This window comes from Homo sapiens, chromosome 14 (assembly GCF_000001405.40).
Source record: "Homo sapiens chromosome 14, GRCh38.p14 Primary Assembly".
NCBI classification, from domain to species: domain Eukaryota; kingdom Metazoa; phylum Chordata; class Mammalia; order Primates; family Hominidae; genus Homo; species Homo sapiens.
This window is the reverse complement of record NC_000014.9, coordinates 44,744,788-44,816,876: the sequence shown is the minus strand read 5'-3', so window position 1 is coordinate 44,816,876 and position 72,089 is coordinate 44,744,788. Positions and strand designations below refer to the sequence as shown.

The following is a 72,089-nucleotide window of genomic DNA, read 5'->3' as shown; positions in this document are numbered from 1 at the left end:
AAGAAATAAACTCAAAAGACAGAAAGCAGCAGTTTAGAAATTATGTTATTATCGCTAATTTGGAAACTTCTTGACTTTGTGAAGTGGGAAATTTATACAAATAGAGTATGTGCTGGTAATTCAATTCCCTAATCTGCAGTCAAAAATTTACTGCAGAACTGAGAAGGCGAGCAGAGTTGTCTCCTGTCTAGGTGCATGGCTGGATTAGGCAGTGAATGGACTATTGGCAAGCTTAGGAGACCAGTAAAGAACCACCTGCCTCCACTACTGAAAAGAGAATTCTAAACCTGAACTTTGAAGGTAGAACAGTTAGACAGAGGTTATTTTAATTTTAGTATGTGTGTGATTTTTTGATGTCACTTTGAAAAATTCCATGTGAAGGGTTTAACCTTTTCAGTGTTCAGGCCTCTAAAGAGCCTAATCTGGCCCTTCATTGGTTGATGTAGTCCCACATAATGAAATTTGAAGGGATCTCAATGGTATCCTATCTAAAAATATCTAATAAAGACTTTCAGACTCAGATATTGTCTTCCAAAATTCTCTGTGACATGTAAGTAAGAAGTGGAGAGCTTATATATCATGATTCTGGTGTGTGTGTGGAGGAGGGGATGAGAGATTGGGAGGGGAGGTTCTGATTCTTATGAGAAAAATAAACAGATGATATGATTTGGCTCTATGTCCCCACCCAAATCTCATCTTGAATTGTAATCTCCATAATCCCCACATGTTAAGGGAGGAACCTGGTGGGAGGTCATTGGATCATGGGGGCAATTTTCCTTTTGTATTCTCATGATAGTGAGTAAGTCTCATGAGATCTGATGGTTTTACAAAGGGCAGTTGTCCTGCACTGGTGCTTCTCTCTCTCCTGCAACCTTATGAAGAAGGCGCCTTGCTTCCCCTTTGCCTTCTGCCATGATTGTAAGTTTCCTGAGGCTTCACCAGCCATGCAGAGCTGTGGGTCAATCAAACCTCTTTCTTTTATAAATTACCCAGTCTTGGGTAGTATCTTTATAGCAGTGTGAAAACGGACTACTACAATAGAGTAGGGGATAGATTATATTTTCCAAGAAGCTATGATAGGGTTATATTGTTCATGTCCCTGATTCAGTATTTATTCAATATATACAGAGCATCCTTTGGTACTTAAAATATAAGTATATTGGAGTAAGTAGGTATCATTTAGGGAGTCAAGATGACTTCAAATATGCATGTGTGATTACCAAGGTAGTTCAGTATTTGATTACCAAGGTAATATATAGTTAGTTATTATAAAAATTTTTCAAATATCTAAATAAAAAAATTATTAATCCACCACCAAGAGATAGCTGCTATTAATGTGTGTATGTGTATGGTGGTGTGGGGTGGTGCGTGGTGTGTATGTGTGTGTGTGTGTATATATATATATGTATAATTGAAATCATATTTGTAGCTATGTGTGTGTCTAGAAGAGGCTGTGGAGTACTGCCTAGATTCTCTTCTTTATTTTACTTTTTAAAAAATAATAAAAGAATTTTTTAAAAGTTTCTTGCCATTTTGCTTTATTTTTACATTTGTGCTATAATGGTATTTTAAACTGAGATTAAAATGTTTGTATTACCATAGTCCTAATATAGTGCTAAGCTTGGTTCAATACATTGTGATGTATTTATGGGTGACATTTTCCCAGTATAATCCTATTTTAGTTAGTTTTTTGTTTGTTTGTTTGTTTGTTTGTTTTTAGATGGTGTCTCACTCTGTCATCTGGGCTGGAGTACAGTGGCATGATCTTAGCTCACTGCACGCTCTGCCTCCTGGGCTCAATTGATCCTCTCACCTCAGCCTCCCAAGTAGCTGGGAATACAGGTGTGTGCCACCATGCCTGGCTAATTTTTTATTTTTTGTCAAGGTGGGGTCTCCTTGTATTGTCCAGCCTGGTCTCCAACTCCTGGGCTTGAGCAATCCTTCTACCTCAGCCTCCTAAAGTGTTGGGATTATAGGTGTGAACCATGTATGGCCTCTATTTTAGTTTTTAATGCCAAAAAATTTTTATATTGGTATACAGATTTTCTTTGTAGTCAGTTTTGTTGAGTACCTTATTTGTTACCCAAGGGCTATCTCTTGTTAGAGAATTTACAGCTGGAAATTTGGCATGACAAAATAAAGTCTTCTGTCATTTTCTGGTTTGATTTCTTGATAACTGGACTAGCTCCAGGCACATGACTTAAAAATTATTCATTTGCAGAATGAAATTGCATTGCTTCTTCAGGATTTTGATCACTTGCAAATATTATAAATGACTCACTCATTGCCTTCCTTATTAAGCTCCTACTTATCTTATCAGTGTAATTATAGACTGAAAGATGTCAAATGGTCCCATAGCTGCAGTTCACTTGAATTTTGGGTTAGAAGGGAAAACAGGGTCATTTTAGGCCACTGTAACTAAAAATTAAAATGAGCAAAATTCTGAAGGAAGAGAACAAAAGAACAATAATAGAAGCATTTATGGTCTTTATGAAATTGAAAAGGAAAGGCTGCCTCAGAAAACAATCCAATTAAACTGTGAGATGTGAGATAAGCTCTTTAGAGGCTGACAGTTATTGCAATTCGCAGACAATTCAATTTTAGTTAGAAATAAATGGTGAACCTGTTGGTTTTCTCACGTAAAATAAAAATGGGCAGAATATTCTACTATACTCTTCCAGGATGGATTTCAAACCACACTAAAACTTCTCAAGAAATGTAATATAAAATTGGATTTAAAAATTCATGTTCTCTTTGAGTGTGTATCTGTGTTTCAACAATTTAGCTAATCTATATTAGAATGTAATAACTTGAGTCAATAGGTCCTATGAATGCATTATAAGTGCAATTGCACAGTGATAAAGAGATGTGACACCTGGCTTTTTTTTGTGAAATTGATTTCTGCTCTTTTCTTCTATAGTTAGATAACACTAAACTGACGAGGCTGTATTTTTAACAGACATCTTCCTTGCAACAATTTCTTGCTCATTAGCCAGTTACAATGTTTCATTTAATTCCTACACATTTTCTTCCTTTAGGTGACTAGTTTTCATTGTTCTGAATAAAAAGGGTTTTCATACAATTTCCTAGAACTCCATGATATAATGTAATGATTGAAATGTAACAGAAGCAGAGCACAAACAGTAAGGTCAGGAGTCCTTTCTGCCCTCCTCTTTCTTCCTCTCAGGTTTCACAGGTTTCTCTCATTGCACTGCATGGGGAGAAAACTGTAGGTCATCGGTCCTAGCACAACTTAGCTTCAGGACAATGTAGGTGCTTCATGGAGACCCAAGGCAGCATAATAATCATTTAACTTGAAAACATATGTGGCAAGGTAAGAACATTCAGACTAGTTGAAACATAGAAACATAACTGTTTTTTATTCTTTTATTCAGTGTAATAGATGGATGTGAAACAAGTATTTTCACCTGCTTCCTAGGAGGGTTTGATAAGAAAACCCTCCCTGCTCATGAGGATAGGGTAACTAGTTGGTGGCTAAATTGTGTGTTCAACACTTATTCAATAATGCTTTATTGAGCATCTATCACTGGTACCCATTATTCTGGGTACTAGTTTACTTTTTATGTAAATGTATAGGGAGATATAGAGGGAGAAATGTTTATACAGGTAGAGCAGTACAATTAAAAATACAAGTATTTGATTTCAAAAAAGTGCTATGACAAAAATAAAACAAGTAAGGAAATAAAAGTTTCTGGGAGGAGGAGACTATTTCAGATAATGGGTTTACTCAGCCACCAAAGGGTTTTGTTAAAAAAAGAAGGAGACAAGGTTTGAGATTACAGGCAGAGTTCTGGGGAAGCTGGGAGGAGTATGCGGGCACCATCCAGGTCTGAAAGGAGGAGATCTGTGGGCACTACATATAGGTGTACTGCCTGTGGCTGCATCCCGAAGAAGCAGCCAGATTCCCGAGGGGAGTTTGCGTGAGCAGGAAGGCAGCATCCCAAATGCTGCGTTTCTAGCCTCGGCAGACTCTCACGTCCCATTGGTGGGAAGGAAGCTGTAGAGGGCTGTTGGCTTTGAAGTACACTGTGAAGACCAGCTCACAGGCATGACCTGTTTGGGGAGACCAGTGGCCAGAGTGGTTTTCCATTTGAATTGTTGTTAGGCAAACCCTGGAATCCTGGTTTAACCGTGGGAGGGTACGTGGGAGCGCCAAGAATGCCTCAGGTTGAATTTTCTGCTGGCCCAAAGTACTGATTTATAGTATATAAAAGCGATTTTTATTTCATATGTGAGTTTGTTGACTGAAATTCATATTGGCTATATTTAAAAGACTTTTCCAAGCTGCATATCTTCCGCTTCTACACACCCCAGTCTCATCCTGCTCGAATGATTAGCACATTTATTTGCCTGTTTCAACCTGAATATTATTTGAACAATCTTGCTCTCTGAAGTTTACCAAGGATTTGACCTTTTATGGCAATATTTCAGCAGCTTAAGAAAAGTTCACTGGGGTAAAAATTAATTTTACAGCTGAACTTTATGATCTATTTTACATGTTAAAGTGCTACCTGTCTTTAAGGAAACCTAAATTTAAGGCTTAACTTTTAAGCAATTACTGCTTCTTTTGAAAAGACTATGGAGAGATAGAGTGCTACTGATGACATTTTTTATTTTAGGAGGTCAAGGTATACTCATTTTTTGGCAGCTTTGAAATCTGAGAAAGAAAGGTCGAAATGACAATTCTTGTCTCTCTCTCAGAAAAAAATGGTTGTAAAAAGATTTCTGTGCTAACATTTGCTATTTTACGAAAATGATTATGGGTTATGATTCATTGGATTCTGTGTTTAAAAACCTGTGACTAGAAATATTGCTAATAAAACAAGGGTGATATTTTACTGAAATGCTGTGAAAAGTTTCCTCCCTCTCCTTTCCTTGCAAGGAGGTGCTAAAGTGTTTCAGTTTGTTTGAGGAATTGGAATAGGCTCTGGTAATGCTCTCTTTCTTATTCAAGCTCTTAATGTGTGGACCCGGGAATAGAATATATTCAGATAGTGAGGGATACTCAGCTTGGAAAAATATTTTCCCCCTTTTGTAACAAGAGAGGTTCCAGCTGACATGGAAACCTCTATGCTCTCCAGCTACATTTATCACTTCATATTTGGTGTTTTCGTAGCTCTTACTTCACACTCTATGGTGGGAGGAATTGCCAAATAACCCCCCATTCCCTAACCTTTTCATCAAAGAGAGATATAACTCAAAATGATACGACCTGAGCAGGGGCCATTACCTGGTAAACACGATGCCACTGTGCGATTCTCATATGTGGCTGTGCGATTATCTTGTGTAGCTGTGCAATTCTCTTGTGTTGTTGTCTGGTCTCTGCCCAGTTGAATGAAACCCCAGTGTTTCTGAGCTAAAACAGGTTGCCCATTATTTCTCCATGGCAAGACAGAGCCCTGTTACTGGGGAAATGTTCTTTCTTCTACATGGAGACTTACTTGTCTCCAAGGAAAGCTAATGTTTGTCACTGAGAAAAGTGCTTATTTAATTGGTCTCCTAGTAAAAGAATCAGCAGGCTTGTCACTATCGCAGGAGGAAAGCTGGAACTAGAATTGGGGGACACATACTCACTCTGGTTAATAAACTGTAGTAGGGTGGGGATAACATCACTGCTCGCCATCTGATCTGAGGAAGAAATTGAGAATAGGGTCTTTTCACCTGTAGTGTGGAGTATAGGAGGGAAGAGAGTGGGTGAGCAGGTGCATCAGTCAGGGGAACAGAATATACATGAGTGTTATGAGATAAGGCATTTATTATAGGAATTAGATCTTACACAGTTGAGGTGCTGGGAAAGTGATGATCTGAAAGGGGAGTTGCAGGATCAGAAAATATAGGACTTTTTGAGAAACCTCCATATTATTTTCCATAATGGCCGTACTAACAGTCCATCTGAGAAGCTAAGCATGTCCAGCCATTAAAATGGAGCTGCAAAGGTGAAGCACATGGAAAGATCTGTGGCAAGTTCTTGCCTCTATATGGTTACTGCCTGTGGTGGGCCTGGGGTCAACAAGGTCAGCATTTGGGAAGAAGAGTTGGATGCAGAATAGAGGAAATTGAGGATGAAATGAAACCTACCGGTTATTTCTCATCTGTCCATCTCTATGTCTGTCAACAATGAACTCCAGAGAATAATGGTCACTGCTTTACTTCTGTCTTTCAAATCTCTTGCAAATTCTTCTTTTGGCCAACCTACCTCAGACCATCCAGGGAAGGAGATCCTAGGAAATGTGGGTCCCTAGTTTGACAGTGAAAACCCCCACAGCACAGCTGTGAACTGGAGGTCAATGGGTCTGATTCAAAGCAGAGGAAGCTTTGAAGTGGTCACTTTTATTGTGAAGGATGAAGAACAAATTCTGGAGATGCTTTGCTTAAATGGTACATGGAAAAGTCTAGATTAGCCAGAATGTTAACTTTGTCCATCTCACACTATATTTCTCTTCTGAACTTCCCTCCAAAATAACTTCATCATTACATTGCCATCTAATATGTTTGTCTTCTGGAGGCCAGGTGGACAAAGTAGCAGGGAAGATGGGCTGTATATTAGTTATGATGTTGACAGTAGCAGAAAACCTGACCAAGAGTAACTTGAACAAATAGGGTTTAACTTTTTGCACAGGGTAAGAAGTCTGCATGAAGTCTGTCTGAGGCTAGAGCAGGGGCTCAATAAGGTCATACAGGACTCAGGTTCCTTTGCTCTTTCTGACTACTGGTTCTCAGCAGGTTGCCTTTTTGTGCTGTGCTTGTTGCTTCATGGTCTCGAGATGTCTGTTCCAGCATCAGACATTAAATCTGTTTGAATACAGGAAAAAGAAAAAAAAAAGGCCAGAAGCTTTCTCCTATCGTGGAGAAATGTTCCCTGAAGCTCATTTTCAAACTTCTCCTTTTACTTTATTGGCTGAAATTGTTTTATGGCACCTTTAGTGGCAAAGGGGCTGGGAAAGAACTTATCTGGCAAAGTGGAAAGGCACTGCCGTAACTGTTTCCAGTTGATCCTGATCAATTCCTGAACCTTAGGGGAAGCCCAGCGCCCCTATCTGACTGAACATAAAGTTGATATTCTTGTTGCACAGAGGGAAGAAACGGTGATGGTGGGTGGGAGTATGTCTATGGTAGGTAAAGAACAATATCTACTACAGGATGTTTTGCTGTTCCTCTTTTCCTCCTTGACCCCAGGAAGGAAGGGGGCATTCACCTTTAGAGTGGACTGTAAAGGAGAGTCCCTGTTTGCTTTTAGTGGCAGCATAGTCTAGAGAACCACAACTCTGGAGGTCCTGAAGAAAAATTCCCCTGCTATGGAGAAAATTGGAACAAATGTTCTGAATACTCTGCCAATTAACAAATGAAATTCTCCAAAGTAGAGGAGTGGTGGTGCGGTTGATGTCTGAGGATGTATTAAAGATATTGCAATTGTTTTATATCTGACCCCTCCATGAGGAAGCAAACTACCTTTAGGACGGGGATCTTGTCTTACTTATCTTTGTGCCCCTGTGACTAGCATGGTATCTACTTTGAAGTGAATATTGGCTGTTGCAAGGATGAACTTTCCCAGAGAGCACTTGTATGGGTGACAGGGGCCTGGGCTACCCATTTGGTTCACTTGGGGGAAATCTAAAAATTTCATTACATAGGCCACACTCAAGACCTGTTGTATCTGAATCTTTGGGAGTAAGAACCCAGGCATTGGTGCTTTCAAAAGCAGAATTTTAAAAGCTTTACAGGTTATTACAGTGTGCAGCCAAGGTTGAGAGTCACTGCAATAGAACTTTCTCAATTCTTTTTATTTTAAAAATACTCCCTGGGGAAGTACAAGAAACACTGAGCAAATATCCAGTGGTGCTAGGTCTTAAGAACGGTTGGTGGTTAGGATTCTCAGGGGGATATTTCTTACTGGAATTTGGCCAGCAGTTAGGGATTCCCACTCCAACAAAGATAGTGTATTCCTTGAAAATATTTGATCTTGATAATCACTCATACCAGCCTGTTAAAAATCCCCATAAGAGAGGAATATGTGCATTAGGAATGAGATGAGATGATATCATCAGAACTATAGAAGTATTAATGATAATACATAAATTAGTGATCCCATGTTTTTCCTTCATGGATCGCCAAGAATGGCATAATTATATAACTCAGGCTGAAATCATGCCTTTATTTCCTCTTTTCTACTCTCTCACACACCATCTTTTCATCCTTTTCCTTAATTTCTAGTGGTTCTAGGCCGCTCTAAGGTTTTAGACAACTCTAAATTTTCATGTTGTCACTATAAAAAGTTAGCAGTTCTAAGGGTGAGAAAGAGTCTTTCTGGTATGTACTAGACTTGAGAACAGATTCTTTTTCTATGGAGTGTGATCATCACGTTGTGTACTGAATCTGTCCCCAGTCCTAGTTGAATATGAATTTATATCATCTGGCCTTGTATATAGTGGGTGTGCAGTAAATATTTATTGAGAGCAACATGGCTAAGTGGAGTCAGACAGACCTATATTTGGGACCTGGTTCAACCACTTCTTAGTTATATTATTTAGGACTAATTATTTAATCCTTATGATCCTTGGGTTTCTGAGCTATAACATATGCACCAAAATATCTTTCTTTCAAAGATGGTGTGATTCCCATCAGCTTTAAAACATATTCCTGTTTTCTCCCACTAAACCAAACCAAACCAAACACAATAAAACATAACAACCTCTCCCCCGACCCTGCAACGGTTTTATTCTGATAGGGCTACCATAACAAAATACTATAAACCTGGTGGCTTAAACAACATTTATTTCTTGCAATTCTGGAGGCTGGGAAGTACAAGATCAAGGTATCTGCATATTTGGTTCTGGATGAAGGCCCTCTTTCTGGTTTGCATATGGCTTCCTCACTGTATCCTCACATGGTAGAGAGGAAGCGCTGTCTGTTCCTCTTCCTATAAGAGAACAAATCCTATCATGCGGTCTCCACCCTCATTGACCTTCTCCAAACCGAATTACTTCCCAGGCATCAGGGGATTCTCAGGGGGATATTTCTCATTGGAAAACTGCCAATACAATCTGCCAATACAATCTCCTAATACCATCAAATTGGGGGTTAGGACTTTTTATAAATTTTAGGGATATGCAAATATTCAGTCTATAATACCCACAAAATCCCCAAATCTACATCCCAAACTTTTTGTCAACCTCACAGGTATTTGTCTCCTAGAGAACTATCTCAAAATAAATATCTATTTCCACTGCTTCCATTTTCTCACCTTCCATTGACTTCTCAGCTCAATCTTGAAACAACTCTCACGTATTCCTAACTTGATCCTAATGTCTCAGCAGCATTCTAATTTGGTGGTAATTCCCCCCTTTCCCAGACTCTGTGACACTGCACGCCCCTACGTTTCATCCTGCCTCTCTGTTCATTCCTTTGTCTTTGGAGTTTCTAAGACTTAGTCCTCGGCTGTCCTCTTCTCACTTTGCATTTATCCCCTAGATCTTCTCACTTATATCCTTGGCTTCATTTTCCACTGATGTGAGAATGACCCCAAATTTACCTGTAGCCCAGGTCTTTTATCTGGGCTTCACACTTGTCTAATGAACTTGTTGACATTTCTTCTTAAAGGTCTTAAAAGGCAAATTCAGACTCAACATCAGAGTAAAAGAATTCAAAATAGAGCTAAAATATTTTCTTCCCCAAATCTCACTCTCATTTATTTCCCTCTCTTATAGTAGTGTTTTTTTCTTTTGTTCTTCTTTTTCCTTCCTCTTTCTCTTTCTTTCTTTCTCTCTTTTTCTCTTTCTTTCTTTTTCTTTCCTCTCTCCTTCCTTCCCTCCTTCTCTCCTTCTTCCCTCCCCTTCCCCTCCCTCCCTCCCTCCCTCCTTTCTTTCTTTCTTTTTCTTTCTTTCTCTTTCTTTCTCTTTCTTTCTTTCTTTCTTTCTTTCTTTCTTTCTTTCTTTCTTTTTCTTTCTTTCTTTCTTTCCTTCTTTCTTTCCTTCCTTCCTTCCTTCCTTCCCTCCTTCCTTCCTTCCTTCTTTCTTTTTCTTCCAACAGGGTCTCACTCTGTTGTCCAGACCACAGTGTACTGGCACCATCTCAGCTCATTGCACCTTAGCCTCCCAGGCTCAAGCAATTCTCCTGCCTCAGCCTCCCAAGTACCTGGGATTACAGGCACCCATGACCAGGCCCAGCTAATTTTTGTATTTTTAGCAGAGACGGGGTTTCACCATGTTGGCCAGGCTGGTATTGAACTCCTGACCTCAAATGATCCACCCACCTCGGCCTCCCAAAGTGCTGGGATTACAGGCGGGAGCCACCATGCCTGGCCATGGTAGCACTTTTATCCATTTTACAAGGCAGAAATCTGGAAAGAACTTTCTTTGTCACTCCACATAACCAAACAATTGCCATGTCTCTGTACCCTTATCTCTTAAGTCTCTCTTTTAAAAACAACTTTATTGAAGTATAATTGACAACTACACATGTTTAATGTATACAATTTGATGAGTTTGGACATATGCAAACATCTGTGATACCATCACTACAATCAAGGTATTAGATATATCTAACACCTCCCAAACTTTTCTTGTGCTCCTTTGTGTGTGTGTGTGTGTGGTAGGAGCACATAACACAAGGTCCACCCTATTAACAAATTTTGACATGCACGATACCTTATTGTTAACTATAGGCACTATGTTGCACAGTAGATATCTAGAATTTATTCATCTAGCGAAACTGAAACTTTATCCCCATTGAACAACAGTGCCTCATTTTACCCACCCCTCCAGCTCATGATATCCACTATTGTATTATGGAATATATTTAAAAGAATTGAAATCAGTATCTCAAAGGGATATCTGCACTCCCATGTGCCTTGAAGTATTATTCACAATAGCCAAGATATGGCCAACTGCTATTGATAGATGAATGGTTAAAGGAAATGTGGTATATATATATATATGTAATAGAATATTATTCATCCTTAAAAAAGGAAATTCTATAATTTATGACAACATAGATGAACCTGGAGGATATTATGCCAAGCAAAATAATCCTCTCACAGAAGGACAAGTGCTGCATGATTCCATTTGTATGAGGAAACTATAAAAGTCAAACTCTTAAATATCTGCATCTTTCCATCTTCACTGCTATCACCCTCGTTTAGGATATCACTTTTCTACCCTAGACAACTGAAATAGCTTCCTAACTGGTCTCCCATTTACTTTCTTGCTGCCCTCCAATCTGTTCTCCCTACTTCAGCTGAAACGCTCTTAAAATTCAAATATATTATTTCCTGCTTAAAACACACCAATGACGTCCAATTTTCTCAGGATAAAGACCTAAATATTTAACTCTTGGTCTGCAAGTATCTGCATGATTTCATGTCTGCTTCCTCCTCCAGCTTTGTTTCATACCATGCTCCCCCTCACAGTCTGTGTTCCAGCCATATCGATTTTCCTTCAGTTCCTGGAAATACGCCCTGTTTCCTCCTCCTACAGGGCTCTGCATAAACTCTCCCTTCAGCCTGAAACACACTGCTTGTCCCTTTCTGACTTATCTTCTACTCATTCTTCAGAGTTCATTCTTCTTTAATGCTTTCATTAGGCCTAATGCTCTTTTATATGCGCTCCTAGTTCTGTGAACCATCTTTTGTCATTTTATCACAGTGTATTAGTTTGCTATGTCTGCCATAACAAAATACCACAGACTAGGTGGCTTAAGCATCTGAAATTTACTTCTCAAAATTCAGAAGCTGGAAGTCCAAGGTCAAGGTGTCGGCAGGTTTGCTTTTTCCTAAGGCCTCTCTGCCTTCTTGCTACATCTTCGCATGATCTTTTCTTTGTGTGCATGCATCCCTGGTGTTTCTTTGTCCACATTTCCTCTTTTTATAAGGACAATAGTCAGATTGTATTAGGGCCCATCCTAATGGCCTCCGTTAACTTAATTACCTCTCTAAACGTTGTATCCCCAAATACAGTTGCATTCTGAGATACTGGAGGCTCCAACATATAATTTTTTTTTTTTTGCAGTGGAGTGGGAGAATACAATTCAGTCCATAACATACGCTTATAGTTTTTATTCCGTTTTGTAATTATTACTGTCTTCTCCAGTAGCTTATAATCTCAACAAGGATAGAGATTTTGTCTGGCATGAACCACCATTGTTATTACATGATCTGGCAGTACTGCAGACAGTCTGTTTGTTGAATAAATGAACAATTAAGAATTAGAAGAGCCTAGCAGAGTGTGATACATAATAAATGTTCTGCAAATGTTAGATGCTATTAATAATGATGATGATAAACAGATGGTTCAGCTGACTCAGGGGATCTCTCTCAATGTTGTTCTCATGATGTAGTTGCTGCTATTAGCATTTACTTCTGAAGTCATGCAGCTGATTTGAATCTTCAGGTTTCCTTGAAAGGGTTTAATCATTGAACATATGGCAAACCAGTACTAGCACAGCTTCAGTAAATATAGACTGATAATTGTGGATTTTCTGTGACTATTTAACTTCCATGTAACAAATTCTCTTGATTGGGCCAGGTGTGGTGGCTCACACCTGTAATCCCAGCAAATTGGGAGGCTGAGGCAGAAAGTTCACCTGAGGTCAGGAGTTTGAGACCAGCCTGGCCAACATGGTGAAACCCCGTCTCTACTAAAAATACAAACATTAGCTGGGTGTGGTTGTGCACACCTGTAATCCCAGCTACTTTGGAGACTGAGACAGGAGAATCGCTTGAACCTGGAAGGCGGAGGTTGCAATGAGCTGAGATTGTGCCAATGCACTCCAGCCTGGGCAACAGAGCAAGATTCTGTCTCGAAAAAAAGAAATTCTCTTGAAGCTTGTTTTATGATTGAATGTGTAAGCTCATTTCTGAAATATTAATTTTTCAACTCCTTTTTGTTATAAAAAACACGCAAAACAGAAAAACTCTTGACTGGTTACATTTTATCTAACACGATCATTTCAATTCTGTGATCTTCATTATAGAATTGTGTAAAATGAAGTTCAGAAATTAATATATAATATTCAAGGCCCGTTAATGTATTTTATGCCTGCTATATCATGTTGCAATAATTTGCATTACTTTCCTAGACTTTTAGTCTTGTCTTGAAAGTGAAATGAACATACTTCAATATTTCTCTCCAACCACATTTCTCTTTTTCACATTTTTAAGGTACATAAATCAATTAAAAGTGAAGGTTGATATGATACATATGATAATATGGACATCAGTTGTTCAAGCAACCAAAGGATTAGATATAGCCAACTTAAAAATATATGCATAAATCTACCTAGGATTTAACTCATTTTCCCTAAAAACCATAGGATAACTCATTGGGCCAAGAATACAGGCTTTTATACTGACCAAAATATGTAGTTCATCTTTGTTATCACTAGATGTCAGTGTTGTTTCATTGGAAACACAGAGGTTGTGGCTCCAGAGGATCCCAAGAGGATTTTGTATGACTAACTAATCAACACTCTGCACTCTTACTAGCTGGCTTCTGAAGCTCACCAAAGTTCTTTTAGCATCACAGAGCTGAAAGAGACCTTACTTCTGCACAGGCTGCACAGAATGTATATTATTTTATTAGGCAAATGAAGAATGAAGGGCAATAAGTTTCAAAGAGCCAAAGGCAATTTTTGCTTAACAATAACAACGATCAAGACATATTGAATGCTCACTGTGTGCGAGGCATGGCGCTAAGTATTTTACACAGATCCTCTTATTTAATGCTTCCTTAGACTAACTGCAGAAAAAATAATACTCACATTTCACATGTGAAGAAATTGAGGTTTAGAGAGGTTAAATAATTTGCTCAGGACTACAGAACCAGCAAGTAATGAAAAAGTGATTCAAATGCAATGAAGCCAATTGCTGAACTTAACTTTGCCTTTAACTATAGTACAGTACTATGTGGCCTCATCCTTTAATCACAAGGAAGACGAATCTTTGCTAAAAACTGCATAAAATAGTTATTTTGAAACTCATTTAGGAATTACTATGACTATAAATTGTATATTGTGACTTATTAGTATAAAATTCCCTGAAATATGAAATCCTAATTTCTGAACATTTTGAAAAAATGTAGGCACTTTTATTTTCTTTTTTACTGCCGCCCAGTCACAAAGAGATGATGTTAATTAAATGACCCCTCAAGGAAGTTGTGGGTGATGTTACAGATGTTTGCACAGACTTTCCTTCATTGTGACCTCTGTAGCTATAGGCAGTGATGGTGGAGCTCTAACTGATGCCTCTTTGGTATAATGGAGGCCAGGATCATAAAACTCCATTGAATGAACCATGGAAAGATTCTAGGTGACTATGATTTTTTTTTGCTAATCTAGCTAGTGGCACAGTCAATTCAATAAAACATAGAACATTTTAAAAAGTTCCTCCTAGAAGGTAATCTGGCAATATGAATCAAAACATAAAAAAGGTATAATTTAACATAACAATTCGCTTCTAGAAATATTTCCCAAGAAAACAGTTTTAGATTTATCAAGTTGTATGTTTATCAAAGCAACATTTATAATAATGAAAAAATTAAACCACTTGTAATTTCAAATTGAGGGAATAAAATGTAGAGGGGAAAAAATGGCTAAATAAAATGTAGTTACTAAAGTAATTAGTAGAATATTTAATGATATAAAAAAGTTTATAACATGTTGTTAAGTTTAAAAAAGGTTAAGTTTGCAAAACTATTTTCAGTAGGATCCCAATTTTGTAAAAAATATATATATGCAGAGATTTCAAAAAGTTCATGGAAAAATAGAATTAAAAGATAAAAGTAAAAATTATAAACTGTATTTCTCAACATATGCTATATTAAGTTCAAGATACTTTTGTAAGTGACGATACCAGCCATTTAGAGCATCCCTAAAGAACTGAGTCCTAGGAATTTAACCACGTCAATGCAGTCTTTTTACATTATTAACTGAAGGAAAATGCATTCCATTTAAGACTTTTTAGGATTATGAAACAAAAAGACATTAGAAAGAGTCAAATCAAGACTATAAGGTGAATGCCTAGTGATTTCCCATCAAAACTCTTCCAAAATTACCCTGCTTGATGAGAAGGATGAGCAGGAATATTGTCATGGTGGAGAAGAACTCTCTGGTGAAGATTTCTTGGCTGTTTTTCTGCTAAAGCTTTGGCTAACTTTCTATAACATTCTTATACTATTGGCTAACTTTCTATAACATTCTTATACTAAGCAGATATTATCATTCTTTGGCCCTCCAGAAAGTCAACAACAAAATACCTTAAGCAACCTTAAAAATTGTTGCCATAACCTTTGCTCTTGGCTTGTTTGTTTCTGCTTTGGCTGGATCACTTCTACCTCTTTGTAGCCATTGCTTAGATTATGTTTTGTCTCCAGGATTGTACTGGTAAAGCCATGTTTCATCTACCATTACAGTTCTTCCAAGAAATGCTTCAGGGTCTTGATCTCACTTATTTAAAATGTCCTTTGAAAGTTCTGCTATTGTCTGAAGCTGATCTGGGTGTTTTGGCACCAATCGAGTAGAAAATTTGCTCAACTTTAATTTTTTAGTCAGAATTATATAAGCTGGACCAGTTGAAATGTTTATAGCATAGGCTATCGTTTCTGCTTTTCATCATCAGTCCTCTTCAATTAAGACACAAACAAGAGCCTGGGCAACATAGGGAGATCTAATCTCTACTTAAACCAACCAACAAACAAAAATCAGCCAGGAGTCCCAGCTACTCAGGAGGCTAAAGTGGCAGGATTGCTTGAGCCTGGGAGACTGAGGATGCAGTGAGTAGGATAACACCATTGCACTTTAGCCTGGGTGACAGAGCGAGAACTTGTTTCAAAAAAAAAAAAAAAAGACATGAACAAGATTAATTCTTTTCTCACAAATTGATATGGATGGTCTGTGACTGTGGGCTTTATCTTCAACATGGTCTCATCCCATTTTAAAATGAATTATCCATTTGTAAACTGCTGATTTCTTTAGGGGCATTATCCCCATAAAGTTTTTATAAAGCATCAGTGATTTCACTTATTTTCCACACAAACTTCACCATAAATTTGATGTCTTTTCTTGCTTTAATTTTAGCAGAATTCATGTTGCTCTGATAAGAACTCTGTTCAAACTGATGTCTTATCCTTCTTAGTGCCCCAAACTAGCTCCTGTTCATACATGTTATAACAAGTTGGTATAAGTTTATTTTGGTGCAAAAAAATTCAAACTCCATGTGAAGTTTTTTCATAGTATGTGTTTCCATCAACCTTTTAAAAAATAATTCAACTTTTGTTTTAGATTCAGGGGTACATTTTCAGGCTTGTTATATGGGTATATTGTGTGATGTTGAGGTTTGGGATATGAATGATTCCATCACCCAGATAGTGAGCATAGTACCCAATAGTTAATTTTTCAACCCTTGCCCCCTTCCCTCTCTCCCCACTCTAGTAGTCCACATTGTGGATTATTGCCATCTTTATGTCTATGAGAACCCAATGTTTAGCTCTCACCTATAATTGAGAACATGTGGTACTTGACTTCTGTTCTTGCATTAATTCACTGAGGATAATGGCCTCCAGATGCATTCATGTTGCTGTAAAGGACGATTTCATTCTTTTTAATGGCTACATAGTGTTCCATAGTGTATATATACCACATTTTCTTTATCTAATCTACTGTTGATGGGAACCTAGGTTGATTCCATGTCTTTGCATTACATTCAGTATTGTAAATAGTGCTGCAATGAATGTAGGAGTACATGTGTCTTTTTGGTGGAATGGTGTATTTTCTTTTGGATATGTACCCTGTAATTGTGTCCGGAATTGGTGGGTTCTCGGTCTCACTGACTTCAAGAATGAAGCCGCGGACCCTTGCGGTGAGTGTTACAGTTCTTAAAGGCAGCGTGTCAGGAGTTTGTTCCTTCTGATGTTCAGATGTGTCCGGAGTTTGTTCCTTCTGGTGGGTTCGTGGTCTCGCTGGCTCAGGAGTGAAGCTGCAGACCTTCATGGTGAGTGGTACATCTCTTAAGATGGCGTGTCTGGAGTTGTTCATTCCTCCCAGTGGGTTCATGGTTTCACTGGCTTCAGGAGTGAAGCTGCAGACCTTCGCAGCCAGTGTTACAGCTCATAAAGGCAGTGTGGACCCAAAGAGTGAGCAGTAGCAAGATTTATTGCAACGAGGGAAGAACAAAGCTTCCACAGTGTGGAAGGTGACCCAGGTTTCCATTGCTGGCTTGGGCAACCTGCTTTTATTCTCTTATCTGGCCCCACCCACATCTGGCTGATTGGTCCATTTTACAGAGAGCCGATTGGTCTGTTTTACAGAGAGCTGATTGGTCCGTTTTGACAGGCTACTGATTGGTGCATTTACAATCCCTGAGCTAGACACAAAAGTTCACCAAGTCCCCACTAGATTAGCTAGATACAGAGTGTCAATTGGTGTATTTACAAACCCTGAGCTAGACACAGAGTGCTGATTGGTGCATTTACAAACCTTGAGCTAGATACAGAGTGCCGATTGGTGCATTCACAATCCCTTAGCTAGACATAAAATTTCTCCTCTCCCCACCAGATTAATTAGATACAGAGTGTCCATTGGTACATCCACAAACCCTGAGCTAGATACAGGGTGCTGACTGGTGTGTTTACAAACCTTGAGCTATATACAGAGTGCTGATTGGTGTATTTACAATCTCTTAGCTAGACATAAAGATTCTCCAAGTCCCCACCAGACTCAGGAGCCCAGCTGGCTTCACCCAGTGGATCCCCGAGCAGGGCGCAGGTGGAGCTGCCTGCCAGTCCCACGCAGTGAGCCCACACTCCTCAGCCCTTGGGGAGTCAATGGGACTGGGCACCGTGGAGCAGGGGCCAGTGCTCTTGAGGAGGATCCGGCCGGCGCAGGAGCGGGGAGGTGGGGGCGGCGGGAGGGCGGGGAGGCGGCGGCGGGGGAGCGGGGAGGCGGGGACGGGGTACGGGGCGGGGGGCGGGGGGCGAGGAGGCGGGGGGGCGGGGGAGGTGGGGAGGCGGAGGCGGTGGGGGGAGCGGGGGGAGCAGGGGGAGGCTCAGGCATGGCCATGGCCGGGTGCAGGTCCGGAACCCTGCCCCGCTGGGACAGCTAAGACCCCAGAAATCCAGCACAGCAGCTGCTGGCCCAGGTGCTAAGCCCCTCACTGCCCGGGGCTGGCGGGGCGGCCGGCCGGCCGCTCCGAGCAGGGGGCCTGCCGAGCCCACGCCCACCCGGAACTCGCGCTGGCTCGCAAGCGCAGCGCGCAGCCCGGGTTCCCGCCTGCGCCTCTCCCTCCACACCTCCCGGCAAGCTGTGGGAGCCGGCTCCGGCCTTGGCCAGCCCAGAAAGGGGATCCTACAGTGCAGCGGGGGGCTGAAGGGCTCCTCAAGCGCGGCCAGAGTGGGCGCCAAGGCCGAGGAGGCGCCGAGAGCGAGTGAGGGCTGCTAGGGCCGCCAGCATGCTGTCACCTCTCATAATGGGTTTCTGGACAGGTAGTTCTGCTTTATTTTTTAACATCTAAAAATAACCAATATACCACATTTTATTTAGAAGAATTGCATTATAAAACAAATGTTTTACAACTAACTGTAATTAATTCTTTTGTTATATATGCCTGAAGAATACACCGAAAAGTTAGTAGTTTCTTTTTTAGGTGATAGGGTAATAGATGACTTTTGTTTTCTTTCTTTGTGCTTTGATTTATTTTTCTTTTTTTAACATATGAGTAATGTATATTATTTATAAATTACAAAAAACTCACAAGCTATTTATATTTTTAAGAATTTTACGTTATTTTTTAAACTAGGTTCAGCGCTTATGTTTATTTAGAAAATCTGATTATTGCCATCTGTTTTCACATATCTTCAGTGTTGTTAACAATTCATGGCGTGTGTTTCTGTGTCGGAGGCAGGAGGGAGCTGAAAAGATGCAGTTTTATCTCCAAAGGAAAGGTAAGATGATTTAAAAAAAAATCTTGGTTACTGTCTTATGCAACTTGAGGGTGATCAATGAGGCTTTGGCCAAGTGTTTCTCAACAAAGTTCCGACTTAGTGTTTCTAATAAAGGGCATTGAGTTTTGTGTGGGTCAACATATTTGAAGGCACTGTGTTTACCATCTTCATTGTTGAAAACAGCTTGTCACGTGTCGTTCATATTTAGTCTGTTTTCTTGTTAACCATGAAAGCAAAGTGGTATATGGGATATTGTAGAATCTGCTGCTGCTTTTAATTCTACATCTTTACTATTTTGATTGATTCTTTTAGAGTTGTTTATCTTTTTTTTAATGTGAGGTTGCATAGTCCAAGGATTCTGGTTTATTTTATGAATGTTAAACATTATTGAAATCACATAAGTCTAATTAGACAGCGAATGCCTAATTAAAGTATTCCTACATTATAGTCTCAAACTTTTGGGAATTTTACTTGGCAATTTCTTCATAAATATATTCATCTGCCTTTTAAATAGCTTTCAATTTTTGTGATATGAAGGCTCTACCATCAAATTATTCTTTTATATTGGAATTATATCGATCAATACATGTCTTTAAAGTGCTGAATTTTATGGAGCATCCATATATCAAATCTCAGGGCTGTAGACGGACATCCTTTCATTGATCACAGCTTGAACCTGAGCAGAGGATGATGGACAGAAACATGATTTAAGAAGTGATAAATCTGTTGTAGCAGACCTGTGATCTTCTGGCCTCAACCTTACAAATGCTATTGGTGACAATTGTGGCTAAATTGATTGGTTATTGTCCTCAGGTTTGCAACTCTGACTCTAAACTCATATTGGGCTGAAAAATTTAAATATCTTGTTTCCAGGAGTCTTCATTTTTGGTATCAGTAAATAATCCACATTTATTTTCCTTTTGAGTGCTTTCTCTGTACTTCCTTCCTAAGTGAGGGCACTAGATTGACTTTCTTCTGAATAGGTATAAAATTTTGGCCCTTAGTATTTTTGTCAACGCTGCTTTAATTAAGAATAACAACAGGTGATGTGCATGTTGGCTGGAAATCAAGATTCGGAAGGATTTTACTGCAAAGAAAAATCTGAAGTTCATGATTCAATGCGTTGTGAAGCTAGTATTGAACCTGGTTAAATCAAATTACACTGAGCTCATGGCCGTAGTGTATGATATAGTTGCTCAGACTGGGCTTATTTTCCATTTTCTTCCATTAAAATACCATCCAAAACTGAAAGTATCACAAAGAACTGCATTCAAGATACCTATTTGGATGGAAAATGGCACCTTTAACTGCATCTTTTTGTACTGACTTATAGGGTTCAGTGACTGAAATGTATTTTTTTTCTTCTTTCTTTTTCTGATTTGTTGTATTCATGCTTGCAAGCACTGCCTGCAAATGACAAAACTGTAGGGAAATAATCTATACTATATAGGCTTACCTATGTCATTGAGAACAAGAGAGGATGTTAAGAAAGTGTTGATTTTTGTAATAATTCACTCGTTTAAGTTCTATTGATAGGTACCGTAGTGTTTAGGAAAAAAAAAAAGAGACAAGATGGTTACATAAAGCACAATTTTGAGTTTTGTTTTGCATTGTATAAAGTAGAAGAATAAGGGCCCAGGGATTTCAATTCCAGAAATGTAAAAATCAAAAAGGTAAAGTAATGAAGGTGACTCTATTTTAATCACAAATGGAAGTGATACATAAGTTACAATCAAAATTTTAAAATGAATTCATTTTAATATGCCTAAACTTTATTTGACAAGCTATTTAACATAGCCTATGAGCCAGGCACTGATTAAGCACTTTGGCATTTTATGAATATTCACTTACTTAAATCTCATAAATAACACTATAAATACTGATACTATCATCAGCAACTCCGTTCTACAGATGGGTGGTTGCTTGTGTTGAAAAAATAGCTAGTAGTTAGCAGAGCTGGAATTGAAGCCCAGCAGGTGACTCATGTCCACCAGCAATCCCTTTGCCTCCCTAGTACAGGTGACTGTTGTCAGAGCCCCTGGTTGGAGTGGGAGGAGCCTAGAGGTGCTGCTCACTAGACTTGGCTCAGAGGTTGCAAAAATAGTATAACTGCCCTCCCAAACCTAATGGCCACTGTGGTCAGCAGCTCTTCTAAGAAGAAGATCCTTTTGGGTTAATTCAATAAAATAACTCTTTATGTCTTTGGAGCAGGGTGGGGAGAATTTCTTCTAAAATGGATGGAGGAGTGGAAATTAAAGAAGTGAACAAAACAGGTGGCAATCTTTCATATGTGGTGTGTTTTCTCTCTTTTCCTGACTTCAATTTCCTTTGAAGGCACAAAATGCTTCATTGAAAAGGGATTGAAGCTGTATTTACAGGTTACAGAAGTGGCTCTGTCAGTCACTCAGTCACCTCCTAGAAATATACCTATCCCACTTGGACCCATCCTTCTTCTCCTAAGTACCCATCAGTTTCCCTCTCCCACTGATTTTTTGTCTTCCTTCTGCAAACCTATTTATGCATTAGTTCCCACCCAGATCCCATACTCTGGCACACCCCTTACTTAGCTACCTCTTTCTGAATGTGATTCTGAGGGATTTCATGGAAACGTTTACAACTGGATACCTTTTGGGTTCCTAGTTTGCCCACAGGCAGACAGTAAACAGATTCTTTTAAGGTATGGATTAATAGAATTTAAGAGAATGTTTTTAAGCCCTTAAACTGCTGTTTCAGTCTCTCAAAAGCTGAGTATCAAAGATTTGAGTATCAAAGTTACACTTCAAGTTAGTAACAACCAAATACTGTTTTTTCATTCTGTTGTCTTTTGGTAAAAATTACATTTTTTGAAAGTAAATTTTTATAGTAATCATTAAGATGTTTAGAAACCAAGTTCTTCAGGATAAAGAAGTTTATATTATGTTGGAAAAGTTCTGGCTCCAGAGATGTTTCTAAATTGAGGCCAGGACACAAAAATATTGTCAAACCACAATTTCTAAGCATTATAATTTTTAAGGTTTTCATTTTGTATATTCAAAAATCATTTTGTTATGTATTAATGAGTCAATAGTAGTGCACTTAGTTAGTGCTATTTTTTTTTTTTCTGAATTATCAGTATGTGGTAAATAAAACTCAAAGCACTATTTGTTTTTCCCTTGGCTTAAAAATTTGGCTTTAGGTGAAATGGACACTGCTGTGCTGACCCTGGGCTTTTTAAAGCTCTGTTGTAAAAGCTATAAATGGTTTCTTAACATGCCCCTCACATTTCAAATATCTTTTTCCACAAGGACTACAAAATAGCAAAATGTGCATCTGAGGCTTTGATACACACAGTGAAAATAGAAAGAGGAGAGGGAAATTCACTTCTTTATTAGGACGGCTTAAGTAACAGAGAGGGAGAGCCAAAGGGGTGAATGGCCTTATTCATGCTTGGTATTCCATAAAAGAATTGGGGTGCTTCTTTTTCTGATCTCCTGCAAGCATTCAGTTGCATAAGCTGGTGAATGAAAACATACCCCAATACAAAGCATTTTTTTTAAAAAGGATTCTGTTCTTGAATGTATTCTTTGTCTTAGTTCTTACTTCAGATGACTCCTTGCTTATGAGTATTTCCTTTGCATACTGTAAACAGAAAAAAAGATAAGTTCCTTCTCATGAGAGATTATTAAAGGGCAAGGGTAAGGAGAAAAGTAGAAACCAGGAAAGGATGAGGAACAAATGGATAGAGTAAAGCAATTAGCATAATGTATTCATCCTGCAAAATGTTTTGCCTCAGGTCCCAGTGGGATCAGTTGTAGAGATATAGATTCTAGTCTGTGTGTAGAAAAGATGCATAAAGTAACTTGTCTGAACACTTGCTTATGACTGAATTCAAGGCTTTTTCTGTCTGGTTCCAATTCTACATGTAAAATATAAGGGTACTCTTTATTGAAATCCTGCTTCAGTGTATTCCAGTGGTTTAGTGGGCTGCAGGGGAGAACAGAATGCCAAAAGACTGCCGCTTTAAAAATATATCTTGGTACAAGATACCCTTGACACACCTGTCTTGATCCTACAGACTCTATGAATGAGAATCTTAGCAAAACTGATTAGGTTACTTGTGAAAGTCTGGGGCTATAACCCTGAGCTTGTGTGGAGCTGAAAACTTTTAATCCCTAGTTTCTAAATGTCCCCTTCAGCATCAACAGCTGCAATACAAACAAATCAGCTAATATGTTGTATATCCAGAAAAAATGTCTCAGTAAAATATGATTCTGTAGAGTGTTGCTTATTTATACCTTTGACATCTTCCTCTCCCCCAAATCCTGACTGTAGTTAGATGAGACCAATCCAGTTAGGGCATAATGGTTTATTTATTCTGAATTTTAATGAAAACATGAAAGGATATGTTGAGAGTTATAAAGACAATACCATGAGAAAGTATACATTTTATTGGTATACATATGTCTGTATACAAATTGTAACCTCCACAAGACGAGTTATCATGGTATAATGTTTATTGTTGAATCCTTAATTCTTAGCACCGTACTTGACACAGGGTCACAGTATATGTTTGTTAAATAAATGAATGAAAAAGTGAAGTCTGATAATTTCTGTGAGTACTAATAATTACTTTTATTTAGTACCACTAAGAGAATAATTTTGAGAAGTTTATTCCATTAAGAAATTTCATAGTCTTTGCTTAGTATTTGCTCACAGTATAGTAATGAGTCTCTGTCACTTCATATTTAGGGAGGGTCTGCTTTCTTCAAAATGCTGGTGCCCTACTTAATTCATTTACTCTTGCTGTGTCTTTATTGTGCAGTTTTTTGATAGCTTCTTCTGTAGCACCATTAAGCATCTTCATACCTGAAATGGCAGTTCATGTAGATTAATTACACTTTAATTGTTATGCATGTAATATCATTTAGGTTATACAGCTATTTATTGAGCACTTACCACATGTTGAGGACTTTTGAAGTTACAGTGAATAATGAGTTATAATCCCTGGTCTCACATACCAATTTTACAAGCCAGAAAATACGTGAAAAATGAATTTTAAAATTCAAATTATTGGAGAAAACAATAAACCATCAATATTTCCTGGTTGAGAAATTCCGAGATTCTTTTGTATTTGAAAAGACATTTTGTATCGTCTATTATTCAACTGCCTTCAAGAAGAGTTGACACAACAAAGAGGTGATTTTAATGGAGGAAATATAGTATAAGAAATAGGTAAATTGATTTGATTTCTCTAACTTTGTCAAAAGACTTTTTTTGAATAAATTATTTTATACTTAGTGTATCTTTTTCTATTTTTAAATTAAAATTTCTGAATTATGGCTTGGAAATTACTTTCTGTTGCTGCCATTCTGATGTTTCTGTGTCCCCTGACTTCCTTTGGTGGAATTGTTTGTATCTCTGAAGAAAAAAACTTCTTCGGTAGCTGCTTAAGAAAGGATATTTGAGAAATAAGTTTTTATGCTTTTTTGCACATCTGAAAATTTCTTTCACCCTCAATTTGGTTAACAGCTTTGTTCAATATAGCATTTTGTATTAAAAATATATCTCCCTCAGAATATTGAAAACATTGATTCCTTATAGTTCCAGCATTGGTATTGAGACATGCCATTCTGTTTCCTATGCCTTGTATGTGACATATACGTGCAGTCATGCATTGCTTAATGAGAAGAATGCCTTATGAGAAATTAATCGTTCCATGATTTTGTCATGTGTGAACACCATAGAGTGTACATAGTACATAAACCTAGATGGCATAGCCTACTATACACGTAGACAATATGGTATAGTCTAGCACTCCTAGGCTACAAACCTATATAGCATGTTAATATACTGAATACCGTAAGCAATTGGAAGACAATGGTATCTGTACATCTAAACATAGGAAATGTGTAGTAAACATACGGTATAAAACATAAAAAATGGTACCTCTGTATAGGACACTTATGAATGGTGCTTCAGGATTAGAAGTTGCTCTGGGTGAGTCAGTGAGTGATGAATGAATGTGAAGGACCAGGATGTTACTGTACACTACTGTGGAATTTATAAACACCGTACAGTTAGGCTATACCAAATTTGTAAAAAGTATTTCTTTCTTCAGTAATAAATCAAACTTAGCTTACTATAACTTTTTTTAACCTTATAAAGTTTTAAAATATTTTAAAACTTTTTGACTGTTTTGTAAAAATACTTAGTTTAAAATACATTGTACAGGTATGCAGAAATATAGTACAGCTATACAAAAATATTTTTTCTTTATATCCTTATTCATAAGCTTTTTCCATTTTAAAATGATTTATTTCTTTACTATTATTTTTTAAAAAACTTTTTTGTTAAATAAACAAAAATAACACAAATACACACATTAGCCTGGGCATACTGATATGGTTTGGCTGTGTCCCCACCCCAATCTCATCTTGAATAATAGCTCCCATAATCCCCAGATGTCGTGGGAGGGACCTGGTGGGAGGTAACGGAATCATGGGGCAGGTTTTCCCCATGCTGTTCTCGTGATAGTGAATAAGTCTTATGAGATCTGATGGTTTTATAAAGGGCAGTTCCCCTGCACATGCTCTCTTGCCTGCCACCATGTAAGACGTGCCTTTGCTTCTCCTTCACCTTCTGCCATGATTGTGAGGCCTCCCCAGCCATGTGGAATTGTGAGTCCATGAAACCTCTTTTTCTTTATAAATTACCAAACCTCGGGTACTTCTTTATAGCAATATGAAAATGGACTAATACAAATACGGAGGATCAGAATCATCAATATCCTTGTTTTCCACCTCCACGTCTTGTCCCACTGGAAGGTCTTCAGGGACAATAACATGCATGGAGCTGTCCTCTCTCCTATGAGATATATATATATATATATATATATATATATATGTATTTCTCTTTCTGGATCCTTCTATAATCTTTCTTATCAGTGTTCTGAACTTCACAGTGATGAGTCTTGGGGGGTGTGTGTGTGTGTGTGTGTTTGTGTGTATGTGTGGCTTGTTCCTAACATTGGGCACTTAGTTGCCTTTTTAATCTGGGATATATCCTTCCATTTCTTATAGATTAGGAAATTGAGAGTAAGGCAGTTAAATAACCTGCCAGATCACACAGCTAAGTGACAGAGCCAGGACTGTTTGACTTCCGAATTCTGTGTGTAGTGCATAAAGTTTAGCATAGCACTTTTGCTTGTCCCTATTTAAAGTGCCCAGGTGGATACAGACAAAAGTGACTCAAGGCACATGCTGAAGGAACCCAGTGCTTCTAAAGTATTTTCTTTGCTTTCACGAAGTCTTTTGCAAAATAGTTTTGTAGACCTTAATATTCTTATTTTTCTCAACTTTCAGCCTTTCTTAAAGCTTCCTCTTCCCTTTATAGCCTATCAACCACTCAGCTCACACACATCAGGGTCCCACATGCTTGATATGTGCCCATCTAACAGCTAGTATTCTCACTCAGCATGGATATTAGCACATCTAAAACTCACATCTACAGTTACTGCCATTTCCTGCACAGGGGTTATAATATCTATACATATGTGAGAAGAGGGAGTTTGCCACAAAATATTACAGATTTTTAGTCTGTAGCTTGTGATTGCACAGTTTGTTCATAGGCAAAAACTTGTTAGCAATCTAAGTTCATTTAGTTTTATTTGTTGTTCCTGTAAATTAAAAAGTTAGGGATAACTACATTTTGATACTCCCTAAGCCACTTCTGACAGAATAAGCCTAATACACATCTGAAAATGACACTTGTGTAATCGCTTATAAAACAAAACTGGGGATTAAGACTATAAGCTTGCATTTTGATGTTCAAATACATAAAAGGAACCAAAATAATAATGCGGATATCCTTTGTTACACAGAAACTGCTTGTGTAGAATTTTGGAGATTACAGAATTAAAAGGCCAAGGAAAGGCCTTGATATCCAATGAGTCAAATGAAAAATAAAAGTAGGATGGATTTGCATTTTACTCTGTTTTCAGGCTTAATTTAAATACTTACTTTTTCCAAGATACTCAAAGAACATTATATATTTAAAGAAAGAAATGCTTAGACCATCTGTTGATATTGGTGAATCTGCTTCTCCAGCAGTTGATGTGATTTGCTGTTCTGTTAACAGAACTTTGCTTTCTTTCTTCATGTCCTTGGTTCAAGCTGACCTTTCTATGCCTTTCTTTTTCTCAAATCCTATTCATTTTTTTCAAGGACACCTCAATCCCCCTCTCACTTTGAATCCTTTGCTAATAACCTTGGTTTAGAAGTTTTTCTTCTTAACTCATGGAGTTTTTGTTCTACATATTTGGCTTATTTAACTATTGTTTACAAGTCAGTAGTGCTAAATATGTCTCTGTGGATTTATGTCTTTCATTTCCTATCACTGGGTAAGTACCTTGGCTACCTGTCATTGGCAGTGCCTTGCTTATGCACAGTTAAATATCTGTAGAATAACAGATTCACATTTTTAGCCATGCTTCATTTGAAGAGATCATAGCACTGAGAACTTGCTTTAAACAGCATAACATCATGGTTAAAAGTGCAGGGTATGGAGGCCACACTGTCAGGTCTGAATCTTGGTTTTACTGCTTACCAGTTGTGTGATGCTGGGCAAATTACTTAGCTTCATGTTGCTTAGTTTTCTTGTAAAGTGATAATGACACTCACCTGCTAGGATTGGCAGACAGATTGAATGAATTAATAGTTTTAGGGTATTTGAAACAATATCTGCTATGTAAGTATTATAGAAGCATATGTTGTAAGTTTTTTTAGATAAAGTTCTATAAAAGAGACAGTTGTCATCATTTATTTACTTAAAATACTGTGGACCTATAAAGTAGGCTAAATCAAATGGTTTTACTTTGAAAACAAGCATGAACATGCTAAAATCCATTCTCTCATCTTCTACAATAGTGAATTCACAAATGCTAAAAGTATCTGAAGGAGGTGGCACCACACCTACTCTGGCATTCTTAGCTGTGAAGAGGTGATGATGGCCACCGCAGGCCATATTCAAACTCCTGTGCAGGATAGGAGAGCTCCTCTTCCTTTTTTGATAGCAGCTTTTCCAAAGGTAGCTGAATTCTCCAACTGGGTAGTTTGAATGCAGTCAGATTCCCTGTGGGAGAATAATAGGATAAATGACTCACCCCAAGCTCATAGGCAGTCAAGTTATATTTGTTTTAGAGCAACAAGTTTTAACATTTTGATGCAGTAGATTTTAGTATTTTCATATAGACATTCCAGTGGGGCAATTGGAGTGACATAAAGTCTATCAAAATAAAATTTGCATTTTGATACACATTACAAACCTCAATCCACTATTTCTGACCCCTAAGAATATAACCCTTTTAAGGTATACCCTTTCAGACATACTCTGAAATTGAGACAGGTGCTTAATTTTCTTCACACAAGCAAGACTCTTTCAGAAAATTACTTGTATAACAGAATAAAAATCTTCTAAAGGTTGAAACTGGTACTTAATATGTGTAGCACATTTTTGAAAATCTGAGATTTAAAAAGTGCTAGAAATACATGACTGGTATCCCTTTAAAAAATTAGTGAAAATATGAAAATACAGTTCCTTATAATCAGTTATTTAAAAGCGAATTTTCTTATGCTATATCAAGAATTCTACTGTTGTTATTGTTTTATAAAACATTACATATAAGAAACTCCCTTCTAAAAACATTGTTACACTGCCCATTTAAAAGCTTGGTAAGTATAGGTTTTAAAATATAACTGAGCATTGTGAAAAGAGTTTATGCTGAGTAACCACACTTAATGTAAACGATCTGTAGTAACCGACTCTGATAATCAGACTATTATCCAATAAATAATTTTTGTCTTAAAAAAATACAAAGCTGAGAACTTTAGTCTTTCAGTCATTTGGCAAGAAAATTGGATGTTTATATTCTGTTGGGAACAATTTTCGCTCTACTCCCCCAAATGTCATTAGAAACTATGAGAGTGAAATGTAAGTTTTTTATGTTATAGATGGATGTTGAATAAATGGATAAATGGTGCCTAAACTGTGACAACATCACATTGTTCCAAATCACTCCAACTGTGTGGGATCTGAGCACACCCGGTAAGTGCTCCAGCCCCACAACAATACTTTGTCATCTGCCTCCTGCTACCCCACCCGCACCTATCTGGCATGTTCTTTCCTTAAGTATCAACATAGTTGTTTTCTTCCCTCCTTTAGATGTTTACTAAATGTCATCTTCTCAGCGAGGCTTCCGAGGCTTCCTCGCTATCCTTTCTAAAATTGCACCTATTCCTTCCACCTCACACTCTTTCCCCACTTCTCTTCTCCAGTGCTTGTCACTCTTAATCTTGTTTACATTGGTCTTCCTCCCCTTCAAACTGTAAGCTCCTTAAGGATAGAAGCTTTGAAGATCTAGTTTACAGCCATATCTTTAGGGCCTAGAATAATATCTGGCACATAGTAGGCATTTAACAAATATTCAATGAATGAGAAAATGAGTCCAAAATCTTTTATATGTGACTTTGTACTTATGGGTATGTCTGATGTCCTGGAGATAAAGGCATTTCAAAAAAAATAATGAAGCTACCATTTAAAGAACAGATATATAGAACAAATCATTATTTTTGTAACATTCTGTGCATTTCAAAGGCTATGCTGTTCTGGTATTTTCCTTCTTTAGGCTTTCTTTCTTTCTTTCTTTTTTTTTTTTTTTTAACATATCCATTATTTTCAGAAACAGCTCTGTTGGACTCTGCCTAATTTTTGTTCAGAGCTCTATTGTAAAGGAATCTGTCTTTGAGGATGCTGACCTTCTTTTCCGTCATTGTCTTGCTTTTTATTTTATACTGTGCTCTTCCTTTGGGACCCAGTCTCTCAAAAGGTTCTCATATATAGGTAAAATTGAATTTGTCTAATGACTTTTAATAAGGTGCTGTAATTTAAAATTTAACAGAATCCATGTGTGAAAAGCAGTGCTGTTCTTTTGTGTAGATAGGTACACTGAGTGATTGTAGTAAAAGACACTGCTGTGTTGGTACAAATTTCTGTTAGGTACTCAGTTCTGCTGCATGAAACAGAAAACCCAAATAACAGTGGCTTAAAAACAAGATAGGGGCTTATTTTTCTTATGTAATGAATGATGCTGGTATTACCTTAGTGGCTGAGGGTGTCAGGACTGCAATGTCTGCAATTCTTTCAGCCCTTAAGATTTAAAGAAGGAAAATGGAGGGAAATAAAGGACAAAAATGAGTGTCAGATGAATCATACTCCCTTTTTCTGAAGCTTCTCCAAAAACCCAGCTTTCACATCCAAGCAGTGGCCTGCTCTATATCCCATGGCCACCCCCATCTGCAAGGGAGGTTGCTTTTTCTTTCTTCGGAGCCAACAAAATTGGAATTCCATTAGTGAAGAAGGGGAGAATGGATATAGAGTAGGCAACCAGCAGTCTCTGACAGAGTAAAATATACCTAAAAGGTAAATAACATTTTTATCTGCCTTTTTTAGAAATGAAATTGACCAGGCCACATCACCTGGAGGAAGTGTTTGGAAAATTATCTACAGGAAATTATGTTTCAAGTTTTTAGAAAGCATGGAAGTAAAATACTCTTTATAGTATTGTGCAAATGTAGACTAGAGCAAAGAAGACAGCTTAAATTCTACACCAAAGAACAATTTGTATAACATCCACGTGGTTGTGTCTGTTGAAAGACATTGCCCAGAAATAGTTCTAACTGTAAGATTTAAATTATAATTCATAGTAATTTTAGATAGGTCAGTGTGGATCATATAGACTATAAAATATGGTGATAAATTGTATAATAATTATTTAGATTATATACTTATTTAAGGTCTATTATTTAATATTTGTAATTAATATTTGGCAAGGTAGATTATGTAATAATTAAAACAATTATATTTTGTAAACGTTAACAATTTAGAATATTTGTAGCTCATCTGCTTGATAACTAAAACAGATAAAAATATCTGAAATAATGAGTTTGTATGCCTTTGTTATTGATTCATTTAGAATTACTTAAATGCAGAGTAATTTTAATTTTTTTATCTCATAATTTAATTCTTTAATTTAAAATTGTAGTAACCTGGGAAATTTGTTGGGAAGTCATTGGCAGGGATGAATTATTATTCCTAAGGAAGAACTTTAAGGTATTTAATTTAAAGTTTCTTTTATTCTTGTAACTACTTAGGAAGTGACTTTAGGGGGCTTATCATAATGCCACAAAAATAGTAAATGGAATGAAAGAAATCAGGTCCCTAAAGAAGCAACACACTTCAGTTTTTCAAATGTTGTCTATAATTATACAATAATGTGTTTTAATCCTAGGGGAAAAGTATTTTGGATCTTATTCTTCCTTAATTTTAAATGAATGGGAGCCTTATTGAGTTTAACTTAACATTGCACATTGAATTGCAGTTGTCTTCATTTTTCTTTATTTTAAATGATGGATAAAGAGAGCTGTTTTATTTTCTATAATCTTGTCGTTTAGAAAATGAATTGTAGGTATAATGATGTTTTAGATTAAGTAAGGCTCAGGGGACATAAGTGTGACTCACACATAGTTATTGTGTTCAAGAAGTTTCTAGTCTGATAGGAGAAACATGTCTGAGACATTTACTTCCTTTGTAGCTAAGGGCTGTCTTTGTCCTTTCCGGATGCTCTACAGAATATTATAAACTGGGTAGCTTGTAAACCACAAACATTCATTTCTCACAGTTCTGGAGGGTGAGAAGTCCAAGATCAAGGTGCTGGTAGATTCTGTGTCTAGCGAGGGCTGACTTCCTGGTTCATAGACCACCATGATCTTGCTGTGTCCTTGCATGGCAGAAGGGGCAAGGGAGTTCTCTGGAATCTCTTTTATAAGGACATTGATCCCATTTATGAGGCCAGAGCCCTAATCACATCCCAAAAGTCCCACCTCCTAAAACCATCACTTTGGGGGTTGAGATTTTAGCATATACATTTTAGGGGGACATAAACATTCAGACCATAGGGTTTATGCTAGAGGTATGAACAAAGAGCCGTGGGGGTCTGGAGGAGGGCAGATGGTGCCAAAAGAGATTGAGGGAAGAAGATGACATTTGACATGGATCTTGAAGGGATTTTACCAGATGAGAGATTAGGGGATGGACATTCAGAGAGGGAACAGGTGATAGAGAGGGAGAGTTCCCTGAATGGACCCTCAGTGGGGAGGGACAGTTAAAGGTGGTGCTTGACAAAAAGTTGAGGCTGACTGTGAAGGGCCTTGTATGTCTCGCTAAGGATTTTTGATCTTACTGGTAGGCAGTGAAGGACTTACAGAGTTTTTAGGCAGCACAGTGATATGACTAAATTCTGCTTTCATGGATATGACTGCAATGACAAGAGGATGGACTAGGGCAGATATGATTGTTGGTAAGGAGACCACCAGGAGGCCTTCCTAGCAGCCCAGGTGGGATGATCGGAGCATGAGCAGAAGGAGCAATCATAAGGACATAATCGAGAAGGTGGCTTTGGGAAATATTTCTCTTAGAACTAGGCATTTGCTTGTGGAAGTATGTGTGTTTGGGTGCAGGGGTCATGAGTACTCGGAGCTGAGTATAACTGATGTTTCTAGCTTGCAAAATGATATAGGTCTTATCTAATGAGTTTAAGAATTTAGAAAGAAATGCAAGGTATTTTGAAGCAAGATAATAAGTTCAATTTGGGATGTTAATTTTTTAAAATATCTGTGTAGGGGACAGTTGGAGATATGAATTTGGAAATAAGAGTTGAGAGAGAGAGATTCTGATGTCATCCTCACAAAGATAATGGTTAAAGCTCTGGGAGGAGGGTGTCTTATCTCAATTTTGCACATTAACTGAGACTGACAGAGGTTAGTGACTTGTTTAAGGTCACTAGAGATACCAGGGTAAAAAGTCAACATCTAATCAGGTCTTCTGATCCCACAGTCAATTATTTAATTTCTTTGACCCTCAGTTTCTTTACATGTAAAGTGAGGATAATGATATCTTCCTCATAATACTTATGATTAAATAATATAATATGTATATGCAGTACCATGAAGTGACACAGGGTCACAATCAGACAGTCATTAAAAGTGTGTTAATTTCCTTCTCCCTTTCCTTCTTTTGTTTACAAATGCTGTTGTGGGTTGACACTCTCGCCTCGACCAAACTTTAGACAGGCTTCTCTGAAACCTCTTTCAACTAGGGCTCTGTCTTCCATAAGCCTACTGAGTCTGGTCTTAGCAAGAGTCCTGTTAAGTCAGTTTACGGAATGTCTCTCCACTCTTGGTATCTGATCACTCTTGATATCTGATCATATTTCTCATCCCACACCCTTGATATCTGATCATCCTGAACTAACTTCAGCAGGAATCATGTTAAGATGGTTTAGCAAGAATTCCGCTACACTTGATGCCTCTTCTTAGTAATTTTCTATCCATTGACACCCCTCACCTCCTACTCCTTGGCTGTAAATTCCCAACTACTTTAATGTGTTTGGAGTTGAGTGGAATTTCTCTCTCCTATTGTAATAGTCTTGACACCTATTGCAATAGTCTTGAATAAAGTCTTCTTTGCCCTTTCAACAAGTGCCAGAATAATTGTTTTTCTTTAACAGGGCCTTAATATGACTGTACCTAATAATATTCCAAGAGGTTCATTAATTAGACAGCTTTCTATATGTCTAGCATGACACCCTTACTACCTAGGGCTGGGAGTTCAAACATGGGTCAAAACCAGAAAGCACCAAGTGGGCATCAGATTGAAGCTGGGTGCCAATAGATATGATTGTGGGAGCAGTCAAGGTTGAAGATATGAGTCATCAGAAAATAAGGAGAGCTGAACAGTCGACCCAGAGTTGCAAGAGAGCCTGGAAACTGGGGAAATAGCCAAGATCATGGGAAATAAGAATATGAGAAGCAGGTATTCAAGTGATCTGACTAATCCCACAGGATGAGAATTTTTTCTTCCCCAGGAATGCTTTTAACAAGTTAAATGCTTTTTGGCTCCATGTGAAGCCTTTTTGGCTACCTTGAAATCTTACACACAGACTCTGCAGGGGATAGAAGTTGGCTATGTTGTTCCATAAGCATATTTTCAACTCAGCACAATGAAGACCATTGTCCTAGATGGCCTGCTGGGGAAATGGATTATGTAATTATGAAGAGCTGAGATTTAACACTTATGCCAGTATCTGCTGGCCAGGCTGGAGGGCAGTGGCAATCATAGCTCACTGTAGCCTTGAACTCCTGGGCTTAGGTGTTCTCCTGACTCAGTCTTCCAAGTAGCTGGAACTACAGGTGTGTGCCACCATGCCTGGCTAATTTTTTAAATCTTTTGCAGAGATAGGGTCTTGCTATGTTGCCCAGACTGGTCTCCAACTCTTGGACTCAGGTGAGTATTATTAATTTTTAAATACCAGAATAGAATCACGTTACTCAATATTAAAATTATATTTCCATAACTGATTTTTTTTATAATCTAGTAGGCATTGAGTGATGGGGGGACTTCAGGGCTTCCATCAGGAATGCCAGTGATCTGTGTTATAGGTATGTGAAAGGCCTGGTGGACAGAATTCTAGTGTTTTCAGTGCCCCTTACCTTTCTTGAGTGCTCAAGACTGACCTTAGGAGAAGGTAGAATAGACAGCAAGGAGAGTTTTAAGGGCCAAACATGAGGGAAATGAATGTTTGGGGCAGAATCAAAAGAGGAGAAAATAGTTCAGCAGCTATAGCAAATCAGGGTGTACTCACTGGAGTGTTCGAAGGAGCAGGTTATGCAAGTGTGAAAAGTTGGCAATTTGGAAGAGAGAGAAAGCAAAAATATTAACAAGGTTGGAGAAAGGGCTCTTATGAGGTCCTTAGGGTGTTAACTTTGCAATGCCATATAAGGCCTTGATTAAGATTTCTAACAAGTTAAAAAAATTAAACCTGAACTGCAAATGTAATGATTCAACTGATGGCATAATTTGTATGGATTTATTCAGGGGAAATGTCAACTATATTTACGGCCCAGTTGAGAAAGAAGAGGGACAGAGAAAGATCAGCAGACAGACCACTATATGTGCTATGCTCTATGGGATCCTGTAGAGAGCCTGGGCTAAGAGGCACTGCCCCAGTGCCCATTCTCAGGAAGGGACAGAAACAGTTAACTCCTGGCTTCCAGTTTTCTGTGTGCCTTTGGGCAAGTGGGCTTCCTTATTCACATAAACTCCCCTTCCTCCAATTCTAGGGGTAAAGATAATCAAGAATTAACTACATATCTCTGGGCAAATGTTTATGTTTGGTTGTAATTAGAATGATGGAACTGAATTATGATGCTAGGCATTAATTTACCATGATAGTATTAACTGATATTTTTGAAAGTCACCCAGATAGTCCAATCTTGAGAAACTAGCTTGCCTATAAAATAATTTGATTGGTAACAGTATGTGTGATTTTCTCTGAAATACAAACTTTAAGGAGAGAGGTAGAATGAATTCCCTTCTCTATTCTTAGCATCTTCATAACCTCATCAAATTTGTTAGATCTCTGAGTGTTTCCTTGTCTGTAAAGTGAAGAGAGCTATAATATATGAAAAATATTGTGAAAATGATATATTAAAGGAGGCTATCGCAGTAGAAGGTGGTTTTTTATAAATGTGAGTTTTTAAAATATCTTTCAGTTTAAGATGTCATCTTGATGACTGCCAGATTTTTGGCTTTTCAGCAGCCTTTGCCAAAATAAGATTCAGAATAGTCGACCCCACCCTCCTAAATCCCCCAGCCCACTCTGTTTTTCACCCTGACACAGGACAATTTAACTTCTGCTGGTGTGGGGTTTGTGAAGTAATCTCTTCCAGAGACACTCAGAACAGTGTTGAGACTTCTCTAAGCCACAGGCAATTACAGAATTTACTCCATCTTCACTTCTTTGCCCTTGAATCTGACGTTTCTAGTTGTATAAGTGGTCAGATGCTGGGCTATCAGTTGCTTTTTAATTTTAAAAACTCTTATCATTTCTTTTATAAACCCACAAAAATGCTTGTAGAAAAGTTAGAGAACTTATATGAACAACTACAAAAATCTTTTTTTCTTATGCATATATATGTGTTTCAACAAAATCCAAATTATGCTATATAAAAATTATTTGCTAAGTTGCTCTTATCTGTACATTGTTTGCATGTATAGGCATTTCTGCTAAAATGCAGTGTATGCACTTCCAAAAAACCTTATATTTGGCAAAATTGCACCCTAAAAATGACAGGGATAAATTGGAAAATAAGGTTAGGGCAGAGTATTCAAAGTTCAAGCAAACTTGCAGCCAGAGAACCAGCAAAAACAGTTGCTAGTATCTGGGTAGATAAGATAGACTGCCAGACAACAATTCAACATGACTGCAGGCTGGTATGTTGGAGATTTTAAAAATGCAAGGACAATAAAGTGGTAATGCCATCAACCTCAACCCTTTAATTAGAACAGGAAGGGCCAGGCATGGTGGCTCACGCTTGTAATCCCAGCACTTTGGGAGTCTGAGGTGGGCGGATCACCTGAGGTCAGGAGTTCGAGACCAGCCTGGCCAACATGGTGAAACCTCATCTCTGCTAAAAATACAAAAATTAGCCAGGCGTGGTGGCAGGTGCCTGTAGTCCCAGCTACTCGGGAGGCTGAGGCAGGAGAATCGCTTGAACCTGGGAGGTGGAGGTTGCAGTGAGCAGAGATTGGGCCACTGCACTCAAGCCTGGGGGACAAGAGTGAGACTTTGTCTCAGAAAAAAAAAAAAAAAAGAATAGGAAGGGAGCACACTGAGCAGGAGTATGCACAATACAGATGGAAACAGATTTCTGAGCCACTGGGGCTACCGTCAAGGTAGGTAGGCACTGGCAACAGTGAAATCTGCCATGAGCTGAGAGCTGCACCTCTCTCGCCTCTCTAGGGCTGTGTCTTTCTGAGTAAAAAGGTCTGCGAGCAAACCTTCTTTTAAAATTTATTTATTTGTTTTTCAACTTTTTATTATGGAAATTTTTAAGCATACCCCAAAGTAAAATATATATAATGCATTCAAAATCCAGCTTCAACAATTATAAATATTTTTCCATCCTGTTGCAGCTATCTATAATTTTACCTGCTAATAACTCAGTATATATTCCTACCAGATAAAAACTTTAAAAACCTATAAACATAATGCCACTTTCACACCTAACAAAATTTATCAAAATTTTTGATATCATCTAATATCAAATCCATGTTTAAGTTTTTCCAGTTAAAAAAAATCTTTTTGTCATTCCTTTCCTCAAATCAGAATTCAAGGAAAATCCATTAATTGGATTTGGTATTATGTTTTTAAATAGTTTTTGGGTATCTTTGTAAGTTTCTTTTTGAAAATATTAGCAAATATTATACATATTGATATTTCCCTTTTTTATGAGGTTCACTGTTCAGTTTCTTGGTGTCTTTCATTTAATAGCTCAATCCTGCAGATCACTCTACATTACCATAAAGAATTTTCATTGGTTCTTATTATATCTGCATAGTCCTTCATTGGTTGGTATACCATAGTTTACTTAATCAATCTTATACTGATGGAATGTGGGTTTTTTTCAGTCTTTTCTTACTATAAATCTTGCAAATCATGCTTTAATAAATAGCCTTGTCTATATTTTATATTTTTAAGCACTTGTTTTAAATTTCTTAAAACATAGCCAATGGGCTCCTGCTGTCAGTGCAGCTGCTGAGCAGAGGGTTTTTCCTTTCCTGCTGATGGTCAGAAGTCCAGTCCTCCTCTTTTGGCTTTGCTTATCCAGAAAAAGTCATATATGAACCAGCACAACTCCAACTTATAGTGCCATAATTCCCCTATTTACTAAGTGTATATACAGAAGCGTGTTGCAGCAGGACAGATGACATGTGCACATACCCACACATCTATCCCCCCATTGTACATACAAACCACACATCTGCATTATCATTTTTAATGGCTGCTGCATTCGTTATTTATTGCTGCATAGCAAATTACCCCAAAGATTAGTGTCTTAAAACAATAAACTTTTATGTGGGTTGGGGCTGTAGAAATCTCAAGGCACAACTGGGGAAGGATTTGCTTACAAGCTCACACATATGGTGCCGGGAGAACTGCATTCCTCATAGGTCACTGGACTGAGCCTCCCTTAATTCCTTTCCCCATGAGCCTTTTGATAGGGCAGCTCACAGCATAGCAGCTGGATACAATCAGAGGAAGTGAGAGAGCAAGAAAGGATGACTAAGACAGAAACAGAATCTTTTTGTAACCTCATCTCAGAGGCAATATCCCATGGCTTTTGCCATATTCTGTTTGTTAGAAGCAAGTCACTAGATCCATTCAAGGGGAGAAGATAACATAAAGGCATGCATATCAGGGGCTGGGTATCACCGTGGATGATTTTAGAAGCTGCCGACCACAAATGCATAGCATCTCATTATGTGTATTATATTAGAATTTACTTAATGATCTTCTATTGCTGGACATTCAGATTGCTTCCATTCACATCACACATCCACACTTTCCACTGTCTTTCTCATGCCTATTGTATGCCTCAAGCTTCCGAAAATCAAAGCTCCAAAAACAACTCTTTCTTCATGTAGAGACTGCAGAGAAATATACTTCCCCCCAACCAACTCCTCTGGAATTTCAGTGAATAACATTTTCTCTATCCTGTTGCAGGCATTTCAGATCAAAGCGATACTGGTCATTTATCCCATAATATATTCTCAACTTTAGAATTGGTATTCTGTATATAAAGTGGTCTTCCAATTCAATGAAGACAATGCCCTCAATAGAAAAACAGGCAGAGAAAGTGAACAGTGAAAAATAGCAGTGACAAATTAAGATATGAAAATATTAAGTTGCATTCTTAAGAAAAATACAAATTGTAACAAGATATTATTTTTAATTAAATCAATTGACAAAGATTTTGAAGTATCATAATACCTAATATTGGCAAGGATGTACACAACCAGGCACTCTCAAACATTCCTGGAAGGAGTTTGTCTTTGTATCCTTTGACCCATCAATTCCATTCACCTATGTCTTCTGTGTTTTCTTCTACATCTTGTAGTTAAATTGCATTGTAGAATTTTTCCAGTGTTAGCTGTCACTGTGGGATCACTGTTGCTATGTTCAAGACATCAGAAAGTATCTGTCAGTGAAGCGAGAGCAGTTTATCAACAAAGGCCACGCCATGGCCACTTTATGGGGGCAGATCTTGACAAAACGATTCTCAAGTTGCCAAGCGGGTTAAAGGCAGTCAAAATAACAGTGACAGCCATTACAGAAACACAGACTTCATTGCTTGCAACGAAGATGTGGGTGCTGTGAAGCAGAACCACTGAAATGTGCCTTGGAAAACATGAAGTGCACTGCATAATACAACAAACTATTTCCATTATATGAGAAAAAAAGTCTTTTGTGAAACTTCACATTATAGAATCTTAAGTTTCTCCAAGTGAATTTATTTTGAAGGGAGGACACATTGGTATAAGCCAAAGAAGTCTCATTGAATCTTTTGTGTTCATTTTAGTAGTCAGTACAGTGAAATGGGTTAAAACTAATTGATTTCTAGATCACTAAAGGAAATGTCATATCATTAAATGAGCATTTCATTCAAAGGGTATGTTATTCTTTGCTACTCTATTTGCAAACAGGCTTCTGCTTATCTTATGATTGTTCCCCAAGCACACAGTAGAAATTGGGCCAAAAGCCTTTTCCCATCTGTCTTTGTGTTCAGGATATAATCCTCAACAATTACAAAATACAGCAATTATATCTTTTGACATTTCTGGATCTCTGTGATCCTTTACAAGATTAGTGTGATGATTAAGAAGGGAGAGATTAATGTACAAAAGGCCTTTGAATTTGTAGGCCATGGTTCTCTCCCAATTAAAGATGTCTACATATTGCCTTCTTTCCCCAAACAGGAGACTGTGTTGATTTTTACTGTTTATTGACTATTAAAAAACAGAGATTATAGGAGTGAATGTGTAATGCAAAAGGCTTAAAAGATATTTTCATTCTGGTTCTTAAGAAGCTTGATATCTGAGAATACAATTTAGTCTTAGAACAGGAAAATTATACCCCTTCTGTTTCTCTAAGTTTCCTTTGAAATGCAGGTAAAAGTTCTACTTCTCTTCATGCTTCACAGGGATCAGACCAAAAGGCAAACACAAAATGTATTGATTCTCACATATATTAGGTATATGATGGTCAGTTACTCAATGTGTATTTTACTTACTGTCCTTCCTCTTTTCTGTATTTTTCCCTCAAGTTTTATTTTGTTTATACGTTCCTATATTTTCATATATAACTAACTCTAAGTAGTTTGATATAATGAAGTTAATGACATAGCCTCAAAAATCATGTTATGTGCCAATTTATTAACATAAGGCATCTTTTGACTTCTACTAGTTTGACAGTGCTCTACTAACTTCAGACTTCCAGTTAATATAGGTATAAGTAATTAAAAATTTATCTCTTTAGTTTGAGAGGTTCACTCTGTCTTCATAGCTGAAAAAATTTCTAGTTAGCAATACTTAGTTATACATTTTCCCCATATCTTGTGGAAAATTCACAAATTCTCATCAGCCTATCTTATTAACAATCTACTTAGCATATTCAACAGATAAAATGACTAATTTGAACATCTTTGGGAACTTCTTCAAAGCAGGCCTACCTCATCTGTTTCCTTCTCTTGTGCGTGTGGACTCTTCCATATGATGAAAGCAGCAGGTATGCTCAGTATGGCCTTCAGATTTGATCATTTAAAAAATTATATATTTTTCATTTTTATAGATTTAGGTGGTACAAGTTCAGATTTATTATATGGATATATTGCTTAATGGCGAAGTCTAGGCTTTTAGTATAACCATCACCCAAATTATGTACACTATATCCATTTGGTAATTTCTTATCCCTCACTTTCCTCCTCCCCCAACCTTTTCAAATCTCCAGAGTCTATTATTCCACTTTCTATGTCCATGGGTACACATTATTTAGCTCCCACTTGTAAGTGAGAACATGGGTTTCAAGATTGTAGAGGGCTGTGCACTTGGAAACCCAAATGTGTACTTTATAGAGTTCTTTTTTGAGAACGTGTCTTGCTCTGTCACCCAGGCTGGAGTGCAGTGGTGCAATCTCGGCTCACTGCAGCCTCTGCCTCCTGGGTTCAAGTAATTCTCCTGCCTCAGCCTCCTTGGTAGCTGGGATTACAGGCACCAACCACCACGCCTGGCTAATTTTTGTATTTTTAGACAGACGGGGTTTCACCATGTTGGCCAGGCTGGCCTTTAACTCCCGACCTCAGTGATCCCACCTTGGCCTCCCAAAGTGCTGGGATTATAGGCATGTGCAACTGCGCCTGGCCTAAATATGTACTTTGTGTGGATAGCCTATGGGTAGGCTGTAAGCCTACAGGTAGGCTAAATCATTGAAATAATGGTGAGCTAGTTAATAGTCCAAATATTCATTTGAGTGAGTCAAGTTGTGTCTCCTAAGGAATGTTTGCTTTGGAGAGCTATGCCTCTATTAAGCATTGAGTCAATCAATATTCCAAATAAAGTGGAAAAAGGCCACACCAGGATAGTGTGAGATTTTGAGAAGTGGCATGTTGATCAATTGCAGTTCTTCTGACAGGGTAAATGTGAGAACTCCCACCACAGCATCTAGTAGAGGCGATGGGATCACTTCTGATTAAAAAGGAGGACTAAAAGACTTATAAGGAAATTTGATCATTTTGACTTGAATAGAAATTCTACATCAAACAAGCAATTTAAAAATATCTCTTAAGTGCTTTGATTTTAAAAATGCTTTAGCATTTTTTTCTGTTTGATCTCAGCTTATCTTGTATGGTGGGAGACAGAGCAGTATGATTTTAAGTCTTGACTCTGTCGTTAGGTCACAGTGTGACTTCGGGAAAGACTGCAAACTTCTCCATGCTCTCCAGGCTTCTTCATTCATGAAATTATGGAGTTGTGCTAAATGATTTCTAAGACAGTATTCGACTTGAAACTCTTTGATCATATCTTGTATAAATGGAATAGTCTCACATTTCTGATTATTTGAAAATAGCACTCAATTGGATTTAAAACAAAAAATAAACAAATGTGAACATTTAAAAAATTTCTATGCTATTGCTATTATTTTAATTTTGAGGCTCATTTTAAATTTTTGCCTTAGTCTTTCAGAAGCCTAAGACTGGCTGTTAAATAGTTCTTCTAATTAGTATGAATGGTTCTTGCATTTAAAATCCTTGTCCTATGTTTGATAAGATCAAAATTAGACTGAATAATATGCCTTGGTTGAACATTAGCATGCAAACCATGTAACTTGAAAAGATGTGTTTAAGAGCTGAGAATAAAGCAGAAGCCAGCACGTCCTGACAGCTGTGAGAAACACAAAAAATATTAATGGTGGCAGTTAGAGAGTCAGACAGAGAATAGCAATGCACAGGTGCGTTTTCCCTAGTGCATATATTTCTTCTTTAGTATTCATGCTAAGTTTTCAATACCTTCATCTTTACACAGGAATTAGAAAACAGTTCAGACTTATTAGTTTGGCTGATCAATAGCCTAGGACAGCTAAAAGAACAATGCCTAAAGGGGTATATATATTTGTAATAAAGTAGTCTTCTATGATAATGCTTTAAATATCAGCATAATGCCATTTTTCTTTTTAAATAAAGTCATCATCATAACAGTTTTATGGTTCTCTTAATTTTACTACTAACATCTTATCTGAAGGGAGTGAAAAATTATATTAATTGCAGGCTGTTCTACTTGTCTCACCAGCACTATCTTTTAGTACAAGTTTCCAATATCTATCTCTCAACATTTTGACTGTAAAGGTTAAGGTGCCACTTACGGTTTAGGATAATTATGTGAAGAAACTTTTCAGTCAATATAGAAACCCATCACTTCAAAGTAACAAAATGCATAGAAATAGGAAACATGAATTTCCACTTTAATAAATTTGAGCACATGATCACATTGAATCTTTCAGCATATTCCTCAAAAACCCCAAACAAACCAGAAATAGATAACTGAAGTACTCTGTTCTCAGAGTTATCAGTGATATTGTGCATCTCTGAAGTTCACTGTCAATAAACAATGTGAAACATTTGGGTCTTGGGTGCCTATATGGATCTCTACTTTATCCTCAAACTTTCACAAGTCAACTACTGGAAGAAAAATGATCCAAGTGGTGTCATGCTGCCTTAGACACATGAATAGTAGAATTCAGCCAAGCCACTGAAGGAAATTTTCTTTTCTTTCTCTACGAAATTCAGAAAGAAAACTTGTATTTAGTTTTCCTAAATTTATACTTTAGGGAAAAATGTCAGTCCTCAAATCATGCTTTATAATTGCAACCAAATATCTTAAGATATATATAAAAATACATATTTAGAATTAAATGAGCTCTAATTTTTTTTTTTTTTTTTTGAGATGGAGTCTCGCACTGTCGCCCAGGCTGGAGTGCAGTGGCGCCATCTTGGCTCACTGCAAGCTCCGCCTCCCGAGTTCACGCCATTCTCCTGCCTCAGCCTCCAGAGTAGCTGGGACTACCGGTGCCCGCCACCACGCCCTGCTAATTTTTTGTATTTTTAGTAGAGACGGGGTTTCACCATGTTAGCCAGGATGGTCTCCATCTCCTGACCTCGTGATCCGCCCGCCTCGGCCTCCCAAAGTAGAGCCCTAGTTTTTAAGTGTAACTGAGCTTTAATTTTTAATTCTGTAATTTTAAGACTATTAAATGCTATTTAAAAGATCTCAGCTTGAGCATGGTGATAGTCTAATAACAGCAAGATGGATGATGTTGGTTGGTTAAGATGGCATCATATGATACCTTTGGAGTTTATCCTCTTGGGATTAGCATATTTTATAATTCTGGAGAAAAAAACGTATCTTCCTTGAAGACACAATGTTTTTCTTGCTTCTTTTTTGAAGCTATCTCCCACTCTCCCACCCATGCCCGACATTTCTCTTTCTCTAACAATTATGTTCTTGAAGTTCTGAAGTTTATCCTTGCCTGTTTGTAATGTAGTGATACAGAGTAATACAACTTCACCAGTTTCCTAATTGCCAGATGTGATGTGTCAAGTGAGACTTGAGATTGGCTATAAGATCAGTAATGAGTGCATATGCACATGCACACATAATTTTAAAAATAACAAAATTGTTCCCAATCTGTTTGAATTGATTTTGAGTATCAGGTTTCAAATGAGATCATGTTGTTTGTTACACAGCAAACTCTATATTGACAACCCATATTACTAAGTTTTAAGCTCTATTCTTAGGAAAGCAGATATTAGCTCATTGACTAGGATTTTTTCTTTGATATAAATATTTTGATCCAGTTATGTTTTTTTCCAAATCTAAAAATCTTTCTTTTAGTTGTTTCCAATTTGAAATGGTACCTTCATTATCACCTTTTCTTTTTCACCTTTTCATGACTTTTTTTCTTTTTAACTCTGCCAAAGTGGTACTCAGCATAAGATTCATTATTTTTCTGATTTAAAACCACTGATGGATGTGCTCACACTTTTCCCTGCCTTCTTCCTGAATAATAAAACCTTGAGGAATTTCAGAACACAGGTTTTTAAATAATTTTTTTTTACTGGATAAATTTATCTGGATTTTTGAGCAGTATGTTGAATATTATAAAAGTATTTATATGTGATATAGAAAACAGATGCCAGTTCTTCTGTACTTCAAAATTATTTTTTCAATCAAAACTAGTTCTGCAACCTTACTGATCCCATGGTGATACATTGTTAAGACAGTAAAAACAAATGGGTAGATTGCACTGAAGACTTTTCATTTAAGATATATGGTATGAGCTCAAGTACCAGTAATTGGGGCTGCTATAGCCACAAAGGTCTCCTTGATAGCACAGCAGGTAATTGATTTCCTGGGTTACTCAGGAGCCATGAAAATCAAATCTTTGTGTCTGTTTTGATTTCACCACAGCTAGATCTCGTATCTTCATTAGTCCTTTATCTGAACAAATAAAATTAGTTCAATTTCTCAGTCCCAGATTAGCTCCTGGAATATAATGAACCTCACTTTTTTGATAGGACATAGAATCCATAGCTACTAGCCTGACTATGGGAAGCAGTCTCTACAGTTTCTGACTCTGAAATCCTGTATTTGATTAAAAAAATCAGACCCATGAGGTGCATACTTTATGGAGTCTTCAGGCACTTGACTTTGCTTTCTCATTCCTAAATGCAAGTCAAGTCAGTTTCACTTGTCTAGCTAGTCTTACAACATTCTAGAGTTTAGATTAAAGATAAGAACAAAATGGAAGGCTGTTTTACAGAGTATTTGTTGTATGTCTGTAGAAGGAGAAGATTGTGTAGGAGAGAGAAGAGAAAACTGTAGGCTTGTGGATGTGAAGTGCATCTATAACGATGAGCAATGGGGAAATGTAGAAGGCTGTAACTTATTAATGGGAACATATTGTATAAAAATACATTCTGACCACAGGAGATAGCACTATAAACCTATTAGAACAGCTAAAATAAAAGATAGTGATGATACCAAATATAGATAATAATGTGGAGAAACTACATCTCTCATATATTGCTGGTTGGAATGTAAAATAGTACAGCCACTCTGGAAAATAATATGACAGTTTCTTACAAAGCTAAACATGCACTTACCATATGGTCCAGCAATTGCACTCTTGGGCATTTATCCCAGGGAAATGAAAACCTATGTTTACACAAAAATGTATTGATGAATTTTCATAGCAGTTTTATTTGTAATAGTAAAAACTGGAAACAACCCAAATATCCTTCAGAGATTTAATGATTAAACAAACTCTGGCACATCCATACAATGAAATACCACTCAGCAATAAAAGGAACAGATTACTGATACAGGCAACAACCTGGATGGATATCAAGGTATTATTCTTAGTGAAAAAGGTCAATCTCAAAAGGTTAGGTTGATATGATTACAATTTATATAATTATGGAGGCGGAGAACAGACTAGTTGTTCCAGGGAATAGGATAGGGAAAATGTGTGGTGGATGGGTGGTACAAATATAAATGGGTAGCATGAAGCAGTTCCTTTGTGCTGATAGAACAGATTTGTACTTTGGTTGTAGCAGTGGTTTCATGAATCTATACGTGGGAAAAATTTTGTAGAATTATACATACGCACACAAACACACATAAACATATGAATGTAAAAATGGTGAAAATAAATTCTGTAGTCTAGATAATAGTGTAGCTGACAGCATTTTACCAATGTCGATTTCCTGGTTTTGATATTGTAGTACAGTTTTATAAGATGTCACTTTTGGGGGAAATTAGTTTAAGGGTGCAAGGGAGCCTATGAACAAGTTTTATAACTTCCTTTTTGTTATTTTAAAATGAACAGTTAAAAAAAACAACAACACCCGGTTTGTTTCTGTTTTAATGTTGCTTGTCGAAGATCTCCCTCCCTCTATAGTATACACACTTAGTATGTCTTTGGTCATTTACAGTGTATTTTGCTCTCTTTTGGAGGATTATAGTCACTCGTAATTATGTGAGAAAAATGCCACTGGTTGTCAGCACCAAATCAAGATGTCAAAAGTATGCTGAACTGAAACATAGAGTAAGCACCACACTGAGGAGAGGAGAAGCAACTCTCTTCACTGGGCTCTATAAAGCTGCATCTCACATCTGTACCATACTGGATTAGTGGACAAAGGAGTGGGTATATGTACTCTCTTGTTCTATGGATGGAACACAGCACATAGAGTATGAATTTCCTGTGTTTAGAACAGTGATGATCTGTGCGTAGAAAGAGAACAAGAGTCTTTTTTTTTTTTAATTATTATACTTTAAGTTCTGGGATACATGTGCATAACATGCAGGTTTGTTACATAGGTATACATGTGCCATGGTGGTTTGCTGCACCCATCAACCCATCATCTACATTAGGTATTTCTCTAATGCTATCTCTCCCCTAGCCCTTCACCCCCTGACAGGCCCCGGTGTGTGATGTTCCCCTCCCTGTGTCCATGTGTTCTCACTGAAGAACAAGAGTTTTAATGGCAATCCATATTGTAGGGGAAAGAAACATGCAAGAAAATAGTGTAAGATTAAAGTTAGCCAAGAGAAGCAAGCAGGTCTTTAATGTTCGTTTAGAGAGGAAAGGGATTATCTTGAAAGCAGGAGGATGAAATAGCAAGGTAAGCATAGGAACATTCTGATGGACATGAACTATAAGTAGAAACCTAATAACCAAATGAACTTGGACTCAGTGCTTTCATTCCCTGTTGTGTAATAACCACCTTAACAAGCTGGAAGCCCCATCAGACAAGATACTGGATTCAATCAACAATGATTTCCTAATTATTTTGGCTCTCAGTATGTCTCCAGTGTTTTCAGATTGTTAAAAATCCAGTAGTCCCCCCCGAGGCTGCACACATGAGTACCCCTACCTTGTTTCTTTTTGTGGGCAATTGTGTGTTCCATCAAGTAAGACAGGTATTGGTTATATATGACAAAGTATGGCTAATTTCTTTTTTACAAGCAAATAAATAATTTTGCAGCTCATTTGGCTGATCATTTCTCTGATTTGTTCGACCTTTGCTGTGCTTTTTTATCAGCTGGTTTTCTCAGACCTCATTTCCCCCTGCAAAGCTCCAGTAACCAAATGAATTTCTGGACCCGTCAATCTGATGCCATGACATGTTAAAATGGGATTCATCAGAAGAATTTCATTATGTTTTTGTTAGAACAGTTGTCAGAAATCTTTCATTCCTGCTCTCTAGACCCACTGCATGACAGGTGACTGATACACATGTGAAGGAAGTGTAAGTTTTAAGTTGAGATGCCAGTTGAGTCAGAAGCTTCCTACATATAATATCCTTTGCAGAAAAGATTTTCCAGTGGCCAACTGTGGGTGATTAAACTTGAGATCTTCACCTTTTGAAAAATTAACCTAGGTGTGAAAGTACTTACTATCAGTTTAAACATTAAATGTATGTTTAATGTTGAAATTGTAAGTGGAAAACACATAAAATTGAAAGTGGAAAATAGCGTTTGCAAAGAGGAGTTTAGTATGATTGCCATTTGCCTTATGAATAATCTTTCATTGAAGCAATTAACCTGCAAAATAGAATCTGAACCAGGAAAAAGGAGGGGGGGATCTTTATTGCATCAGATGCAAATAGTTCTAAGCATATTCTTTCCCTACCTTAACATTCCCTCAGCTTGACTAAACTTTAAACAGGCTTCTTACTGACCATAGGTTCCTGTTCTCCCTCTTCTTAAAACATTTGCTCAGAAAACTTATAAATTCTTTCTCTGTCCCTTTGATATGTAAATCTTCTACAATCCAGAAATATTTTTCTCAAGGACCTAGGACACTTTGAAATTTAATCATCAAGAAAGCTAGAATTCTTGTCTAGCTGTGGGAGGGTAGGAGCCTAACTTCTATAAGCAACAATTAGTAAACACAGATGGCCTAATCATGTTGACCAACAGCTCCACTAATGTCTGTCAGAACTTTTCCGTTAGCTCGCTCCAGCATTTACAAATCCTCCTGCCTTTTGTTTCAGTGGAGTTGAGTTCAATTTTTCTCCCCTGTTATAATAGTCTCTCTCTCCTATTGCAGTCATCTTGAATAAATCTTCCTTGACTGTTTAAGTGGTTCAGTACAATTTTTTAAAAAAATTTATCCCAGATAATTTCTTTGACTTTATTTTTAACTTCTACAGATATCTTTGGATATATTTTAAGAATGGAAAGTTTGTGCATTTGGTTTACCTAGTTTTGACTCTGTTTCACAATTTTTTTTTTTTTAATTTTATAGACGAGGTTTTGCCATGTTGCCCAAGCTGATCTCGAACTTCTTGGCTCAAGTGATCTGCCTGCCTTCCAAAGTGCTGGGATTACAGGCATGAGCCACCAAGCGCAGCCATGATTTATTAGATCACTTCTAAAAGCCGTAAGTGTCATTTAGGGGCTAAGGCCCTGCCCTCCTCCCTTTTTAAAGAAAATAAGTAATTTGAGGGTCAACCCTAGGCAAAATGATGTAGCATAGTCCTTTCCTATCAGCATGTCCCTCTCTCTGGTTTCCAGATAACAATCAACTTCCTGGGGGTGAAAGGCGCTCCTTGCAGAGCTGAGTCAACAAAACCAGTAGTAGCAGCTTCTGCTCTGTTCTGAACTTGATCCCCTGCCCTTACTTTTGATATTTGGTTGTATATCTCATTACTGATATAGTTTTGACCAAAGAATGGCCTTCTGCCTTTTACAGAGTGTATCTACCACTGACTTCTCTGGCTCCTAGGGCAGAGTTACAGCCCACTGCCCACAAAACTTGAAGATATTGATCTGGTCTGTCCTCACGAGTCAGTAAATATTAAGTTTAATTGTTTCAGAGAGCAGTAGTGGCTGCTCATCTCGAAGAACCAGGGCCTTGGCTGATAATCACTAACCACTTACTTTTCTTTGATAGGGTTGATATTTTGGGTCAGGGAACCAAGTTCAACATATCTTTAAATTATATCGTGTAGTAAGCAGCATCCTCATAAAACTAGGCAAGGGTGCATACAGCCCTCTGTCACAAGGGTCATGAGACACAAAGTCTCATGTAAAAGACAATAGTTTTAAGCCATTCTAATAGGTGCCTGATAAAGTGTATTCTTAACAACTACCTTGGCTATAAAGTGCTGTACCCAGCAGTTAGATTGGACAGGCCTGAGTCTTTTAAATTCCTGTCTCCTCTGCTCATTTGCCTCTGCCATTTACTGCCTTTGGCTATTGTATCCTGACCCTTCACTGGGCATCCAAAGGCTTCTGTTCTGATACCTGGGTAATGATATGGCTTTATTCCTCAATTCCATCCTTGCCTCTTAGTTTGAGTTTGACATTTGGTCTTAAATTGAGTTTGACATTTGCTAAAACTTTTGCAAAAATGACCTTACTATGGCCACTATTTTGGCCTCACCACCACTTGCCCTAGAAAACCCTGGAATTCAGTCATTTTGTAAGACAATAATTTTTATTAAATTATTATGATTTTAAAGATGAAGCCCAGAATGAAGTCAGAAAAAAATAGCTATCTGTATTGCTAAATGACATCAACACATCAACGGATGCTAATTGGGAAATAAGTCCACATGTAGTTATATAGCATGATATCCCAGATTCACAAAGTCTGTGGCCATAAAATATGATTACACTTACTTTTAATAACCAAATTATGGTAGTTAGAAACCTTACTGACAAGTTGCCCCCAATTAGCCGCTTCCTAATGCCCACTAGTTACTTCTATGAGACCCTGAGACATCCACAGTCCAGTGTGCCATTTGGGGAAGGCTTCCCACCGACTGTGCCTATTTTCAGAATGCCAATATCCATGTCAAGAATGGTGTCTCAAAGTGCTTCCTTGGCATGCCAGAGAATCCCTGGATGCTCTGTTGAGGTGGGAAGTCTAACTTCTTTCTTCTTTTCTGCTGACTGTCACACTTTGTTGCCTGGGCCTAGAAATGCTCTCTTAAACAGTTCTCCATATAAGCCCCTTAGCTATAATCTTCACAAATCTCATATGAAAAAAATGCTCTACCTGTTCCCAGTGGTCTTCATTTTTTCCTCTTTTCCAGCTCTCTCCATCTCCAAGCCAGCAAGTGCTTCTTTGCACCCCAGCTCTAAAACAAAGCCCTTGGGGACACAATCAAAGACAGTAGTTGCCAAGAGGAATAGGGAGCATGGAAAGAAGGTGAGATATTGTTGGCCTTAACAGCATCTGGGCTCCCACTCAGTGAGACAAAAATGCTTGATAAGCTAACAAAAAGGGATTTGGTAAAATGTAATCCTTCACCTGAGTGAAGACCTTTTCCTCTCTTTTATTTTCAACTCTCCTTGGTTGCCCTGTCCCACTGATTTCTGCCAGGAAATGGGCTAAAAGCTATCACCTGGCAACTCTAGGAGAGGTGGATGTCAGGGAAATGGATTTACCAGGTCTCTGGATCTCTGAAGCCGGGGGCACAGTGCACTTCAAAGATCAGACTGTTAGTGGATGCTATTGATGTGATTTTGCTGCTACCTTTGCTCATGAAAAGAGATGAGCCAGTCGGGAAAAAGGCAAGAACAAGAAATTAAGGGGGAGAAAACCAATAGGAGTAGAGAAGTCTGAGAGATCTGCCTGAAGCAGGTGCCTCTCAAAACAAAATGAAGCATTTTTTTTTTTTTTGTAGGTAATCTGAAACAACATAACTTGAATCATGTTAGTTTGTTTTTTTTCTACCCTGCTTAGGAAGGTTGGATGGTCAGGGAAGCTGCATTAAATCCTGTTTTCACAGGTGCTGGATGTGCATACAGCTAACCTGGTAACTCCAAACTGGATGAGCTCATTCCTTGAGACTGGAATTACAAAATTGGAACAGCTCACTAATAATTGAAGATGATTTGGGAAAACCATTATCCTTCCTCAGGTTTTACAAGGTTTTTATGACTCATTTATAAGGTCCTACAGCTAAAAAAAATCATGCTGTATTTCAGAGAAGTTTAACTTGAAAATATTTTTTTCACTAATTAAAAATTCCCATTATACCTTATAGTTGCAATTGTATCCTTATTGCTGAAAGATATCCATACTACCTACCACTTCTTTAAAATTTAAAAAATTCTATAAATAAAAAATATAACAATTGCAAATATGTAAATAACTTCCAACATAAAACAAAATTTATAGTAATTATAAGAAGTTCTTTTATACTAAAAATTAAGTTGTAATTATGATAGAAATAATCTGTAAAAGGTATTTTTAGCAAAATTTATTAATACGGGTAGCAATAATAATACCCAATTATATATGCATATTGTTTGTATTTTAGAACCTGTGACAAATGAAAATGGTTTTCCTAGATAAGAACGAAACTGTGTTGGGTGGCTAACAAGATTGAAACTCATCTGACTTTGAGAAATAAATCAATTTGGTTTGTTTATTTACAATCGTTATTTTTCCTTTTACCAATACCTAAGTTATTTCACTGTAAAACTTTCATAGAAGAATTTCAGGAAAGGCTTGTATTTACGTGTTATAGATGAGGTACACCACAGTGATTTAGATCAGCAGTCCCCAACCGTTTTGGCACCAGGGACCAGTTTCATGGAAGACAATTTTTCCACAGATCAGGGGTGGGCAGAGTTTGGGGGAATGGTTTCTGGATGATTCAAGCGGATTACATTTGTTGTGCACCATATTTCTATTATTATTATTGCATTGTAATATGTAACAAAATAGTTATACAACTCCATAATGTAGACTCAGTGGGAGCCCTGAGCTTGTTTTCCTGCAACTAGACGGTCCCATCTGAGGGTGATGGGAGACAGTGACACCAAAGTGTGCTGCTTATGTCCAGTCTACTTCGTAATCTCATTTTGATTGCTGTCACTGCAGAAAACCCTGTAACATTCTCAAAATTCTATTCTCTCTAGGGTAAAATTAAACTGCGGGACATAGCGCAGAAGACTTGTCACAATTTAGGACCAACCTACCAAGACTTCTTGATCTCTTTCCACTTCTTGCCCCTCACTGTGTTTGATTTCTGCCTTCCAGTCTGAACTTCTCACTATATTCCAGAAAAGGCCTGTTAAAGAGATCTGGTAGTCAAAAGCAACCTCTTTTTTGCTTGTGCTCTCTGTTATACATAAGAAACCAGTCCTGCTGCAGCTCCATATTTGCATTACTAATTTAATCAGTTAGCGGGACACATGCTCTTTATAACCCAAAAAATTGAAGCATGAAATTTGGGAGTCATACCCATCACCCAAATGTGGCATAACAATGTTCTTCTTCCCCGCAAAGCAGTGTCCTTCCCCAAAGAAATTCTGGGGATTGGCATTTTCTTCATCCACTCCTTTCATTATTTCCTTTACCTATTTCTCTGAGTCTATTAGCATCCTTGGAGGGGGGAATGTATCTTATTTATTGTTATATCTCCCAGGCTCACACATCACTCAATAAAGGTTTGTTGAATGAAACAATAAATGGATGCAAGACTAAATGAACAAAGAAAAGCCACGGGGAAGATAACAATGTTATGTCATAATTCAGGATCATCTTTTTCTGTTTTTTCCCCTCCAGCTTTATTGAGGTATAATTGACAAATAAAAATTATATATATTCAAGGTGTCCAACAAGATGTTTTGATATACATATACATTGTGAAATGATTACCACAATCAAACTAATTAGCATGTCCATTACCTCACATAATTACCTTTTTTATGTGTGCTGAGAATACTTAAGATTTGCTTTCTTAGCAAATTTTAAGTATACAATACATTATGATTAACTATAGTCATCATACTTTACAGTAAGTCTCCAGAACTTACTTCATCTGCAGGTTTGTACTCTGACCAACATCATCTTATTTCACTCCCCACCCCACTTTCAGCACTGGTAACCACATTTCTATTCTAAGCCTTCTGGTGAAATTTCTTTCTTATTTCACTCCCAGTGAGTAACACAAGAGAAAAATAAACAACAAAAGCCAGTCAATAATTATAAAGTGAATCTTACCAGTATAGAGTTATAAGCCTTGTTTTTACTTCACTGATAATGTTGTCGTGAACACTGTTTGAATAATGAAGACTAAAGGAATGATGGCATGCACTGTGAGTTCTTGATGTGGTTGAAGCAAAATTCCCAACAAACAGACATTTTGCTATTTCATTAGTGTTTATGGCTGATAAATACCTTGTATGTTTGCTATACTATTGTGTTAGTAACATAATTTTATTTTTATGTAACACTAACAATAAATAGATAAAAGCAAAATTGGGAGGCCTAAAATTTTAATTTCAAGTTGTTGTTTGGAAAAAAAATTACATTTTGTTTTTAAGTAACTGACTTTGAGCTCCAAGGATTTAATTCAGTAAATTGTCTCTCAGGATGCATGAATATATAAGCAGATTAACTGATGGGCAGTGAAATGCAATTACCAAATGAGTTTTCAAAATTTTTCTCTAATGCATCCCTGGAGTAGATTTTGTATTTTAACAGAGACATTTACCAGGCACATGCTGACATTTTAAGTGATCTGAAATAAATAAAAAGCAGGACAGTCCTAAAATAAATTAGTTTATAATATTTTGTTAATTAGGATGTTAGTTGGGTACTTTTAGATCAAAATAAAAATGGCTTAAATAAAATTGGAAATTTTTCTCTGATACAAAAGTCTGAGTTGGAAGACAATCCAGTGTGTCAAGGTGGGACCACTCCACAGGTCATCTCATGGACTCAGGCATTTTCTCACTCACTGCTCCACAGTCTAGTGTTAACCTTGGCTGCCTGTTCTAAGCTGGTTCATCACTAACACACCTGAGTTCCATACCTAATAAAGGGGGAAAGAAGAAGTAGAAGGCAACTGGCTTAAACGGCTCTCACATTACTTTAGGCCATCCTATTGGCTGCAGGGGATGGTGGGGAACTTAGCCTACACTTAGTTGCTTGCAAGGTCCTGGGAACACAGTCTCTACTGGGTAATAATATACAACCCCCCTAACATTTGAGGAATGGCAATACTAGAAGAAAGAGAGGGATGGGCGGGTGCGGTGACTCACACCTGTAATCCAGCACTTTGGGAGAATGAGGTGGGTGGATCACGAGGTCAAGAGATCGAGACCATCCTGGCCAACATGGTGAAACCCCATTTCTACTAAAAATACAAAAAAATTTAGCTGGGCGTGGTGATGCGTGCCTATAGTCCCAGCTACTCAGGAGGCTGAGGCAGGAGAATCACTTGAACCCAGGAGGCAGAGGTTGCAGTGAGCCGAGATCGTGCCACTGCACTCCAGTCTGGTGACAGAAAGGGACTCCGTCTCAAAAAAAGAAAGAAAGAAAGAAAGAAAGGGATAATGGATATTGAAGGGCAATTAACAGTCTTTATCACAAGTGTGCTGTTTCAAAGACACCAAAGTTTTTTGTAGATCTCTAGCCTGTACTTTTTAAAGTAAATCGATGTTCAGAATTGAATAAATCAAGGAAGAATGTCAAAGAACTTGGAATTCTTTCCTGGAAGAATCAACCAGATGAGGAGGATATAAGCATCTTGCCCACTGTCTTATGTTTTTGATTTATAGTTTCTATATAGCAATGATGGACAACATGGAAAGAAAGGAGAAAACTGAGAGGCAATAGCAGCAATGTTTGGATTGTTAAGTATTGATTATATACAGTACAAGTCATTTTCTTCAGAATGCTCAAAGGGCAAAGACAACACCAACATGAATTCCTCAGCAACTACCTGCACTACTTAAGAAACAAGCCATCAGATCTCTCTGGAAATGTGCCTTGAAGAGAAATAGCCCGAGTTGTTTTACATTACTCATTGTCCCTCATAGTCACCTCCTAGTGAAATTTCATGTTCTGATTTCATCGTAGTTGCTCTTTAGGAAGAGAAAACAACTCTTGGGAAAATGAAATTCTTTCAAGTTCTTTAACAGGCTTCTGTTGGCCTAGCTACCACTGACTTCAGTTCAACCAGATTTTCTTGCTTGTTTGTCCAAATTCTCTATCACATGGTGACTAAAGTGTTTCTTTTGACATTTTTTATAGATCATCAGAAACAGCTTTAGGCAATGGATGGCGTCAGAATAATTTATATTAGAAATCCTTTTATTCACTGAGATTAATTAACAGTGTGGTATTCAGGGAATTAGCAGTACAACTCTTCTTGATGCTAGTTGGAGTTTGTGTCCCCTGCAGGGATGACACTGAATGAAATCTTGCAAGTCATTTCAAAATAAAATAACTCTCTATCAGAAGTAAATGGGTGCTGAGCCAGTCACAGAAAATGCTTTAAAAAATAGCTTGCAAAGCTCCTTTTTTTGCATTTGTTAGATTTTGGTTAGCTTTCCTCTAATTAGAAGTTTATAACCAACCTGAAAGTGAGAGAAGCTTAGCATCTAGAGCTGCATACAAAAACATTTTCTTCCAAACTTACTGAAGGCTTTGCTAAGGGAATGGTTTTTTGAACTCTTCGGAATGTAGGTGGTGTATTCAGCCTAATGATATGTCTCAGTTTGCCTCAGTCAGTCCTGGTTTATGTCTGTTGTCTCAGTATAATTATTAATAGCACCCCTTTTTACTTCCCAAAAGTGTCCCTGGTTGAATGGTAAGTTATATGGTCCTGTTAACTACAGTGAACCTTGAAGTTAAAGATATTTCTCTTTTTAAAAAAGTACGTGTTCTCAGATAAGCTTAGGATGGATTGGATGTAATACTAGTAGGTTTAGTACTGGCTAATGGACATGAAATATTGAGCCATTTCCTCCCTCTGAATCCTGAGGGCAGGGTTCAAGTCTATCAGTGGGAACTTAGACTTGAGGTTTTTATAGACCTGACATTTGAAGATCCAGGCATGTCAGAATTTAAAAGTTTTTTGAGACACACACTAGAATTGGTCTGCTTTAGGCCCACTGCACTGCAACTACATATCGGTGGAATTTTGTTATTAGTCTCTTCAAGTCTTAAAAACTTTAATTTTTGTTGAAAGAACCTAATGTCGGCATTCCTGCTCCATGCCTGTATTGACATATATATAATTTGGAGCTTGAGAATTGAGGCAGCATACTTTGTACACACTAGGTTCTCAATAAATATCTGTTCAGTTGAAAGTTACCCTTTTTCTAAACTGTGTTCATAAGTCACTGAATAATTAACCTTTAAGCCATGCCTTATCGAGAACTGTGAAGGGTTTGAGAGTTTACCTTATGAACAAGTTAACAAGTTAACCTGTCATAGTTTCATGGATGCTGACCAAAGTCACGAAACTTCTGGGCCAGAAAAAAGACAACAACTGTTACTCATGGCACAATAGGAACCTGTAGGAAATAGACCGATATATAAAAAGAGAGTTATTATAAACAATTGTCTCATGGAATTATGGATGCTGAGAAGTTCCACTATCCTCTATCTGCAAGCTGGAGGACCAGGAAAGCTGGTGGTACTGCTCCAGTCCAAGTCCAAAGACCTGAGCACTAGGGGAGCCAATACTGTAAGCCCCAATCTGAGTCTGAAGGCCTGAGAACCAAAGAAGGCTAAGGTACAAGGGCAGGAGAAGATGGATGTCCCAGTTCAGGAAGGAGAATAAATTTTCCCTTACTCCATAATTTTGTTCTATTTGGACCCTTAAGCGATTAGATGATGGCTACCCACATTGGTGAGACAGATCTTTTTCACTCAGTCTACCAGTTCAAATGCTAATATCTTCCTGAAACACCCTCACAGATATACCCAGAAATACTGTTTTACCACCTATCTGGGCATCCATTATCCCAGTCAAGTTGATATATAAAATTAACTATCACAGTGTGCATCTCAGCTAAGGAACTCTGAGCTTAGGAAACTCCAGTCTTTCATAATGAACTGCAAACAAAACTGCTCAGTCTTTATCTTAGAAGGAGACATTCTTATACTGGAGAGCAAATAAATCTGTCCACTGTTCCCAAGGGAGACTCTAGATCCATTTTTCAAAGCTGTAATGAAAACAGCCTTGAAAAATAGACTGCATAACTAAAACTGCAACACTTAATCAGTATCTTCCCATTTCCGCCTCCCCCTAGCCCCTGGCAACCACCGTTCTACTTTCCATTTCTATGTTTGACTATTTTAGATTTTACATATAAGTGAGATCATGTGGTATTTGTATTTCTGTGTCTGGCTTATTTCATTTAGCATAATGCCCTCCAGGTTCATTCACATTGTCACCAAGGTCAGAATTTTCTTTAAAAGACTGAATAATATTCCATTATGTATATATACCACTTTTTCTTTATCTTTTCATCTATCAGTGGGCATTTAGGTTGTTGCTGTCTTTTGACTATTGTGAGTAATATTGTAATGATAGTGTGATGAACAGGGGCATGCAGATATCTCCTTTAGATAATGATTTCATTTCCTTTGGATATATCCCAGAAGTGAAATTGTTACACAAGATGAGTAAGTTCTGAAAATCTAATGGACAGCAATGGGAATATAGTTACCAATACTGTATTGTATACTTGAAATTCGCTAAGAGTATAGATCTTCAGTGTTTCCACCACATCTACCAAAAAAAAAAAAAAAATGGTAACAATGTCAGGTGATTGATACGTTAATTAACTTGATTTTGTGGAATTATTTCACAATTTATATGTATATCAAAACATTAACTTGTATACCACAAGTATATATAATTTTTACTTGCTAATTATGCCTCAATAAAGGTGGAGAAAGAGAGAGTACTGCAAAAGAGATAAATCATTTTTAAGAAACATTGTAAAAGAAAAAAGTCTGGAACAAAAACTGTCAGTGCTACTGCTCGTAAGACATGCAGAAACATAAGAGACCCATGGAAAATTTTCTCCCAATATGTGTATGTAATACAGATTTGAGTTTCTAAGTATAAATGTAATTTTATATATAACATTAGTTATCTAATTGCTAAATCTTCATTTCCTAATCAGCTGTGATCACAGACTAAAGAAAGTTTATTTTTATCATTTGACTGTATTCTTATTTTACGCTCCAAAAAGAAATGATGTAAAAATTTGTTAGAGATTATATCTGCTCTAGTTTCTTCATATTATACTATATACTTACTATTTAAAGTATTGCATAGATATTTAGTAAACATGGGTACTGTTTTTGAGTAATTTATAACCAAGAGGTAAAATAATTACCACCCAGGCATTTATTTAGCTACGTCATAGTTTGCTTTCCTTGTATAGTGGAGAAGAAATGTTAAATATGATTGTAATATTTTACGCCTGAAAGAATCCTCCAGCAGTAATTATAGCTCAATGAATATTTTGATTTGATGACTGGAGTTGCCAGATATCTTTGAATCCTTCATTTCCTTATATATTTTCTACTTTACAATGTTTTTGTTTCTCTTCCTTTCATTTCGTCAAAACCTATGAACTCCTATTGATTCTGAATTCAAATAATCAAAAAGCCCAGATGCTGAATTTTCTTTTGGTGGGGGGGAGGTTAAGTTTATACTATACTTTTACAAGAAAAACAATGCATAACAAAATCTTAATAGGCACTCAAAAGCGTAACTGCCACAGCATGTTTTAGGGTCAGAGCAGGTTCTGTTTAGCCTCCTAATGCTAGTGGTAGCAAATACATTGTAACCATAACAACTACTATTTATTGAAGACAAATTATTTGCCAGGTGCTTTTTTGTGTTATTTCTAATCCTCAGAATACTCCTGCAGGGAAGGCTTTATCACCATTCATAGATCAGAAATTGAGGCTGGAGGCTAAGGTCACTTGCTGTAGGTAACAACTCAAGGCCTTTTATTATCCTGCAATTCTCTTTGAATCATCAAAGATAGAGGTCATTATGTTTAGGGTGGCTTTTAAAAATGGATAATCCTAAGTATTCTATGGCTTACTATTTCTGTTCCAAAATATTCAATTTATTTTCATGTCTTAGGTAAATGAGGACATAAATTATGCATTTAAAGTAGCTAAAATCTGTATATGTATATACATATATATGCATGTGTATATGTATATCCTAACTCTCTGTCACTATATATGTATGTGTATGTATATATAATTTCAGCAACAATTAATAGCATGGAAGTTTTTTTCTTCCTAGAGGCTTTCTCTGACGCATTTTGTTAATTATTACTTAATCCTCTGTGGTCACTTAAAGCTTTATTTATCCCTCGACTATAGCACTTAACACATTGCCCTGTGATTAATTTTTTTTTACTGTGCCTCTGTAAGCCCTGAAGGACAGGGACTATTTCCTATTTATCTTTCTACCTGTGGGTCTAGCTTAGTGCCTGGAATTTGGGAAGAATATATGTTTTTAAGTAAAATAAAAAGTGTTTAGTTTACTCTGACTGTGTACATTTTGGCCACTGCTGTGGTCTTTCATTTTTCCAAGTAATTTATATAAGGCATTGTTATAGTTCATCAATGTTACTTTAATAGCATTGAAGTCACTGTGAATCTTAAAGTAACTGACATTCTATAGAAATTGCTGACTAACCTAGAATATGAACCATATTGTTTCTTTTCTGTAACCTACTTCTTTCCAGAATGGCATTATACTAAAGCGTGTAAAACCATAAGGCTGGAAGGAAATTTGAGTGGTTATGTAATCTACTGCCTTATCATTAGGCAGCTTGAAACCTAACCTGGATTAGACACTTTTCTCAAACACTGCCTGCAAAGACAATTCTACAGCTGTACTTGGCACCACATTCTGTGCTTTTTTTGTGTCACCGAGAAAATATTTCTGAATACGTAATCTGCATCTTGCACTTCAGAGTTTAAGTACTATAGGTTAGGCCAAATGTTTTTTGGAAGTGTAGAAACTCTTTAGTGCCTTTGTATTAATCACAAGAGGCTGGTTCATGCTCCTTCAACAAACAACTTCCAAATCTCAGTGGCTTAAAATTACAAAGGTTTATTTCCCACTCACACTATATGTATATCATGGGGCAGCTTTGCGGGCTTTGCATTGCTTTGTCTGGGACCCAGGCTGATGGGCGGCCACTGTGTGGAACATTGCCATGGCAGAGGGTAAAGAAAGGTAGTGGCTAAACACGGTGAGAAGTTGGCCATCTATGAGGAAGCAGGCCTTTACCAGACACTGAATCTGCTATCACTTTGATCTTCCCAGCCTCCAGAACTGTGAGAAATAAATTTCTGTTATCAATCACCTAGTTTATGGTATTTTGTTATAGCAGCCTGTACAGACTAGGAGATACAGCACTTCTGTCTCCTTGATTTTAGCCCTATAAACCCATTTTGGATATCTGACCTCCAGAACTGTAAGAGAATAAATTTGTGTCATTTTAAGCCACTAAGATTGCAGTAATTTGTATAGCAGCCAATAGGAAACTAATACAATGGTCTGTGACTCTGTCTCCGTATCTTCACCACCAGCATCTTCCACCCTCTGCTCTGACCACTGCGCCCAACCCACTGTCTCAAAGGTGTCTGTAATCTACCCATCAGCCAACAATTCACTGACTTCTTTGTAATTGTGTTTAATGTGAGGTTTACTTTCTTTAGGGAGGTTTCTCTGCAGAAAACACTATTCAAAGTTCATCAATATGAACTGTGATATTTAAAATTAGTATACAGTTTATTGAAGTTACAAATAAAAATACAAACAACAAACAAAACAATAATTCTTTCTTTAGGTCTCAAGTTCAGCTTATAAGTTTTATTCTGTTTATAAATCAACACATTTTAGCTATTATTAAAGGGGCCTTTAATTAGTATTAAATATTTGGGAACATTTACAAATTTAGTTAATTGAACTCACTTAAACATTTCAACTTGTATTTAGAAATTTAATATTTTTAATTTGTCTCATAAACACTACAATCATCTATTTCTATAAAAATGTTCTCAGGCTCTTAATGCTTATAAATTAAAAAAAAACTACACATTAATGTGGTGAAATTTAATTTCCCTTAAGAGTAATATGCCAACTAAAACCACCAGTCTGCAATTATTTAAACATTTTAAATTGGGATTACAAGTCTGAACTGTTATTTAAATAGGCCAAATATTCTTAAATGGTAAGTGTATATAAACCAATATGCAAACAAATATTAATACTACACTCTTAGTTCTCTTAAAGATTTCCATATTAATATTAAAATCTTCCTGGGACCTAAAACCATTCACCCATTTAGGAAACAACTATGTTTTCCCAAGCAATTTAGAAAGATTACCTTCCAACTGGTTGAAATGGTATAACAACAAGACATTTTGGCTAAGACAAACTGGGTTCTTGTTATAGACACTGATGGGATATATTTCTTTGATTTATAGTCAATAATAGAGATGTCAAAATAAACCAGCTTCCTTCTGCACTTAGGCTTTTGAATCTGAAGAGTCAATTTTTCCACATTGGTAGAAGCATTCACAAAATCCTCCATGTTTATCATATATTAATGGTATTTCACAAACTAGGTTTTCATTGAAAACTCATGTTAATAGTATTCTATTAAAAATTCTTTTTAAAACACTTTGGGCAACGTTGTTTTCTCTGTCTCAATGTAGGAGGTTCTTAGTCCACATTAGCATAGTAAAGCTTTTCGAAATCCTATAGTGAAGATATTTGTCTTGGTTTAACCTAGCACTTGCAAAATTAAATGAACAAGAACTATTTTTCCCCCCTCCCATTACTTATTAACCCTACAGAATTATCAGCTTGAGAAATGCTACTGAAATCCGTCTACTCCTTTCTATTTTCATTACTCTCACTTTGGCTCAGGCTTTTATTATCTCCCACCTGAACTAGTCTATTAGGTCTTCTAAATAGAATCTCTGCTTTTTTTCTTTCTCATTTTCAATCTATTCTTCAGATGCTGCTGAGGTGATCTTTGCCTAACATGTTTCTAAGCCTGTCTCCTCTCTACCCAGAAGCAAAGGAGTGTAAGGACCGTTGAATCGGGAGTCTTGGAGACCTTTATTCATATCTTGGCTTTGCCACTAGCAAGTGGTGTCATTCATGTTATCTGTCTGGGCCTCTGTTTTTACAATTGAAAAATCAGCAGGTTGTTCTAGATGGCTCTATAGTTCCTTTCAACTATAAAATTCTGTACTTCTATGAAAGTACAAATTCCTTCTTTTGCTTCCCATGAAATTACCTTGGCTTACCTCTTTCTAACTTATTTTCCCATTCTCTTTTTTCTCCTGAACTACAGTTCAATCAAATCAGATTGCTATTACTGGTCTCTCCGTACCTCAGGCCGTTGACATGCTTTTCTTTTTACTTCAACTCTCTTATATCTTACAGATTCCTTATGTGTGTCTTTACAATTCATAGTGAACTTTTAAGACACATCTCAATTATTTTTTTTTTTTTTCAGGAAAATCTTAACACTTCCCTAATCTGTTGGAATTTCTTTCAACTTTAACTCTTATAGTACTTTATGCCTCCAATCTAGCTCCTATTCTTTTGCCTTGATGTATATTGATTTACATGTCTCATTCACCCATTAAGCTATAAATTCAGTGACTGCTATCGTATTCATAGGATCTAAAGAACAGTCAGCAATGACTATTTTATACATACTCATTCTCCCTAGGGCATCTATTGCCAATCCTTGAGATAGCTGGGTGCTAAGTTTATAATTTGAAGAGTAATGTTTAATTGAAGAGTAAATTTGGATGCATTAGAGATGTGCTGAGTTAAAACCTAAGCCCCTAATGGAGATACTAATTTTTGACTTGGAAATAAGTTCTAACATGAAGAGGATTAAGAAACCATTTTTTTGGTATATATATATTTATTAGACTGAGTTTTTATTGTCAACTATGCATAAAGTATAAGTTTGAAGAAATACTTATTCAAACTCCTAGGGCTTAGGTGCTTCTGTTTCACTTTATCTGGATGAAAATTCCTTTTTTTATAGGTTTATAGCTCTTTAATTTTCTCTCGTAATACTTCCTTTGAAAATAGCAAGTTAAGTAAATAAAGGTCTCTCTATTGATAGAGAGATGAAGGCTGGAGTAATCTTATCAATTTTGCTATTTCATTACCTCCCAATTTGTGTTTGTCTGAGATCTGAGTCCTTCATTTGACTTCATTTTGTAGGTGTTCCTTAGACAATACATTCCATGACCCACAGTAGTCAAATTAAGCCAGAATAATTGTAATTCAATACATGGGTCCTATGTATTGCTTTTGTAACAAAACAAAAAAGCTTCAAGCAACACTTTTTTGTGTTTCTTGTATCTTATACACACGTATATACATTACAGAAATGAAATCCTGCCACCTTAAATTTCTCCTCACAGATTAAACATGATTTTTTTTTTCAGGAGCCTTGGAATAGCTTCTGTTAGAGGATGGCCGCTGTGATTAGAGAAGGGAGCAGTGTCGTGCCTGCCATTTGAATAAGGATTCAGTGAGGTCTATAATGCTGAGCTAGTCAAAGGGGGAAGCTTGAAATATATATCAAAGGGAATTTAATCTAGGCAAAGCTAAAAATAAAAAGGCCCATTTCATGGAGAAGTGCTAATAAAAAAATTGTGGAGTGTGAAAAAAAGGCTTATCTGGAAAAAACAAGCCTGAAAAGGGAGGACATAATGTTAAATGGTGACAAATAACATCCAAGCTTTTATGCTCATCAAAGGACTAGTGTTCACACTGTAGAAGTATGTGCTAATTTAATGGTTCTTTTGGCTTAGCTCTTTTAGAAGTTGTCAGCATTTACTGATGACTAGAGCTTTGGAATTTAATTTTTAGGTAAGAACAACCATGATCATGATATTGACATCACTGTGATATGGGAGCATTCACATCACATTGAGAATTGTGCATTCTCAATGCACAATTTGCTTTGTTGAGTTATGGTTAGTGTTCTGGACCAAATGTGTGTGTCCTCCCCAAAATTCATATATTAAAACTGAATTCCTGGTGTTATGGTATTTAGAGGCAGGGCCTTTATTTATTATTTATTTATTTATTTTTTGGAGACAGAGTCTCACTCTGTCGCCCAGGCTGGAGTGCAGTGGCATGATCTCGGCTCACTGCAAGCTCCGCCTCCCGGGTTCAAGCCATTCTCCTGCCTCAGCCTCCCGAGTAGCTGGGACTACAGCCCCCCGCCACCACACCCGGCTAAGTTTTTGTATTTTTAGCAGAGATGGGGTTTCTCCGTGTTAGCCAGGATGGTCTTGATCTCCTGACCTCGTGATCCACCCACCTCGGCCTCCCAGAGTGCTGGGATTACAGGCATGAGCCACCGCGCCCGGCCTGAGGTAGGACCTTTAGAGGTGATTAAATCATGAAGGTGGAGCCCTCATGACTGGGATCAGTGCCTATGTTAGTACGTTCTTACACTGCTACAAAAAAAAAGTCTGAGACTGGGTAATTTACAAAGAAAAGAGGTTTTAATTGCTTATGGTTCTGCAGCAACCAAAGTGGCTTCTGCTCTGGGGAGGCTTCAGGAAACTTACAATCATGGTGGAAGGAGACGGGGCACATGTTACACGCGCATCTTACATGCCACATCTTACATGCGCGGAGCAGGAGCAAGAGAGGGCGGAGGACCATGCATACTTTCACTACATACTTTTAAAGGACTAGATCTCAGGAGAACTCACTATCTGAGGACAATACCAAGGAGGATGGTGCTAAATCATTCATGAGAAATCTGCCCTCATGATCCAGTCACCTCCCACCAGCCCCATCTCCAACACTGGGAATTATAATTCAACATAAGATTTGGTGGGGACACAGATCAAAACCGTATTAGTGTCCTTACAAAAGAGACCCCAGAGAGCTCCCTCAATCCTCCCACTATGTGAGGATGCAGCAAGAAGACTGCTGTCTATGAACCAGGAATAGAGCTCTCACCAGATGCCCAATCTGTCAGCACAGCCTCCAGAAATGTAAGAAATAAATGTTTGTTGTTTAAACCACCAAGTCTATGGTATTTTTGTTATAACAGCCCAAATGGACTGAGACAGTTAGTGTATCTTTAAGGCTAGCTATCTTGGTTGAAGCCTGCTTTTAAAGGATCTCCTGGATCTCCTGAGATCCAGTTTGAATTGTTTAGCACCGTTCCCCTTGGTACTGTCCTCGGATAGCGAGTGAGTTCTCCTGAGATCTGTTCCTTTAAAATATTCTGTCCTCTCAAATCCACTATATTATGCAGAATAAATCTCTATTATGTGGCTATAAACAATGCTAGAATTCCAGGTACCCATCTCACACATACTTGTCATTGACCAAAACATGGGTGGCTAAGAGAAAACCTATTATTAGTGTTTGGAAAAATAGCGCAAAATGCAAGTCACACTGTTGGCATCTCAATAGCCTCATTTTCATACATAAAATAACACATGCCTTAATGTGAAAGGCATTTCAAATCATAATATGAAGAGACAGTTAATTGAGCACAGGGCACACACAATTCGTTGAAATGAAGGATTTTTCTATAATTATTTATTACTAGATGTTGTGTGTCTAGCACAATGTTTAGGAATAACTCTTTTACAACTATTTGGAAAAATATATATCCAATATTTCTGAAAACAGGAGAGGCTTAGCAAGGCAGAGAAAGGACTATTCTTGTCCTTTGGACCTGCATATTAATTTTTTTAAACAATTAGCCATTAGCAAGTTGAGCAAGTAATCTTCAACACATAGATATGTTGTGCACTTTTAGAAAGTTTAGCTCTGGAGGGCATTTTATGAAATTTCTATGTGTTTTACAGCACAGAGATTTCTCACATTGGAAAAATATTTACCTAAATTAAAATTTGACAAAAGAAAGGTGAATTTCATTGCAGTTCCAGTGAGTTTGTATTGGTGTCTGTGATATCACCATACTTTTTGTTTTAAGATTCTTGGAAGGTTTGCTTTGGTAGCAGCTATAGATAGCTAAGATCATTCTTTGTGAAATGTATGGCATGCAACTTAGCATTAATTCTGGCAAAATAATAAATGATAATACACCAAATGTTCTGGCATCAAGGCTAAAAATCTTTATCATTATGTAAGCATATTTTATGTACAATACAATGGAAATTGATATTCATGATTATGCCTATGAGGCATCCCAAGATATGAAAAAGGTACCGAATTAATAAAAGTTAAATTATATTTGCCTCAGTTTTGGAGTTGGTGTATTTGATTGTATTCTGTTTGACAACTGATTATTCATGTGTGGTATACGAAGTGACTTTCATTTTTCCATAATAGAGCCTATAAAACTTATGAACAGATTGAGTTCACAAAATATATTTGTATATCAATTTGTTTGGAACTAGGAAAATATGTTTCTATGAAAACAATGTTATATTGCTTATGTAGAAAAATTTATTGTGTATTTATTATATAGCAGGCAGTACAGGGATTAAAGAAAGATGACTAATACTTTCTCAAAGACCTTTGCAGTCTTACATTCTCATGGGGGTGAGAGCAAAGTAACAGTGGATAAGTGGTGGAGGTAAATGCAGGTGCTTTGGAGACACAGATGATGGGTACATAAATCATTCTAGGGACCAGGAAAGGCTTTCCTTGCAGAGCAATGCCTGAATAATTTTAAATAACAAATAAATGTTAGCATATTGGTTGTGTGGGGAAGAAAAAGAGTGACCCAAGAAAAGGGGATAGCTATGTGAAATGATGGTGGCATGAAATAGTAGGGTATATTCAAGTAACTACCAGTGATTTGATGTAGCCAAGTGTTGGGACTGACAGGAAGAGTAGGATAGTAAATTGGATATGCCAGTAAAGATATGGACAGCTTTTGATGTCTCATGAACAGGAGAATGAAATTATTAAATTAATCCATTGGAAAGACTACTCTGGTAGCTTTGTGCAGGGTCAATTGAAGGGGTGTCATGAGATAGAGAAAAACCAGTTAATAGGCAAATGCAGGTTATCCTGGGGTGAAGTGATGAGACCAGAGCTATTGAATGTCTTAGTATCACCCTCGTCAAAACAGCACCTGCCATTTGGCTTTTGCTTGCATCCCATTCTCTATCAAGATTCAGGACTAGCTCTTTGGGTGGCAAATAGATACTTCCCTTATTTCCATACGACTTCACTATCTCTCCTGAGTCCTGGGACCCATGTCCTTCCTCTTTCAATGAAATCTGCCCCCCACCCTGCGAAGCTTAAGAAAAATGGATTCCCATATGTGTAGGAGGTGAGACAGTGGAGACTGGATTGGAGACATCTTCAGCTCCTCGTATCATATTTCTGCTGGACTCTGCTGGGGCCATTCTTATATAACAAATCCACAGGATTCATTTTCTGCTTGGATGCTTGGGGAATGAGAAAAACTGAAAAATTTAGCATAAACCTCTTTTTCTCACTTTGGAAGTTACTCTTTTTTAGTTTTTAATTTCTCTGGGTACATAATAGGTGCATATATTTATGGCGTACATGAGATGTTTTCATACAGGCATGCGATACATAATAATCACATTATAGAAAATGGGATATCCATCCCCTCAAGCATTTATCCTTTGTGTTACAAACAATCCAGTTATACTCTTTTAGTTATTTTAAAATGTACAATTAAATTATTATTGACTACAGTCACCCTGTTGTGCTATCAAATACTAGGTTTTATTCTTTCCAATTAATTTTTGTTGACTGATTAACCATCCTCACGCCACACCACCACCCCCCCACCCTTCTTAGTCTCTAGTATCCATCCTTCTAACTCTTTGTGTCCATGAGTTCAATTGTTTTGATTTTTAGATGCCACAAATAAGTGATAACATACAATATTTGTCTTTCTGTGCCTGACTTATTTCACTTAACATAATGACCTCCAGTTCCATCCATGTTGTGGCAAATGACAAGATCTCATTCTTTTTTTAATGACTGAATAGTACTCCATTGTGTATGAGTACCACATTTTCTTTATCCATTTATCTGCTGATGGGCATTTAGGTTGCTTCCAATTCTTGGCTATTGTGAACAGTGCTGCAACAAACATGGGCATGCAGATATCTCTTCAGTATACTGATTTCCTTTCTTTTGGGTTTATACCCAATAATGGGATTGCTGGATCATATGGTAGCTAAATTTTTAGTTTATTGAGGAACCTCCAAACTGTTCTCCATAGTGGTTGTACTAATTTACATTCCCACCAATAGCGTACAAGTGTTTCCTTTTCTTCACATTCTTGTCAGAAATTGTTATTGCCTGACTTTTTGATATAAGCCATTTTAACTGGGGTGAAATGATATCTCATTGAAGTTTCAATTTGCATTTCTCTAATGGTCAATGATGTGGGGAACCTTTTAATACACCTGTTTGCCATTTGTATGTCTTCTTTTGAGAAATGTCTATTCACATCTTTTGCCCGTTTTAAAATTGGATTGTTAGATTTTTTCTTATGACATTGTTTAAGCTCTTTAAATATTCTGTTTGTTAATCTTTTTTCACATGGATAGTTTGCAAATATTTTCTCCCATTCTGTGGGTTGTCTCTTCACTTTGTTGACTGCTTCCTTTGCTGTGCAGAAGCTTTTTAACTTGATGTGATCTCATTTGTCCATTTTTGCTTCGATTGCCTGTACTTGTTGGGTATTACTCAATAAATGTTTGCCCAGACCAATGTCCTGGAGAGCTTCTTCAATGTTTTCTTGTAGTAGTCTCATAGCTTGAGATCTCAGATTTAAGTCTTTAATTGATTTTGATTTGATTTTTGTATATGGTGAGAGACAGGGGGTCTAGTTTCAGTCTTCTGCATATGGATATTCAGTTTTCCCAGCACCATTTATTGAAGAGACTGTGTATGTTCTTGTCACCTTTGTCAAAAATGACTTCACTGTAAGTAAGTGGGTTTGTTTTTTGCATTCTCTGTTCTGTTCCATTGGTCTATGTGTCTGTTTTTATGCCAGTACCATGCCATTTTAGTTACTACAGCTCTGTTGTATAGTTTGAAATCAGGTAATGTGATTCTTCCTGTTTTGTTCATTTTGCTCAAGATAGCTTTGGCTCTTCTGGGTCTTTTGCAGTTCCATATAAATTTCAGGATTGTTTTTCCTATTTCTGTGAAGAATGTCATTGGTATTTTGATAGGGATTGCATTGAATCTGTAGCTTGCTTTGGGTAGTATGGACATTTTAACAACATTGATTTTTTCCAGTCCATGAACATGGAATATCTTTCAATGCTTTGGTGCCCTTTTCAATTTCTTTCATCAGTGTTTTATAATTTTCATAATAGAGATATTTCACTTCTTTGGTTAAGTTAATTCCTAGGTACTTAATTTTATTTGTGACTGTTGTATATGGGATTACTTTCTGATTTCTTTTTCAGATTATTCGCTGTTGGCATATAGAAACGCAACTGATTTTTGTATGTTGATTTTGTATCCTGCAACTGTACTGAATGTTTGTAAGTTCAAATAATTTTCTTGTGGAGTCTTTAGGTATTTCCAAATATATCACCTACAAATAAGGACAATTTGGCTTCTTCTTTTTCAATTTGGATGCCCTTTATTTCTTTCTCTTGTCTGATTCTGTAGCTAGGACTTACAGTACTATGTTGAATAATAAAGGGGCATCCTTGTCATGTTCCAGATTTTACAGAAAAGGCTTTCAGCTTTTCCCCATTCAGTATGATACTAACTGTGGGTCTGTTATATATGGCTTTTATTAGGTTGAGTTATGTTTCTTCTATCCTCAGTTTTTTGAGAGTTTTTATCATGAAGGATGTTGAATTTTATGAAATGCTTTTTCAGCATCGATTGAAAATGATCATTTTTGTCCTTCATTCTGTTGATATGAATGTGTCACATTGATTTGTGTATGTTGAACCATTCTTGCATCCCAGGGATAAATGACACTTGGTCATGATGAATAATACTTTTAACATATTGTTGGATTCAATTTGCTTATATTTTATTCAGGATTTTGCACCAATATTCATCAGAGATATTGACCTGCAATTTTCTTTTTAAGATGTATCTTTGGTTTTGGTATTAGGTATTCGAAATATCTCTATTTTGAAAATTATAAAACACTGATGAAAGAAATTAAAAAGGACACCAAAGCATTGAAAGATATTCCATGTTCATAGACTGGAAAAATCAATGTTGTTAAAATGTCCATACTACCCAAAGCAAATTCGATATTTGGTGTTAGGTACTGGCCTTGTATAATGATTTGGGAATATTCTCTCCTCTATTTTTAGAATAGTTTGAGTAGAATTGGTGTTAGTTCTTCTTTAAAGGTTTGGTAGAATTCAGCAGTGAAGCCATCAGGTGCCAGATTTTTCTTTACTGGGAGATTTTTTTTATCACAACCTTGATCTTGTTACTTGTTATTGGTTTGATCAAGTTTTGGACTTTTTCCTGGCTCAATCTTCTAAGTTGTATCTGTTTAGGAAATTTCTACCTGAAAGGTCACGTATCTCTGTTTCTCCAGGATTGATCACTGGCTCCTAATTTAGTTCATTTGGTGAGATCATGTTTTCCTGGATGGTATTGATGCTAGTAGATGTGTTCAGTCTCTGGGCATTGAAGAGTTAGGTATTTATGGTAGTCTTCGCTGCCAGGGCTTGTTTGTACTCATCCTTGGGAAGACTTTCCAGAAATTCAAAAGGACTAGTGTTCTCATCTAAGCTGTGACCTAAGACTCGTAGAGGTATTGCCTTGATGGTGTGGACAAGATCCAGAAGAGTTCTCTGCATTACCAGGCAGAGACTCTTGCTTTCTTCCTTTGCTTTCTCCCAAAGTCTCTCTCTCTATTCTGAGCCACCTGAAGCTGGAAATGGAGTGACACAAGCACCCCTGTGGCCACCACCACTAGGACTGCGCTGGGTCAGACCTGAAGCCAGCACAGCACTGGGTCTTGCCCAAGGCCTGCTGTAACTACTCCCTAGCTACCAGTATGTTTGCTCAAGGCCCTGGGGCTACACAATCAACAAGTAGCAAAGCCAACTAGGCTTGTGTCCTTTCCCCTCAGGGAAGGTGAGTTCCCCCCAGGCAGGTCCATATGTGCCATCTGGGAGCCAGGTGCTAGAGTAAAAAACCTTAACAGTTTACCTGGTCTTTTACTGTATTGTGGCTGAACTGGCACCCAGGCCACAATACACAGTCCTCACTCTGGCAGAAGAGCCTTACCTCATGGACACCACCACCACAGCCCTGTGGGGAGTACTGCCAGACTACTGTGGATATTCCTTTAAGGCCTACCGACTCTTCAGTCAGACTGCTGTGAATGCTGCCTGGCCTAGGACTCACCCTTAAGGTCAGTGGGCTCCCTTCTGGCACAAGGCACGTTCAGAAATGCCATCCAAGATTCAAGGCCTAGAATCAGGAGCCATAAGAGCCTGCTTGGTGCTCCACCCTATCATGGCTGAGCTGGTACTTAAGGTGCAAGACAAAGTCCCCATTACTTTTCTCTCTGCTTTTCTTAAGCAGAAGGAGTCTCACGCTATAACCACCACAGCTGAGTCTCACCTGAAGCCAGCAAATCTCAGAGGCTCACCCAAGGCCCATGATATTCTATCTGGGTACGACTGCTGGTTATTCAGGGCCCAGCGCTCTTCAGTTAGCGGTGATGAACCCTTCTATGATTGAGTCCTTTCCTTCAAGGTAGCAGGTTTCCTTCTGGCCCAGAGTGTGTCTAGAAACGTTGTCTGGGAGCTAGGGCCTGGAAAGGAGACCTTACAACTCTGACCGGTGCCCTATTCTG

General features: G+C 37.4%; 1 long non-coding RNA gene across 1 annotated transcript; it reads left to right on the top strand.

The window, feature by feature from the left end:
• Positions 1–17,750: 17,750 nt before the first annotated feature.
• On the top strand, positions 17,751–53,720 carry LINC02302 (long intergenic non-protein coding RNA 2302). The gene is made up of 5 exons (NR_146457.1): positions 17,751–17,901; positions 18,865–18,947; positions 48,748–48,882; positions 50,543–50,658; positions 52,380–53,720. It is a non-coding gene; the product is annotated as a long intergenic non-protein coding RNA 2302 (long non-coding RNA).
• Positions 53,721–72,089: the final 18,369 nt, after the last annotated feature.